This window comes from Neophocaena asiaeorientalis, unplaced genomic scaffold (assembly GCF_003031525.2).
Source record: "Neophocaena asiaeorientalis asiaeorientalis breed wild unplaced genomic scaffold, Neophocaena_asiaeorientalis_V1.1 scaffold183, whole genome shotgun sequence".
In the NCBI taxonomy this organism is placed as follows: domain Eukaryota; kingdom Metazoa; phylum Chordata; class Mammalia; order Artiodactyla; family Phocoenidae; genus Neophocaena; species Neophocaena asiaeorientalis.
In genome coordinates this window covers 646955-719043 of record NW_020175199.1, presented here as the reverse complement: position 1 = coordinate 719043, position 72089 = coordinate 646955, and positions in this window count along the sequence as shown.

Genomic DNA, 72089 nt, shown 5'->3' with positions numbered 1-72089 from the left:
AGGGCTCGAACCCGTGTCCCCTGCATTGGCAGGCGGATTCTTAACCACTGTGCCACCATGGAAGTCCCCCACTCAGGATTATTAACATCAAATTCAAAAAGTATTGAAATACAACTTGATATTTATCAATATCAACAAAGTGTTCAAATTTTCTTTGTCCTTTTGGCAGCCAATTTTCATGAAAATACTCTGCATATTGATTCATGTTACTAAAAATCATGTGTAAAATCATTATTACTAATTTGTATTATGAAAAGTTCTCATTTCAACATAAACTGTTCTGTCTAGCCAGAGTTTTCCCTTTTCTTGGTGCTTTAAATTTAGCTCATTCACATGCACTGTAATACCCGGGAGAAAATGTAAATCCCACTGCATTTTTATCTTTGGTTATTGAATACTTGGCAAGCATCCTTTTTTCAAGACAGTCAGAGTTAACAGTAAATCTGTAAAGCGCTTCCACAGCTCAGCCAATGAGCATTGGCAAAGAACACAAGATCATTAGCCCCATTGTCTTCTATTTCTTTCAACAGTTTCATAAATCTCTGATGATTCATAGCATTTGCACATATATATTAAAAGATTTTAACAACTATATCCATAACACTGTCATAGAGTCTGCCTCAGCAAACTGAGTACATGAATTTTCAATAGATACCATATATGTCATATAAGGAAAACATTAGTCACTTAAAATTCCAATAAATTTGAATTTTTTACCTAATGCAGTTGGAGCACCATCCACTATGATAAAACGTAATTTTTTTCCAAATCTAGCTGAAACTCCTCTTTGACAGATGTAAAAGACTCAAATATGCACATCATGAGTTGGATTTTAGGTCACAAATTGACAACATTTCTTTGAGAAATACGTAACTGAATAATTAATTGGGCGATATCTCTTGTGTAGCATGGTATTTAAAGCTAAAGAAAAATATTTGCATTTTTCAAATTTTGAATCAAGTGATCTTATTGTTAGAAAGGTCATGTTTGGACAGCTGTTTGGTGCCTTAATTAAAGATCTTTCACTTTTTGTAAAATATCTTTTGTAGTCTTTTCCTTATAATTTTCTATCTCAACTCCCATAACTGGAATAATTTCTTCCCTCTTTTTTTTTTTTTTTTTGCCTGTGCCCTGCCACTTGCAGGATCTTTGTTCCCCGACCAAGGATCGAACCTGTGCCCCTTGCAGTGGCAGAGTTCTAACCACTGGACTACCAGGGAATTCCCAAAGCTCAGGTCCTCCTAAAACTCATTTAAAAAATTTTATTGGGCATTAAATTCTTTATTTTTAATTAATTAATTAATTTTTGGCTGCACTGGGTCTTCATTGCTGCACACGGGCTTTCTCTAGTTGCAGCGAGCGGGGGCTACTCTTCGTTGCAGTGTGTGGGCTTCTCACTGCAGTGGCTTCTCTTGTTGCGGACCATGGGCTCTAGGTGCGCAGGCTTCAGTAGTTGTGGCACACGGACTCAGTAGTTATGGCTCACGGGCTCTAGAGCACAGGCTCAGTAGTTGTGGTGCACAGGCTTAGCAGCTCCACGGCATGTGCGAATCTTCCCGGACCAGGGCTTGAACCCGTGCCCCCTGCATTGGCAGGCGGATTCTTAACCACTGCACCACCAGTAAAGTCGTGGACGTTAAATTCTGATATCAGGCAACTCCTCTCATCAAGTTTTTTGACTCTTAAGGGGAAACATTTTATCAATTTCACTACATTTTGCTAAAAATCTCTTAATATTGTCCATTTTATTATCTTAAAAAATAATTTTTTACACAAACACAGCTTTTTCACTTTGCTCTGCCACAGCGGATTGCAAATACCTTTTCCTGTGAAGTATGCAATATACCTTCTTCCAGTCTCTTTTTTCCTTCACTGTTGTACTACTTCTGCATCTCCCCTCAATTCCCCACCAGTAGTATGTCTTCATTTTAAATTTAAAGTTCATTCACACTTATCTTTACCTAGAAAATTAATTCAGTTATTACAGTTAAAAGAGTAAGCATTTCAATTTGTATCACTGTAACTTGCGCTAATCTGAATACAGTATTCAAAGAAACATGTTATTGTGTTACATCAATGCATAGAAGAAAATAATTTGAACTGAATTAATCCTTCGATTTTGTGTTCATGTAAAATTAGAAAGGACACATGTGCCCCAAACACCCACTATAACATAGTGTCTGACACGATACAACAGTTAAAGTGCAATACACTTACCAAAACAATAAAGTTATACTTTAGGAAGAGTATTTTACACTGCTTCATTTTAAAAATTAAAACTAATTAAAATTAAACAGACTTAAGCATTCACTTCCTCAGTCATCCTAACCACATGTGGTTAGTGGCTACCATATTGGACAGCATAACTGTAGAGTTTTGTGGACTGTATCCAGTTTGAGAATTTACTGATGTTTGTTTTTGTTTTGTCGTTCTCAGTCACTTCAAATTTCAGGTTAAGTTTTAGAGGCTCTAAACTTTTTCCCACAGACCTTGCTTGTTTCTCTGGAAGCTGCCACTTGTTGAGGATTAGGAAGTAATAGACATAGCATTCAGGCTTTCACAACAGAAATGGAAAGGAATGAGAAAACATTTATACTCTCACCTGTGCTTTCAATTTTTAGAACATTCGGAATTGGTTATATTTTCTTTAAAACCTGTGGGGGTAAAAAGCAGAAAAAAAAGATTTTTTTAAGGTTAAGATACTTTTTTTGTTAAATTAGTAAAAATCTTTTTATTTTTCAATAACTGCCATTCCTAGCTATTTCTAATTCATTCATAGTCCTACCTTGTAAGTAAATAATTTAACCATTTTTATACCTGGGTCCATTTAAGGAGTCAAAGCTTCACCATTTCTGGCATTTTGAAATAACCAGACAAACAAAACACAGGTCAAAATATATTTAGGTGGATTTATCCACAGTGTCATAACAACTCTGTTCTGTGTATATAATGAGAAATTGAGAATTATTAACACGTCACTTCCCAATACTTTACCCTGCTTATGAGCCTAGCTTGGACAGTCAAAGCAAAGAAGAACCTTTTAAAATGACCAAGTCCCCAAAGTTCCATGTGGGTTCCTGACCTCCCAGAAACACAACAAGATCTCCGTACTGAAGATCTCTGCTAGAGATCAACTCTTGCCAAGCACCTCAGTTCTTGGCCTCTGTGATCTGTCTCCTTCCTCTATTCCAGGATAGATTCTCTTCTTTTCTCTCGGCTCTCTTCATACAGAAGAATAAACTGGTATCTTCCTTTCCTATATGAGCTTCATCTCACGACTGGCACAAGTTTCTTAGCCAAAGGACCCTGCTACCACTTTAGTCAAGGCCTCAGAAATTAGTTAATGAGGACATAAGTAGGTAATAAAGGATAATAAAGATTTCACGTCATTTGACAACAGGATGCCAACTCTGTTGGTCATGGACCAATTAAGAAAGACAAAGGACACACTTGTGACTGTCTTAGGAAAACTTACCTATCAGTAAGCACAAAGTAGTGTGTAGAATGGACTGAATTTTCCGAATGCTGAGGGAGATAAAGGTGGCACAGGATCAATACCATAAAACCTTAATTGGGGACATTGAAGCATGGCTTATGCACAAATGTTTCTTCCATAGAACAATTTCAGGGAAATAGGAGATGTTTACCCTACATCCCTCTCCTCTGGATTTTTTTAAATACAAATTTTAAAGGTTACACTCCATTTACGGTTATTACAAAATATTGGCTATATTCATCGTGTTGTACGATACATCCTTGAGCCTATCTTACAGCCAATAGTTTGTACCTCTCATTCCTTCACCCCTCTATTGTCCCTCCCCGCATTGTAACCACTAGTTCATTCTCTATGTCTGTGAGTCTGCTTCCTTTTTTTGTTATATTCACTAGTTTGTTGTATTTGTTTTAGATTCCACATATAAGTGATATCATACAGTATTTGTATTTCTCTGACTTATTTCACTTAACATGGTTGCTGACTGCCCAACCTTCCCAGATAAATAATTCCTCTGAGTTGGAGTGCTGAAGGCTACTATTTAATTAGAAATGTTAATAGACAAGATTAACATAGTAAGTTGTTTTCAGCCTTTTGTTACCACCAATTTTATGATTGGATTATTAGATTAGTTGGCCTGTCACTCAGATGGTTCTGAGGGAATGGAACCCGAAGGGAAGTATTTTGATGGGGAGGAAAGTGAGGTGAGAACATGGGACACTGGTCTTCAGGTGCTCAGGATAGAAGAGCAAAGAGGCAGAAAGACAGCTCAGGACCTAGAGGAGAGGGAGAAGCCAAAAGACCTACAATGCTACAAGGCAAGGCCATCAACAAGTGTGCAAAGAAGGGAGGAACAGAAAGCATGCCCCAGCCTGCTGGAGGCATCTGGGGTTCACAGGGCCGCTCATTCGCCACCCCAATTAAAGACTCTCTGCTCCCTGCCTGGCCTTGCTGTGGTTTTCCCAGACAGAAGTGGCTTTGTTATTGGGCAAGCACCGGGGCCTGGATGCAGCTGTGAGTGTGTAGACTTCCTGGTTGCAGCCTTTCTCCTCTGAATGCCTCTCTGGGACCTCTTGGTCCCAAGCCTTTTATCTCCCGTGTTTCATCTGATTCTCATTGAGTATATTCTGTAATTTGCTTTGTCAACTGCCGCTCCCAAGGAATCATTCCCTCTTGATCTTTTGCTCTTCAATCCCTTTTTTTGTTCTGTCCAAAATGTAGTTTTTAATTAATTTTTTAGCTTAAACATTTATCAAAGATCAAAAGTCAAAGAATCTAAAATGTTTGTCACTAAAAAGAGAGTTCCTTGCCTTTCCCACTTCACCCACATGTTACTACATCTCTTTTAGTGTTTTTTTCCCTCTAATTTGTCCCAGATTTTACATAACATAAATATACTGTTACCTCTTAATTAATCAATTATGGACACTGTCTAATGCCTCTTTATTATGGTAGAGGAAGACTTAGTTAGCTCTCTCTCATATCCTTCTCCTCCCTCATCCTCCCCATTAGTTACATCATAATGTTTGGGTTAATCCACTTTGAGTATTTTTAGCTATTATGATTAAGCAAATACTGCTTGCTGCTAAGCCACATAGTATACTATGATTAATTACATTCTTGATGTAATTCTTTATCTTTCCAGGAGTTAATAATTACTTCAATTCTTTCATTTGCTTACTTTAAAAATATGACCTGTTCCATGAATTTGTATGTCCCTTTGGGAAAGGACCATGTTGAGCTGCTTTTTCTCTTTTCAGTTGTGGTACACATGCTTCCAAAGGAAGTGCTTGCTTTCTGCTTTGAGTCTTGATGGCTGTTTCCCTTTTATTCAAAACCCCATAAAGCTATAGGTCCTTCTTGATGACAAAAATTACCCCAGATCACAGGACCAACACCAAGCCCTACACATAACTGGTGCTCCATAAATATTCCCAGTTTGGTTTGTTGTCTGTGATTTTGTGCTATATTCAGCTCCTGCCAACACCTTTGCATATTCTGTAGTAAACCAAGTTCTATTCACCAAGGTTGCACACAATGAGGTAAGATTCACACACATCATGTGAAGTGGAACCAGCCCTTTACACTGACTCTCAAGATGCACTTTTATAACTCTAGCAACTTGAGATAAGACCTGTGGAAACCCCATCCTTCTGGAAGATAATCTTAAATTTAGGAATAAACAGACGGTGTCTTAGAAGCTTCAGAGGAAAACAGCTTGTCACAAAGCCTGGGCCCTCACTCAGAGCTTATTGGATCTTATTTGACACACAATTCTAGGAAACATGATTATTTCACAGTCTTAAGCAAGTAGGAAGTAGCAAACTAAAAAGGGGTGTTAATAGAAGTAGACACAAGAACAGCAGGAGAAGGAAAGTTAGCTTGACCTTAAGGAAAGAATAACAAGTCAAAATCAGAACTACATTTATCTGGTATCAAAACAGATGTTTATAATTATGATTTTTCATCATTCAAAAGGCATTTTAGACATGCTTCTTTCTCAAACTTGAAGTCCTGGTACTTGATAGAATCAATTTGTATTACCTAGAAAATATGTGTAATATTTTATCCTTGATGCCAGATAAACGAGGTAGATTAAGTTCCATTTGGCCTTAACTCAGTGGCAATGGCAATGGCAAAGGCAAAATTCTCTGGCCTGGAAAAGCCCTTATTTCTTATAGAATGTAGTTCTTGGGAACTTTACCTAAAGGCTCATAAGAAATAAATTTGGGTAAAACCAAAGGGATTTGTTTTACTCTATGTCAACAAAACCTGCAATAAAAATTTCTTTCAATAGTTTTATTTTCTCCTGGGGTTTCATATAATAAATAAGGATGTCTAAAATGTTAGCAGTTTGTGAAGTAATCAGAACAGACCTACAGTTAGGGAAAGCTGATGATTATATTTTATATCCCTCTTCCCAACCAAAAAACCAGAATCTGGTAGCAGAGAAGGAAGTGGATCCATTGTAACCAGGTTGGAATTGGAAAGTCACAGCCTCGTGGTCATGCCTGGCCACCAAAATTGGGTTGGAAATGCTCCACATGAGAAATTTTATCTAGAGTGAAGTACATAGAAAAGCTTTGCTTTCCCTAAGGAACATACATTTTTTTTCTTGCTGTCCGAATTGAAAAACGTGCATGATTATTTAATTCATGTCTTTTTCTCCCTCTTGACTGTGAGCTCCATGGTACAGAGAATGTACCTGCTTTTCTTTTCCTCTTTTTTTTTTTTTTTTTTTTTGATCACACCGTGCTCCTTGCAGTGGAAGCTTAACCACTGGACTGCCAGGGAAGTCCCGTGTACCTGCTTTTCTGTCCATTATATTCTTCGAACCTAGTAGAGTGCCTGGCACCTAATAGACTTTTAATAAACATCTATTGAATTAATGCTATTGAATCATACTCCTTTTTCATGTAGTCACCAGGAACCTCTGGGCTAGGTTTATAACTTAGCCACTACTGTGTTACTAGGTTGAATGGTGTTCAGATCTGTACTCTATGTTTTTCACCCTCCTTAATTCCTATTTTAATATTAATTTGCAGGCGGACTCTCAACCACCGTGCCACCAAGGAAGCCCTATTTTTTATTTTTGTTTGATTATTTCATTGCATGTTTTTCTGCTGTGGGCCACCTTAAATCAAGTGTTGAACGGAGTATAAAATAATTCAGTTATAATTAAAAGTGGGTTATCTGCTACTACCAACAGTAACATTCTAATAAATCTAATATTCACTTCACCTAATTTCTCCTAGATTGAAATACTGAGAAGCAATTGAGATTTTCCTTGGAACTTGTACCCACTTACTCTAATGGTAGCCAACATTTACTGAATATCAGTCTCTATTCCAGACACCTCACTTGTACTAACTCATTTAATCCTCACAACTCCTCTCAGACACTGAGAATGTGTCTCAAAGGAGGAAAGATCACAGGGATAAAGTGTTACTAAAATTGGATCATTCCCTGATTTATCAATGAGGAATTTATCGGTCCATAACACAGTATAACAAAAGTCTATAACAATAGCAGATTGAATAAGTAAAGGTTTATCTTTCTCATGCAAAAAAAAATTCCACTGGAAGGCATATCAGAGTTGGCATAGAAACCCTACAGTGCTCTCTGACTCCTGTCTTTCCATTCAGCATCCTTTGTATGTCTTCATGCTTGTTGCTTCATGGTCCAGCATGGCAGCACTATCTCTGTCATCACATCTGCAGTCTGGGTAGGAAGAAAAGGAAAGGCAAAAAGCAAAAATGTTTGCTAGCTGAGTGTGTCTCCTTTAACAAGAAAACAATAGCTTTTCCTAGATGGCTCACCAGGTGACTTTCACTTACATTTCCTTGGCCACAATGAGGTCACATGGCTACTCCTTTCACTTATAAGGGAGGCTGGGAAGTGTGGTGTTTTTAGGCAAGGCACACTACTATCCCAAATAGAATCAGTCGTAATTCAATTCAAGTCCTATCAGTAGTGTCTCTAATGTTCTCAAATATGAGTAAGCAGTACTAATATATCATGGAAATTAGAAGAACGTCAGACTTTATAGAGATAATAGAATTGGGCCTATTTTTATTGCAGTGTTACTTTAGCATAAGAAAAACTTTAGGCTTTCATTGTACTACAAGTCTACATACAATTTCTTACATATAATCATATATGTTATAATGTCTTTTTGTGCACTGAGATATCGGCAGATATTCTGTGCTAGGAGAATTTATGACAGTGGTCTTGCAAATATCCTCATCCAAAAAGGTTTAAAACTCATCAGTGTATTTAAACTTTCACATACACACAAAGACAAAAAAAAAAAAGTGTTAAGCAGTCAGGAATCAAGTAAGTGAAGAATTAGTGATAATCAGGATTAATTTTGAGGAAGATGATTCTGTTGGGGTTTTAGAAAGAATAAACAACAGACATAATGAAATATTTGCAGTATTTTTTCCAATTTATGTGAAGGGAGTTGTTTCCCCAACAAGATGTGATATCTGTTACATGAGTATTAAATATAATTCTTATAATTACAATGGGGAAGAAATCTTCAAACAGCCTATGGTTTAAATTAAGTTTATCTCCTTTATCCAAACCCCTCTTTAGCTAGATAGGGGAGCTATAATTCCTACAACTTCTAAAAGATTGGAATCTACGAATGGGTTGAAGAAGTTGTTTGTGATGCGATATAATTGCCCAGTAGTATTCTCTACAGAAAACAACTTACTAAAAATATACAAGTACTAACAAATAGCTTTAAAATCATCAGAACTGGGCAGCTGAAATTAAGGCAGTGGGTCTCTTAGAGGATGTTAATTGCGTTCTGCTGTTCATTTTAACTTCTTTACATTTGTTTCGTTTTTACAGGAATTGTGGTTTGAGGGAGAATTCAAGGTATCTGTTTTCTGTGAGGGAAGCCGTTCTGTGCTTTTATCATCCCCTGGTCAGGGTGCCTTCCCTTTCTTCTCTGCCCTGTTGGAAACCTCTCTTCTTCAAGGCTGCACCTTCAAAATCTTCCCTGATACCCTCTGTCCACCTCTCTCTTCTTCCCTATAATCTGATTGAATTCATTGTAGTAGTATTTGTGTGTATCATGACCTTATAATTTATCATACAAACTAGAACGATTTTGAAAGAGAAAGAAGACACTGTTAAATATTATGGCGGCTTAATAGAAGTTAATCAGGAATATCCCAGGCAAACCAGGTGCATGGTCACCCCACGTATTTGGTCCAGAGGCCTCTGACATCCACGAGGGAAACATTACCGTAACTGTCAAGAGGTCAAAATCATGAAAGTATGTTCGGGTTCCTTGCTGTCTCCTAAATCCTATATGCATTTAGACACATAACCTGTCTGGACATCACCTATACACTGTAAGAAAACTACCTTTTTGAGTTTTGTCTCTCATTTGATGGTGATTTCTTCACAAAGAAACAACACCTTTAAAGATTTCACGTGTTGGGGGATGGGGGAGGATGCTGGGCTGTCTGCTGGGTTCACAAACCAGCTAAGTGATGGACCCCCTCTCAGCAGCTTCACCAGGCACACAGTTAAAATTCCTACCTCAGCAAAGTGCCAAATTGATAGGTTGTGATCCTCCTTGTCATTTCTTACAAGTTAAGGCACAAGTGTTGGATGTACAGTAGTTATATATCGCCTGGACCTTCTTTAAGATTCAGGACTCCATGGTTTCAATGAAGTCCTTGTTCAAGCATTTGAGCTGCTATGATGCTGTTCTTTGAGAAAAGCTGTAGACTAGTCCACAGGAGTCCCAGTGGCCCGTTTCCTCAGAGAGATAGAGTGGCTTTTTGCTATCTATGTGTTAAGATTTAAGATTTTTTATGCTCAAAACCCCAGCCTTCTCCTCACCACCAAATTTCTGGAAGACTTGTCTAACCCTGTTCTCTTCCTCTACATTTCTCACTCTACCACCTTCAGGCTCCAGCACCCTCCGTACCATGGAAACTGTTTTGACAAAGGCCAACAATAAACTCCGGCTTGGGAAAGTCACTGGAAACTTTTTCATGCTTTATTATATATGAACTCTTCCCACTGACCATTTCCTATTTGATGGATGTTTTCTTTCTTTGACTTCTAGCATGTCACTCTCTTCTGGTTCTTGGTCTTCTCTGCTGACCCCTCTACCTTCAGCTGCCTCTTGAATATCAGTGTTCTCCAGGTTTTGTTCTTGGCTATCTTTCCTCCCTACCCTCACATTGTTCCTTGGCAAACACATTGATTCCTATGGCCTCAACCACTACTACAAAACCAGCAATCATGAGTTCCAGATTTTCTAATCAGTACCATATTAATTCACTTTGTTTTTATTGTAAAAATTGCTTTCATTATTCAATTAAATGTGTTTGATTTTTAGAATTTCTCCCATAAATATTCAAATCTACCCATCTTTGTAACCTGTCACACTACCCTTTGTGTATGAATTTTTGGTTAAGTAATTTAGCTGAGTTAAAAACTCTACCACTTACTAGTGTGAGCTTGGGCAATGAATTATATAACCTCTTTGTGCCTCAACTTCCGTGTCCTATAAAATGCGCTTAATAATGGGAAATCCTACCTCATGTAGTTAAAAGGAAGATTATAGGAACTAAACTATATGCAAAGCAGTTGGAACATGCCTAGCACTCAAAGTCCTGTTAGCTGTTATTGTTTTATGTGGTCACCTCACCTATACAGTGAAGACTCCTATATCTTTCTGCAAGATCTGTCCTCTTTTGTGAGCATTAAACTGCCTCTTCACACGGAGATCCCATAGGTACCTCATATGCAACAATAAATTTGTCATTTTTTCCAATAGGCCACCTCTTCTATTCCCTGTTCGCATGAATGGTATCACTTATCATTCTCTACCCAGCCATGAAATATCATTGTTACTCTTCACTACTTGGTTTCATCCATCTAATTGGTCATGTTGCTGCTACCTTCCAAGTGTCATAGATGGAACCCATTTTTCCATTAGCACTGTCTCTCATTTTCTCTTAACTTGACCCTCACTTCCTTTTCAGTTCAGTCTAAGTCACCAGTCTGGTCACTTTACTCCACTGTTTAACAGTCTTTCAAGGCACTCCATTTTCTACAACAGTGCTATGCAATAGAATTTTCTGCAGCGATGGAAATTGCTATAACTGTGCCCTCCAGTACGGTTGCCACTTGCCACATGTGGCTACTGAGCACTTGAAATGAGGCTTGCACAACTGAGGAAGTGAATTTTTAATTATGTTTAATTCTAATTAGTTTGAACACAAATAGCCCCATATGACTTGTGGCGATCAGATTGGACAGCACAGATCTAGAGGCCAGAGTCCACCCCACCTGGCCTGGCAAGCCCTGTGTCCCCCACCCCCACACCCTATATACCCTGACCCCAGTAGTCTGCTTATTCTGAACTTTTATACATCTGTGTTTTCGTGTACGTTCTGCCCTTTGCGTACCAGGCCTTTATCACCTTCTTGATCTGATGAACTCTTATTCAGCTTTGCATCCTGGATCAAATGTCACTTTCTCTCAGAAGCCTTTTCTGACATCAAATACAGGGACACATAGATGTACTTTTTCCTTCTTTGCCCTCTTGCACTTTGCATTTATTGCTATTGTAAGAGTTATACCACATTACATTTTAGCTATTTGTCTCCTCCTAAAAAATTATGATCCCCTGTAGAGTAATCCCTAGCTCAGTATCTCAGACTTATTAAACATGTGTTTTAAATATGACTAGAGAAATCGTTAGGCACTGTGGGCTGTGTGCGGTAGGAACTGCCTTCTGACAGGTACTTCCGTCTGGAGTCAGCAAACTGTGACATGTTTCTTTCTAACATTCGTATCATGTAGCACCATGTCTTACACTCCCTTCAAAATATGAGTGAATGAAGGAACCAATGTTAAATCCAAGACTGTAAGAATGGTTTAAAATAGGTGGTGCCCTGTACAAATCAACAAGAAAATGCATGCTGGAATTATTTATTTTGATGCTTTATCCCATTCACTCTGTTTAAGAAAATGGTTAACCTCCTATATTTGTATTTCATCCATGTTTATAAATTTACAATTTGGGCATAATGAAAATAAACAAAATAAACATGTTGAATGAATAAATGAAACACAGAGAAATAGTTTTGATCAATCTGGATACCTAAACTTTGGGTTGTTGGGCATTAACAATCTCATGTTTTTCTCATCTTTAATCACCTTCAGTTACTGGTACACTGCCTGTCAAGGTACCAATTGAAACAACTGACTTTGAAGTAGATTGGCCGGCACCCCAGTGTTCATAGCAGCACTATTTGCAATAGCCAAGACATGGAAGCAACCTAAGCGTCCATTGACAGATAAATGGATAAGGAAGAGATGGTATATATATATACAACAGAATATCACTCAGCCATAAAAAAGAATGAAGTAATGCCATTTGCAGGAACATGGATGGACCTAGAGATTATCATTCTAAGTGAAATAAGTCAGAGAAAGACAAATATCATATGATATAACTTGTATGTGGAATCTAAAAAAATAATACAAATGAACTTATTTACAAAACAGAAATAGACTCACAGACATAGAAAAGAAACTTATGGTTACCAAAGGGGAAAGGGGAGAGGAGGGATAAATTAGGGGTTTGGGATTAAAATATACATACTACTATATATAAAATAGATAACCAACAAGGACCTACTGCATAGCACAGGAAACTATACTCAATATCTTGTAATAACCTATATGGGAGAAGAATCTGAAAAAGAATATATATATCAACGGAATACTTTATTGTACAATTAAAACACATTGTAAATCAACTATATTTTAATAAAAATTTTTTAAAAAATGGAGTGGCCAAAGATTTGGGGTAGTCATTCCAGGTCTAGAGTCTCGAGGCTGTGCTCCTGTACTAAATCAGATTATCAGAAAGGCATACATCGAACTTCCCTCAGAAATACTAAGGACTACAGTGTAATACTATGGCTACATTTTTGTTGCTGTTACTGTAAGAAATGGTCATACGGTTGCAAACGGCTATACATAAAGTAGATAAACAACAAGGTCTTACTGTATAGCACAGGGAACTGTATTCAATGTCCTGCAATAAACCATAATGGAAAAGGATATGAAAAAGAATATGTATAACTGAATCACTTTACTGTACACTGGAAACTAATGCAACTTTGTAAATCAACTATACTCCAATTTTAAAAAAGAAGAAGAAATGGTCATGCAGAGACTGGATTTTCAAGGAAATTCCATATTGAAGACTCTTCATTATGGGGTTCAGTGCTTCTTGTAGAAGGACCTAGGTGAGAATTCTTCTGTTAGTTTAGTACTGGAGAGATTTTACCCTCTATAACATACTTGTGAACGTCCTTTCATTAGTTAACGACAGCTGCATGACCCTTGACATTTCCCTCTGGCTGCCAAGAAGCTCAGAGTTAAGTTTTTATATCGTAATTAGTAATTTCCTTTTTTTTTTTTTTTAAGCTCAAGGTAAATTCCATTCTTTAATCTCTGTCTTAGTGGTTTCATTGGGTCTATGCTATTTATTGTTAGTGAGTCTCAGATCCTCCTATACCATCAAATATTCTTTTAGATATTATAAATATTAAAACATGCAGAACTTCCCATTTAAGATTATATGTTTGTACATTATGTATCCGTATTTCCTCTCCAGCAGGACAGTTTCTTAGAGACAGGAACTCACCTTTTCTCATCTGCTGCATCCTCTCTGTGGCTGTCACAGAGTCCTGCAGGCAGTCAGGGCTCAATAAATAGTTCTTGATTAATGGTATCAAAGCTAATTAATTCAGCCAAAACAGAAGTTTTGTGATCTAATTCCAATTTTAAAAAAGTGCTTGTAAAGCTGAGCTACTATATTAATAAATCTTAAGACTGAAAACAGACACATGAAATTATGTTCAACCTCATTAATATCAAAGAAATACAAGTCAAAACACTAAACTACTGTTCTTGGACAGTCTCATTAGCAAAGTTTTTTTTTTTTAATGATAAGTTGCTGGCAAGCATCCTGAGAAATAAGTGGAATTCTGATCACCAGAGGTGAGAATGAACAACCTTTCTAGAAGAAAATTTGGCAATATGGGTGAAATCTTCAAATGTGCTTATATCTTTGATACTGCAGTTTATCCTATAAAAACAATAGATGTGGAAAAAATAGTCTACAATGAACAAGTAGCACTTTTTTAAAATCAAAAAATCTAGCCAAGACAAGTATGCATTTATGATTTTAAAGTCTCAGTATGGAAACAGCTAACAATAAAATGGCAGACCCTTCTGAAAAAAGCTGTTTTCTAGGTGTGGGTCAGGCACTTTACAGTGTCTGGACTTAGGCATATAATAGAAGCTCTATTAGGTCTTTATGAAGTACACTGCTTAATCATCTGAACCACGCCCAGAAGCTGGGGTTACTGAGGCAGAAGGCTTCTGACACCCCAGGGCCCACACACAGACGGGAACCTGCTTTCCTAATCACCGTGGAGTCCAGCATACTATTTATGGTTTCTCCATTGGAGAAGCTCATAGCTAACAAAGCCTCTCTCCAAAAAAGAGCCCAACCTCTAGGACTAAGGCAGGAGGATGCAAGAGAAAGTGACCTCATTACACTTTCTCTTTGGTTGCTGCACCCCAGTAAGTGGGCCTCCACCTTACAAAAAAAGGTGTAAAACATAGTGTTTTGCTTCCTAGCCTGTTTTGCAAATTAGTATTTTGATACACAGAGTAGCACTAAGAGGTCTGAAAAGAGTTAATATTGCCAGCAAAGCAATCTAATCCCTTATTCATTTTAATTCAATTTGGAAAATGTTACTGAGCACCTTAACAGTGCAGGGATCTATTCTAAATGATGTAGAGTACACAAAAGGCAAACTAACATTCAGTAAGCATCTACTAGAAGGCAGGGGCCAAGCTTGAACTTCACATTTTTGATCTCTTGCATCCTCCCAGTCATGCTGGGGGTCATTAATTTGATCCGCATTTAACAGATGACATAGAGGCACAGAGCAGGAACAGACTTCGCCTAAACCCAGATACTAGCCAGTGAAGCTAACATCTGAACTCAGGTCAGCGTGATCCCAAATTCCACATTTTCCCCACTATTTATCAATGTATCAATATCTACTTTAGAGGTTTACAAGTCATGTATCCAAATATCTTTAAAAAGGGAGAAAAAAAGGAAATGTCCTGTAAGCTCAGTTCAAACATCTAACGGAAGGCAAAGGAAAGAGAGCACCTCTTCCAGGGACACAGGATGAACATCTTCACAGAAGGGAACAGAAGCACGTAAACCAGGCCGTGGAGTTTCCGTAAGATTCCAGCAGGATGGCAGCAAAGGTGTTTCAGCAGCTCACAACAGCAAGAGCAAAGGCACAGAGGTGGGACCCAGGGGATGTAGTATGTAGATTTCCTTAGCTAAAGATTTCCTTTCCTTGTTACATTCTTAACAACAATGTAAATCTGACCATTTAAGAACTCACTCTCTGAACCTCACATATTAGTCTTTCATTATACACCAATGTTATTTTCCCATTCATCAAATTACTTCAATATAGTGAATGTGGATTGGTTGCTAAGACTGAAATATAATCAGCTCAGCTTGGTTAATGAAGAATATGAATGTTGATGAATGAGTGAGTTCATCTTTAGGGGCTGTGTCATTGTAACCTTACCACTCATTGAACTCAGCTCAAGTATATCCATGTTTTAGGATGGGAAGCCAGGCTAACTGGCCAAAACCAATAGAGACTTAATTCGGAAGCAGAAAAAACAATTGTACGTGAACATAAAGAGCTAGAGATGAATGCGGTCTTCTTTCTTTTTTGTTGTAACTCTTCAGTGCTACCTGACAATCAATTCAATTTAATATAACCTCCTGGGAAGCCCACTTTCTTCCTAAGCAGGAAACCGTAAAATGTCAGAAATACATAAAAGGCAGCATACATCTGGAAAAGGAAAGACAAGTACGCTTCTAAAAGGAACAGCTATGAGTTGAACCCTGAGAATTAAGCAGTTGACACTGCTCATCTATTAACTTTTCTTTATTCCCAGCACAAGGAATATGTTGAAAACTCCTCACTCAGTATTCCAAAGGAGATTATGAGCACCAGTGCTAGAAATGAAAGTCAAGGAGCATAAAAGGTATAATGATCAGTTTTGATAAAAACATGGGAAGCAGGACAAGTGACTGTTTGCTTTCTGTTCCCTCTATCTCCCCCTTTCCCACTCCCAGGCTGAGATGCACCACCTGCCACCTGAATTCCTTCACAATGGCTGCTCACCCACCATTGCTGACTGTGACAGCTCCCTACTTTCCAGTGCCCTGGATTTTCAAGCAGCTTCCCAGGAAGCACCTATGTACTGTGGACAAGCCTCAGGGGTAGGGCAGAGGGCAGGGCCTTTGAGAGGTGGGTCCCAGACCCATTCCTCCACTTCACCCAGAACTCATTGTTTTCATCTATTTTGTTCACTGAACTTCCACCTAAGATTTCTTAATAAGAAAAATCTTTCATCACCAAAAGAAGTTTGAGAACGATTGTTGTACATCTCTGCAAGCCTGGGTTCACACTTTTCATCGTGTGGCCCACTGGCTTCACCAGCCTCATTTCAAAACCACTCTCCTGCCCATCGTTTCTCAGTACATTCATTCTCTTCCAAACTCCCTCCAAGTTGTAAATAACTCTTAGGACATTTCTTTGACTCCTGGCCATGTCTTGCCTTGCACCCATCTCTGATGCATTTTCATCTCTGTATGTCTTATCTGCCCAATGGACCAGAAGCTTGGGGCGAGGTGGGGGCCCCACCTGCAGAGACATTCAGCACTCACTCACACATGGGATCCTCACTCTTGGCTCCTTACCTCCCTGCACTTGCTGACACCCAGAGACTGAGCCCCCCTTTCTCGAAGCTCACCTCCTACCTCTCTCAGTCATTTCTGAGGCTCCAGTGTCTTCTGACCTCCCCTCCTCAGACCAAATGCACATCTAGTCAACACCCCATGATTTAGCTTATAGTCATTACTTGCCTTGAATCATTCTCTGGTTGTTTCAGGTGTTATATTTGTCTCCCCTGACTGAGCTGTAGCCTCACTGAGGCAATGGATTCGCACTTAACACATCTCTATGTAGGCAGATGTCATGGTTTCCTTTTGGCAAACTACATTCAAAGGCCATTGGATGAGTCAACTCCTCCTTAATTCCAATAGAAGGGAATTTTCTCTGTTTTGAAAGGCCAACCCCATCTTCATATTCAGTGCTGCAAATAACTGCTATAAAAGTCATGATTGCGTATAAGACAATATGGGGTTTTAAAATATTTATTTAGGCTGCGCTGGGTCTTAGTTGTGGCATGCAGGATCTTCGTTGCAGCATGTTTAGTTGCGGTATGCACGTGGGATCTAGTTCCCCGACCAGGTATTGAACCTGGGCCTCCTGCATTGGGAGTGTGGAGTCTTACCCACTGGACCACCAGGGAAGTCCCTAAAACAATATGTTTTAAAAGGAGAGGCACAGCGCTTTTAACCCAATTTCCATCCTGATCAGGCTTTTGTAGTTGCAGGTAACAGAAGCATAGTCACACCAGGCAAACACATAGCAGCGGTGTTTGTAAGGATTCAGGGGAGCACACGGAATCCACGAATGGCAGGTGAAGTGACACCTTTCCTCCCCAGAACCAGAATTGTGACGTAGAAATTGATTCCGCCCACTGCCTCCCCACATCCTCCCAGAGATTGCAAAGTTGACTTTTCAAGCCAGGGCAGTTCCAGTCCCTGGGGTCTCTCTTTGCCCACCTTTCTCTGTTTCCTCACAGCTTCTCAGCTCCTCTATGGCTTCACAACATTATGTAGAAACATACCTCTTCCCGCAGCCCCAAATGCTGAGAAACCTTTCAGTTCAGCACCGGCAACTCCCCTTCCCAGGTCCCTCTGTTCAGATCTTAAGACAGAAGATCTGATTGGCTCAGCCCAGTCCTGGGTTGGGATTCCCCTTCTGTCAGGTGTCCAGTAGGGGAGAAGGTGGCATGTTGTACAGATATGGACAACCTGCAGAATCTGGGGGAAAGAATTAATATTAAGAAGGAATGACTGAAAGACAAGGACTGATCTCTAGAGACATGAATTATTACTTGCAACACATTAAAATGTGCCATTGGCTCCCTCTGATTTTACCTTTTGTTTTCCAAATGTGCTAGTTCCTCAAAAAATGCTCTTAATTTCAAAGTGCATGGACAGAAGGAAATCAGCAACCTGGAACCCACCTGGGTTAGCCTGAGTGTGTCTGATCAGTCAAAACAAAACCCAGCAGGGTCTGTCTCAAAGAAGCCTCTTGTGTCAACCCTCTTAAAAATCCCCAAAGTTTAAATAGACTTAAACTTCGCATCCAAATTGGGACACTCTCTTGAGCTAAGAGCTTGTGTTCTATTATTTGTATCTGAGACAATTAAAAATGAAATTTCCTCTGGTTCTCTCCAAAATATTTCATGTGTATGTGTTCCACGAGCTTTCCCCAGTGAATATCATATCATGGGATTTTTGAGTGCTGGACAGCACAGTGTTTGTTGTTCAACAAAGAATACTTTAAGATACGAGCTTAGTGTGTGAAAATCAGAACTTCTTTTTTTCAGATGAAAACTTTCAGGACGGAGATTTCTGTCAAGAAACCTGTCAAGAAAATTTTCTGTCAAGAAAATTCTGTCAAGTTTTGAGGTTGCCAATCTTATTTGCATTTTAAAAAATGAGATAGAAAACTTGTTGTCATATTACAGTATTATCGGTCTATGTTTCTCCACTCTGCAATTTTTAACATAGAAAAATTTCCCATAAGACCAAAAATAAATGAGCATTCCCACCAGACCTCTAACAAAAATATAGTCAAGTTGTAAACTTCAGAAACAAAAAAACTTAATTCTCCAGGAGAGAATTATGGAGACACAACTAGCATTTTATGGACTAAAGTTATATAACACCAAAACCAAACTAAACATTTTTGAGACAACTTTTACCTTCAGTGATAAAAAATTATTGAATTTTCTGCCAAAGGAAAGACTTATAGCACCTGCAAGACTCAGATTTAACAGAAAACAAATCAGTATTATTGGACATTAATGATTTTTGAGTCTTTGAGATGGATTTTATAGTCAACAACAACGATTCTGTCTTACGTTGCATCATTTAGAAAGGAGGAATTTTGAAATTGGCATTTCCCAGACAATTTATTGCCTACAATTAAAGGCAAACACTGGTTTCCCCTGCTCTCAGCTTCACCCTCACTATTTCTGCATAAGAGCAGAACTCCCTTAACAAGGTTTGTGTGTGAAATCAGAACTCTGCTGTAGGGAAGAAGCTCTTCAGATCCTTCCCGCTACAACTTTCTTCCTTATCCTGTAGATATGCTTTGATATATACAGTATTGTCTTTGTTTATATTCTCCCTAATAATCTACTTGATGCAATATACACATGATAGTATTGTTATTTTTAGCAGACAGGCAGATCCTTTTTTCTAATTCTGAATATAGAGATAACACATTATCCAAGAATTAATTGCTCCCTTCTCTGTGCTCCCATGGCCAAGGGTATTTCTGTTCTAACGCAAGTAATGTAAGTTGCCTTATATACGAATAGCTCATCATACCACAGATGGCTCCCTAGGTTGTATTCCTTGAGGACAGAGAGTGTCTCCACCATCACTGTATCTCCCAAAGTCCTTGGTGGTGCCAAGGGACAGCTTGTGGATGTTCAGTATCCCATTCTCAGCCATCCCAAATAAACACATACTCCAAGGGAAACAGCACTGAGCAAACATAGTCTTAAGACAATTTCTCTAGCCCACTCCTCTTCACCCTCCAACCTGATTGCATAACCTAAACATCCTTCCTAAATAGAAACTGAGCTGTCTGTCCCTTAGGAGAAAGGATAGGGAGGAGGGGAGGAGGCTCAGGAGAGAAAGAGAGAGAGGAGAAGGGAGAAGAGAGATGGTTAACGTTTTTTGAGTTCCATCTGCCTGGAATCAAGTTAAATATTAATACTTTACATGCCTTATCTCATTTAATCCTATCAACAGCCCTGGAAGGGAAATATTATTATTATGCTGTTTTTCAACCTAGAAGATTGAAAAGGGTGAGCAGCTGCCCAGAGTCACCAGTAAGAAGCAAGGCCAAATACTCAGAAATTGTGAGAGGATTGAAGAAATGATCTTATCACTAAACATCAGCTTTCCCCTGGCACTTCAATGGGAGGAGACGAGAACTAGAGTAAGATAAAAGCAGTCCGTCATTTCACTCCATCGCATTTCAGGAACACACACGTTCACCTGCCTGTCAGATTGAATGATGTGTTCAGTGTCCTTAGGCAAGACTAAGGCCACAGAGACAAGGGCAGGTCCAGCATAGCTCCGGTATACCTTCTCATGGTTCTTGGAACTGCTAACAGGGACACAGCCAGTTGTTGGAGAGAGCGTCTACGGAAAGTAAGATCTAGTAGAACCTGTAAAAGCCCAGTTATTGCTGCACCACAGCCTTCCATACTCAGGATTCCAGACAAATTTCCACTAACAAGCTGTGTGTCCTGCATTCAGGGAATGTTTAAAAATACTGAGTTCCTCTGGTTCTTGAATCATATTCAGCATTAGGGAGGCCACATGTTCCTCCAGAAAGAGAAACCAGTTAAAGAAACCGGAGAGAAGCACCATGCTTCGGTGCCCCAAACAATCTCTTCGCCTCCAACTTCCCCAGCTGGGGCAGCCAGCTCCCTACACACTCAAAACAAAAAAAAATTTTTGTTTTACTCTAGTATTCCCAGAAGTGTGACCCCGTGTTAAAATTTCCTGATACATTTGTTGGAAACGCTCATGCCTCACCCATCTTGGACCTACTGAATCAGAATATCTAGGATTGGAAAAGAAATCATCATTGTTAACAAGCTCCAGTGCTGCCCCTGTTCACTAACATCTCATCTTGGCTGTGTAAGGTGAGATGCTACCTACTTTCAAGGAAAGTCTCATTTATGTGAGAATAACCTTCCATTTAAAACATTCAAAACCCATTAGTGTGGCAAACTTTTCATTCCAGTGCCTGGCTTGGTAGAAGAAGCTGGGGACCGAAATTTTCAAGCTTTCTTGAAATTATACTCGTTAAACATGTTAATCATAGATCAGGGATTGTACATTATACAACCCATTAAGCTTTTGCATGTTCCTGGAAGACTGTATTGTATAAAAATACAAATGATCCATTGGTTAAAATAATTGGTTATAAGAAAAAGCAAAAATAACTATGAATGACCACATTGCTTACCCAGTTGACCTAAGTCATTAGCAAATGTAATGGATCGCATAAAAAATAAGATGTATTTTGGCTTCTACAAAGTGCTCCATGAGCATCCACTGTAGTCCAGGATCTTGTTGCCAGCTCAGAGGATATTTACAGGACACAGTGTATATGAAGCCAATGATGGTCCTCTAGAGAAAATTCACTATGAATTCATGATAAGAACATAATCTATTATGATAACCTGGATTTATCATGGAGAAGGAAGAAAACTGTTCACTTTTTCCACTTAAATTAACTCTTCTGTACCAAGACCACCAAGATGTCTTCTGATTTAGCTAAGCAATGACCTACTAAATGAGCATTTCCACCAGTGTGTTCCATGGAACACCAACCCTAAGAGATGTTGGCGGGAAGATGGAAAGGGGGACAGAGACAGAGCTTCTGGAGCCAACACTTTTGGAAAATGCCACATGCTTCGGCACCTTTTGGAGAATCACAATGCAAATTAGAATTTTAAGGTTCTGAGAGTCCAGCAGTAAAGAACTTCAGTTCTGCATTAGTCAGTGACCTTGGCTGCAGGCAGCAGGATGAGCTATACCTATCCTAAGTAGAAAAGGGAGTCATAGAGAAGGTATGAAGTAGCCTTCAGAATAGATAGAAGGCTGGAAAACCAAGGATGTTAGGCACAGGAAAACATTGAAACAATCTGGCTCGGGCACTGCCATGGCCACTGTGAGTCATCTCATTTATTCCTTCGACTTTGTGTCATTCCCCAAATGAACCATCTCAGGAGGAAGCATTTGGACAGACAAGCCCAGGTATGAAGGCAGAGAAAATTATTTACCCTGTCAAATTCCTTGCAGGGGGTAATGAAGACCCTCACTTCAGGACATACACATAGAGAGTTCCTTCCCTAGACTCACATACCCAGTACTAATTGTGTAGCTCAACTTTGCTTAACCCAGCATTGCCCAAAATTATTCTACCACCATTTCTTCACATAACACCTTTTAATAGTAGAACACTCTTTTGGAAATGGGGTAAATAATAGTAAATGGCGTAAGTGATTAGCATGTATGTGGGATACATGATTAATATGTATCATACGTAATTAGTGTATCTCGCTATTAGCATGGTTAAGTTTGAAGGTATACTGATCTGTCATTTATGTTTGCAATAGTATTCTGAACAGGTTACCCCTGGAAAGGAGCAGGTTCTGAGACAAGTCATTCTAAATGTTTCTATTCCCCCCATTTTTTTAATCTACATGAACTTGGGTTAAAATAAATCCCAAGGGCAGCCTTGATGGGGAGGTATTAACAAGAGGGCAACCTGCATCTCTGGGCATGTTGAAGGGGGTCAGTACCTCATGATCTCAGTGACACTGGGGAAGAGGGTGGTTGTTTTTCTCTCCATTAATACAATTACTATAATCTGTAGGGCACTTTATATTTCACTGCATGCTTCCACCCACCTGCCTCTTCGATAATAAAAGCTCTGGGCTGATAGTTCTCATATGAGCCCAGGATCCTCTGAAATCCAACACATAGACCTCCTTGCTCAGCAGCAGGCTGCCTCTCTGAGTCAGTGCCCATAAGTGTCTCTGTCTATGAAATGTCACTGCAACAAGACCGCATTCCAGGTCTTACATGATGCTAACTGAGGGAAAGACCCTCCTCTCTGCCCCTGTACCACTGAGGCTTCAATTGTTTGTGTCTCCAGTTTTCCCACACTTTGGAGTCCAGAGTAGTCAGAGTCACATTAATCCCCAGGGAGTAAATGAGCTCAAAGCAGGGGAAATGAGGACCAGTATGGATGCAGCTGGCCCACAGATGAGAGAGAGGAGCAAAGCCGGGTCTCATAGCCTGCATGTTGGAGTCATCCAGCTGCTTTCAACCCTGAGAGGAGAGAGAGGTCCAGCATATTCATTCTGCCTTAATCATGTCTAAAAGAGGCATGGGTTAGGTCAGCCCCTGCTGCTTCTGCCTGTGCCCAGCCTGTGTCAGGCACTAAAGGCCTGACCCTTGCAGGCCCAGCTGTGCCGCCCAGCTGTGCTGGCACAGTGAGTACCTGCTCTGGCAGCATGCTAGCTGCCCCTACCCACCAATGATCAGGCCCCAGACAGTCCACACTCATACATTGACCTTGAGCTCCAACATTGAACCTGACAAGTTAGCCAGGTGGTTGCCAGGAAGCTGCCACTTCCACTCCAGATTCCCAGCCAGATGAGACACGAGCCCCATGTCCCAGGTCTCTGGGATTGACCTATGTTTCCTGTACCTTCTCATTAATGAACTGCCCTATCAGATAGGATTAGATTTGGCTGTACCTAATAGAAAACCCAGAATAAAGTGACTTAAAGCCGGAAGATTTGTTTCTTTGGGTAAAAGAAATCCAAGTGTAAGTGGTCCAGTACTGGTAAGTTGGCTTCACAAAGTCATTGAGGAACCTTGGAAAAAACAGGGGAGCTCTCATCTTTCTGCTCCTCAAAGACTCATGATCTAGAAGAGCTCCTAGAGCTCCATCCGCTGCATCCACATTTCAGACAGTGGGAAGGGAGAAGGAAGACACAAGGGCCTTCCCCCAGCTGTCTATACTTCTTTCAATGAAACTTTCCAGAATTCTTTCATAATCTTGACTTTATTTCAGTGGATGGAACTTAGACATATTGCCATATACAGCTTCAAGGGAGGCTGGAAACACAGTTTTATTATTAAATACATTGCCACCCCCAATAATATAGGGCTTTTATTAGTGTATTAGTGTATAAAGTTTGCATTAATATAGGCAGTCCAAGCCTGGTTTGGTGGCTCCACAATTACCAGGATCTTAGGTTCCTTTAACCTTTTGGTTCTACCATCCTCATCATGGGACTTCTATGTTGTCTTAATCAGTTTGGACTGCTATAACAGAACACCATGGACTGGGTGGCTTAAACAACAGACGTTTATTTCTCAAAGTTCTGGAGGCTGGGAAGTCCAAGATCAATGTGCTAGCAGATTTGGTTCTTGGTGACTGCCCTCTTCCTGACTTGCAGGTGGTCACCGTCTTGCTGTATACTCATGTAAACTGTATGTATACTCACATGATCTTCTGTGTACAGAAAGAGAGAATGAGCTCTCGTCTCTCTTCCTATTCTTATAAAGACACTAATCCCATGATGGGAGCTCCACCCTCCTGACCTTATCTAAAACTTCCCAAGGTCATCTCCTCCTAATCCCATCACAGAGGGAGTTAGGGCTTCAACATAGGAATTTTAGGGGACACAAACATCCAGTCCATAATGCACTTGAGAGTCTATTATGACTGCTCCCGTTCCAGTGTTCACATCTATAGTCCAACTAGCTAGGAGAAAGAGAGGCTGGAGACTTTAAAGACACTTCCTAAAAGTTCCATATGTCACTCTTCTTGCATCCCATTAGCTAGAGCCTAGTCACATGGCCATGCCTTGCTGAAAAGGAGGCTGAGAAATACATCGTGGGTGGCCGGGTACCAGCTAATTTTGGGAATTCTTATTCTTGAAGATAGGAAAATACATATTAGAGACAATTATCCATTTCTATCACCATTTGCAAGTAAGAAAGACATAATGGATGTTGGATAAGCAAATAATAATACCTATATAACTTCCCTAATTCCACTGGGACATCTACTAGAAGCTGAGACTTGCCTTGGTTGAGAAGCTCTGTCACAGCCCTGACCCCTGGATTGGATCCCTTAGGTCTAACTCTTGTTGGATTGGACTAGATTTTGCCTGTTTCTCTTGGGTTTGAAATGATGGTGTTACCTTAGAGCTGGCCAATCGTTCAGTCCTAACTACGCCCTACCCTCCTCCTTAACCCTGCCTAAGAGTCCCCAGCATGTTTATATTACAGGTTTAGCCAGCTTTTAGCAAAAAACAAAGAATTGTTGGTTACTTAAAAAAAAATGTTTTCCACCCATTTCTGATCATAAAGTAGGTTTAGTATCATGGGAGTGCCTCTTTTTAAATTGACCTTTTGACAGAACCAGATGGATTTGTATTTGTAAATAGAAGCAAGTGGATGAATGAAAGAATGACTGAGGTGAGGTTTTGGCTTCAACTCAACCATGGAGCACTTCATACTTGTCCTCTGCATGATAATATACGAAGAAACTCACCAATTTTGACCAATAAAATTTTGAGTTCAGCCCCACCATCTTGAAATAAAAAATTAGCCATTTTCAAATAGGCATACCAAGAGTAATAGGTATTTTTGTCAAGTTCAGGGAATTGTAGAAGTTTAGAGCTTATAGGCATGTCTGCTGGTCCTGCATGAGTCAACAGATCTTAGCACATTAGACTCAGGAAAGTTTATGATACTACCATAATGGTACCCAAGTTCACAGCATCCTGAATACATGTACTTATGAGAATATTGACTTCACAATAAGGATATCTGGGTTTGTAACCCACTTTTAGCACTTTTTAAACTTTGTAACTGCAGATAAGTTTCTTCACCTTGAAGAGCTTCAGATTCTTCTCTCTAATGAAGATGCCAGCAATCAGTTGTTTGAAGATTAAGTGACCACATATGATGAAGAATCTAGCACTATGTTTGGCCCACAAAGGATGGTCAGTAAATGTCTTCTGAATCTGAATTTATATAGAGAAAAAGTTCAGTGCTATTAATTAAATACAGTACACATCCCCTTTTTAATGGACTTAGTCTCATTCTGAATTTCCCATTTTAGAAAAACAAGCTAAATATTTTCAAAGCTCTGTAACTAGTGTAGTATTTAGTACAATGAGCTAGTCAGTTATTTTTCATTAAAAAATATAAAAGCTTATATTGGAAATTATACCCATAAAGTCCATTTAGTTTTACAGCTTAATTACAGGTAGTAAAACTTTACTGCCACATTTAACAGGTATTAACCTAATTCTTTTTAAGCAAAAGCAATATTTGACTGGAAGTGAACCTTAAGGTGAGGGGGGGTGGGGAAAGGAACTCCCTTAAATATTTCCTTAATATTTATTTTTCAGGAAAGGTCAACTCAGCTAATGCATGAGTTTGCTTAATGTCTTATTTGTGTTATCTCAATATTTTTAGTAAAACAAATTTGTTACTATGGTGTTCGATTTTAATATCACCACAAAATAGGCCAATATCAGGAAGGCGAAACCAACCATGAGTTTTGCAATAGCAAATTTAGTCAATTGAGTTTATAATGCGGTTCAAGCAATTTTTAAAACTCAAGGAATATCTGGGAAAGATGAGCCTTTTCAGATTAATCTCTTACTGTATTTTGGAGGATTTGTCTTTTTCTTTTATAACAAAAACAAAAAAGAAAATGAATCTAGCCAAGTGCTGAAAACACATTACTTTTAATCTTAATATACTTCAAAGTGAAATCTTACCAGAATTTCCACCTTATTTTTTTCACCTTATTTAATGTGTCCTGTATAAAATGAAATAATCTTTAACGTACTCTATAAAAATCCATAGGACACCATTAGGTTCTTAAAATAGGTTTTATATAGAATATTTATATCTCATAGCTTCAGAAGGTGCCAGCATATGTATTCATGAGCAGTAATACTTCTTGGGTGATTATCTGAAAGTCAATTTGACTCTACAACTATTTATTGACTAGTGTATAATCAGAGATAACAAGTTCATGTAATGAGTGAGATCCACACTTCATATCAGCATCATTTGTGGAGCTCCTTACTAGATATTCAGCCATGCGGTTGGTTCTAGAGATACAAAGATATGTAAAACTCAGCCCCAAGAAGTTTGTATTATTATTCTTCATGTTGATAATGCCAGCATATTACATTTGTATAGTACTGTTAAAATTACAAAATATAGTTATAACCATTATTTCACTTAACACCCTCAATATCCTTGTAAGGTAGCTGTAGAGCAGGTAAAACCATTTCCATTTTATAGATTAAGTGAGACTCAGCAATTAGGCAACCTGCCCAGGGTCACAAAACTAGACTGATGACAGAAGTAAGATTAGAACCACATTTATACCTAAGGATTTTTCCACTTAATTAACTTCTTCCAAACATTTATTTAGGAAGTCCAGACATATTTATAAGATTTCTGAAACACCAAGGCAGTATGGTAGACGCCAAGGCCAAATGGCCAATATAAGAGGCATTAAGGAAGCTGTGGGGAGAGAACTTTACATTGGGACCCTCTCTGCACAGGCTTCAAGAGGAAGGTGAATCTGAACTGGTTATGAAGGATTGATTAGTTAAGATGCAGAAAAGCAGGAAAGAACCAGGAAGGCATTGCAGGCAGAGTAATCTTGATCCAAAATGTGCTGCTTGAAATACTATTCTTCCTGGAGCACAATAAGCTAAGGGTAATTCATATTTTTGCCAACCGTAACCTTATGATGCCGAGCACTGACCCCCTGAACATTGCAGTTTGTTTAGCAGCGCTCCTGACTTCTTTCCATGACAGGCTCTCGATAAATGTTTGGTGAATGGAGAGATGATTGAATGGAGGAATCAGAATAAATGAATGGACAGACAAATACTGATTCAAGGATTGAAAAATTCCAAGGATTTGGAAATCCCATCACATCTCTGAATGACTCTGTTAATTAATTCTTGCATCCTTTATACACTAATTACATATATCAGTTGTTCTCGACTAGGGATGGTTTTGCCTCCCAGGGATATCTGGAGACATTTTTTGGCTGTCATGACCAGGAAGGTACTACTGGCATCTAGTGAGATGAGGCCCGGGATGCTGCTGAACATCCTGCACAGGATTGCACAGAAGAGCCCCCAATAATAAGGAATTATCCCTTCCAGAATTTCAGTAGTGCTCAGGTTGAGAAATCTTGCTTTATAATAAGTGCTGGTAAACATTTTGGCTTAGTGATGGAGACAGATGTTTCAAATTATAAACATTAATTATTATAGATGATAATAAATAATTATAAACTGGTAGGTACTATGGGAAAAATTGGGAAATACCATAACAAAATTATTAGGAAATTCTAGATACCTTATTGCTTCTGAGCAGGAAAAGATAACTGGTTATTTCCAGAGGACAGCATTCTGGAAAATCTCAGGCAAACTAATTAGAAACCCAAACACACCTGAAACCCAAAGATAAATTGGGTACCTTTCTGGGAAAAAAAAATGTCAGCGCCTAAAGCAATTGTTCTGCTTTCTGTTTTCCCTCTGAAATGTGGCATCACCCCCAACAACACAGTCAGCATAAAGAAATTAAAAATAAATAGGATAGTGTTTGAGACTCATCGAGAATCCCATTTTCTTTAAAATGCAAAGACAAATTTTAAAAAATGGAGAACTATTTGGGTTTAAAAAGAGGTCTGGGGACTTCCCTGGTGGTCCAGTGATTAAGACTCTGTGCTCCCAGTGCAGGGGGACTGGGTTTGATCTCTGGCCAGGGAGCTAGATCCCGCATGCCGCCACTAAGAGCCCACATGCCACATCTAAAAGGTGCAGCAACGAGGATCCTGCATGCCGCAAGGAAGACCTGGCACAGCCAAATAATAAATCAGTAGATCAATATTTTTAAGAAAAGAGGTCTGTATCTGTTCAGGCTCCCTTTCTTGGGGGAATCAGCCCTTCTCCACTCCTTCTGATTCTGGGAGACTGATAATTGTGGGCCCTCTCATCTCCTCCCCTGGAGCAGCCACATGACACAAGCTGGGCCGATCAGATTCTCTTGGGCACTCAGAAGGAGGTCAATGAAGCAAATTCATTTGACGTCTCACCCTGGAGAAGTTGTCTATGCGTTTCTGCCACCATGATTCCCAGGGTTACTGTGATACTTGCCTTCCGTAGACCTTGTTATTCATCTGGCCTTGGTTCCTTGGAGGAACTGCAGCATTCTCCAGATAACTCGCTTTCTCTTTCTTCAGACGTTCTGGGTTAAAACCCTGGCTTTGACACTCACATGGTGAGTAATCTTACAAAATCACTTAATATCTCTGTGCCTTAGTTTTCTCATTTGAAAAACAGGGATAATAGAAGAACCTAGCTCTCAAAGTTGGGGGGGGGATAAATGAAACAGTATAGGTAGAACTCTTAAAACAGTCACTGGAACAGAGTAAATTGTCATCTTTGCTTGAACCAGCGAACCCCAGCTGATATAGTTGGATATTTTGTTTTAGTAGTGATAGTGGCTCAGAGAGAAGGAGAAAGAACAAGAGCCTTCTTTTTTCTAATTGCTCATCCATCCTGCCACCATGATTCCCAGGGCTACTGTGATACTTGCCTTCCATAGACCTTGTTATTCATCTGTCCTTGGCTCCTTGGAGGAACTCCAGCATGGTCACTCTTGATAGATGGTGTTGCCTGAAACGACCACCATTTATTTAATATGCATTGTCTTTGACTACTAGTGTCTTTTCCTAGACTGTATGGCCCTATAAAGGCAGAACCACACTTGGTATTTCTTCCTGTCTTTCACACTGACAAATAAATACTCAGTTAGGAATTGTTAAATAAATAACTATGGAAACCAATCTCCAAGATGCCCCCGATGCTCGCCCCTTGGTGTTCATGCCCTTGTATATAGTCCTCTCCCACAGTGAATAGGGCTGACTTCTATATCTAATAGGATATTGTGTAAATGAAAGTTTATGACTTTTTTTATTGAAGTGTAGTTGACTTACAATGTTGCGCCAGTCTCTGCTGTACAGCAGAGTGACTCAGTTGTACAGATATTGGGCCTCTCACTATCGCGGCCTCTCTTGTTGCGGAGCACAGGCTGCAGATGTGCAGGCTCAGTAATCGTGGCTCACGGGCCCAGTTGCTCCGCGGCATGTGGGATCTTCCCACACCAGGGCTCGAACCCACGTCCCCTGCATTGGCAGGCAGATTCTCAACCACTGCGCCACCAGGGAAGCCCGACATTCTTTTTTTAATATTCTTTTCCATTATGGTTTATCCCAGGAGATTAGATATAGTTTCCTGTGCTATACAGTAGGACCTTGTTTATCCATTCTAAATGTAATGGTTTGCATCTACCAACCCCAGATTCCCAGTCTATCCCTCTCCCTGCCCACCCTCCCCCTTGGCAACCACAAGTCTGATCTCTATGTCTGTGAGTCTGTTTCTGTTTTGTAGATATGTCATTTGGGCCATATTTTCCACATATAAGTGATATCGTATGGTATTTTTCTTAAATCTCTTTCTGACTTATTTAGTATCATAATCTCTAGTTGCATCCATGTTGCTGCAAATGGCATTATTTTGTTCTTTTTATGGCTGAGTAGTATTCCATTGTATATATGTACCACATCTTCTTTATCCATTCATCTCTCGATGGACGTTAGGTTGTTTCCATTGTCTTGACTATTGTAAATAGTGCTGCAGTGAACATTGGGGTGCATGTATCTTTTTGAATTATAGTTTTGTCTGGGTATATGCCCAGGAGTGGGATTGCTGGATCATATGGTAGCTCTATTTTTAGTTTTCTGAGGAACTGAAGGTTTATGACTTCTAAGGCTAGATCCATAAAAGATGTTTGTGTTCCTGCCTTACTCTCTCTTAGATCACTCTCTCTGGGAGAAGCCAGCAACAGTGTCATGAGAACACTCTAGCAGCCTTACAGAGAGGTCCACGTGGTAAGGAGTTAAGTCTTTTGCCTACAGCCAGCACTTACTTGCCACTTTGAACCATCTCAGAATTGAATCCTCTATCCAAGTCAAGGCTTCAGTTGACTGGTACTCTAGGCAACATTCTGACTCTAACCTCATGAGAAACCTTGAGCCAGAGCCATCTAGATAAGCCACTTCTAAATTTCTGACCCACAGAAACGGCGAGATACTAAATATCTGCTGTTATTTTAAGCCACTAAGTTTTGGGGTAATTTAATACAGAGCAAAAGATAACTAAAACAATAATTGATTCCATCCTAGGAGAAACACGATCTCCATGTTTATTTGAACTATAAAAATAAAAGAAGGGGTGACAATTTATTTGTTTCCTTGATGAAACAGTTCCTATAAACAAAGTTACTTTAATGTACGATGACTCAGTTCCATTTAGAGCCTGAAGGCAAAAACAAAAACAACTTGCATTTTGTACCAACTGTGATTCTTAGCATGTCAAATACTTAATAGTACTACGTTTTTAGGTACTTAGCTACTAAGAGATGAACAGGGTGGATTTCTTATAGAGAAAAGTCCTCTTTGAAAGAAGTTGGAGAAAAAGATTAAAAGTATGGTCACCAGGTTTTCTGAAACCCAAATTAGAAAATATGGTTGACTTATATGAAAAGAAGGAACTAGTGAAACCAAGATAGTCCTAGAAAATTCAAGAGATATGGTCTCATTACTAAGCCTGAACTGATTGCTTAAATTGTGCTAAAGACTGAATTTAAAACTATAGAATTAGATAGCTACTATTTGAAGATTTATTCACAATGTTTTGATTTGTCTATGAGAAGAACAGCAGCTTTAAAAAGACCTTGTACCATCCTGTGAAGGCTAATTGTGATTTTAAAAAGTAGTACTGACTAGGAAAAAGCCTGCTAGGTAATGAAAAAAATATGTGAGTCGTAGGCACTTAGAAAATCAAGGTACAGCATTTCCTCTAGAGTGATGATTTTAATAAACAAAGAAGACCTGAATGTTAAGTTTAAATGTGTTTTCTTGTTTCTTTTTGTCTGATACTAGAATATACTACCACCTAGCAAATCCCCCAGAAATTAATCTTTATGTAGAGATATTACAGGTTTTTAGCACATACATGCATATATGTATATACACACACATATATATGTGTGGTGTGTGTGTTTCCATAACTGGAATGTTTCCATATACATTGCATGTAGAATAAGATTCCAAGCTCTGGGCATGCCACGGTGCCTACCACTCACGATTGTCTTGTACAAGCCTGCCTCTCTCATTTACTTTATCTACCTCAACCCTGTAGGCATTTGAGTTTGAGACTCCTAGTCTAACCAATCACTAAGATCCCTTTTTTCTTTAAATTAGGTGAATCTGTATTCCTTCAGTGCTAAAATCCCATGAGTTAAGTTACCAAAGAGAATATCAAGGAGTCAGAATAACAACAGTTTCTCTTAAGGTCCACTAAAACCATTGGAACAGTGAACATATATGATGTACACAGCACTTGAGAAGAGGTGGATTGGGGCTTCCAAAGCAATGTGACAGCCTTTACTCCAGATCTTTGTTCCTTATCACTGTGAGGTCCAGGGCTAGCACACGTGTCCATGGGATTTAAAACAAAATGATGGGGTGGCACATCATTAGACCACGATGTTCAAGGCTAATTCTGTGAGCCTCTGCGTTAATGGGGTGATATTGTGTTTGGCTTTATTCCATTAATATTTATAGAGTACTCATTACCACAGCAACTAAGCACTTTCCACAGAGAACTGATCAAATTATTAAGGAGAGGTGAACGGGAGAGGGGAGGACCTCTGCAGGAGTTGAAAGGCAGCTTCTGATCTCCCTCTAAATAACCCTTTCCTTGACCTTCCTGACAAAGCTGGTTCTCATAGAACATTTGTTTCATGCATTCCCTGCCAGATATCCAGTCTTGGTTCCCTGGAACACTGTTACACGATGTGTTGGGCTCATCTTTGGCAAAAACAGCAAAATAGAAGTAGGTCGTCTTCAACCCTATCTTGCCTCTCTGTGTCCCTTTTCCTCTTACAGGGAGGCAGTAGAGCATACTCTTTCAGAGCCAGGCTTTGAAATCAAATCATCTAAGTTTGAATTCTAGCCCTTTCACATATGAGCTAGGTCTCCTTTGACAAGTTATTTAACCTTTCTGCCCTTCGGTTTTCTTGTCTACAAAATGGTGATAGTAAGAGTAAGATAGTAAGATATAACTTCATAGGGTTATAATGAGAATCAAATAAGCTGATAAATATTAAGTGTACTAAAGAATTTCTGGTACATAGTAGATGCTCAATAAATGTTAGCTTCATTTCAGTGTATCCTCATCTTTTATTCCCAGTCACCAGAACACCCACACTGCCCTGCTCTTCCTGGTTTTCACTGAATGGACAAAGCTTTTTTCTAAGATGAGGCCTCTCCTAGACACTACACAGAAGAGTGAGGGAGGAAAGTGGCCCCCATCTGGCCAGATCAATTGGCCAGATCATAAAGACTGAAACTTCTACCATTGGAAACTAATGTCTGTGGGTCAAGCAGTTCCTTTCTAGATTTAACTTTCATGAAGGGAAGGAGCCTGCTTCAATCATTTGTCTCCAAATGTATAGCCAAATCTTCCCTCACATCCTATTCATACTCAGGTACAAATGAATAATTTGTTATCCTTCTCTGAAAATATGCACAGAGAGTCATAGCAAATCTATTAGTTCAGGCTCTACAACAGGTGGTAGGGGCCAACAAAACATGATTGAGGCATGCTCCTTGCCTTCATGAAAGTTAAATCCAGCAGGAGAAAATACTTGTAAAGGAAGTGTTTTACCCAAAGAAATGAGTTTCCATGGTGGAACTTTAGGCACTGATTCAGGAGGAATGTAGTGAGTTCCTGAACCACACTGTGGGGAAGTCCACCAGCTCTAGTAGAGGTAAGCCCAGTCCCAACATGGAGTCAGATGGCATTCCTCTCCTTGGAGGGTTTCCTGGTGTGGCACGGCAGTGCTGGTCAGTGCTACTGACTCATCTTTACACAATCAGAAAGAGACATTATCTCAAAGTCAGAAGCATCAACACCCAAACCCAAGAGTTAAGATTTCAGATAAGCACCCTTGAAACTTGGAAGAGGTTGTTTTAGGATAAATAAAGGGACACATCCCTTTACGCTGTGGGTAGTAAATTTGTTACCTCATCTGGAACTTGTTACTGCAAGAGCCTATATAAACCATAAAACTAGTTTCAAGAAGGTTGAGAGAAATGTATAAATGAAGAGTTACAAACAGGCTCTTGAGATGAAGTTAAGGAGGTTTCAGTTCCATAAGCATCTACCAAGTATATACTGCTATGTACTAACCAGTACTTTGGACACACTTCTAAGTTTCTGAAGGTCCCACTCTCTTTCATCAAATGCTCCTTGGTGCCACTCCTGAGGCAGGGGGCTGGAGTGGAAACAGTGCTTGCTAACTATGGGAAATTTCCTGTATCCTAATGCTATTTATAGCACAATTTGCTTGCCAGATCTTAGTCAATACAAATCCCCTCTCTCCCTAACCCAGACCTTGGAGAATTGTTCACAAAGGGCAAGTGGTTCAGCTCCAGAAAATAATTGGAAAGCCTAACCTGAGGACTAGAAAAAACAAAGGGAAGCCACATCTGCTCAAGTTTTTCAACAGTTTACTTGTCCAAAGTTGAAATACTCTGGCTACTTAAATGCTGAAGTCTCTTTTCACTCTCTTGCATTTAGCAGTTTGCAACCCATGGATGGGATGACTTTAGTTACAGGTAAAGTAGGTCGTCTCCTGGGAGGAATGGTAAGAGGGGCTCCTGAGGCTCTGTTCTCCTTAGTACCCTTTTGCCTCAACTCATTGACAAATGCCCCCAAATACCACTGGGTCATAGCTTGGTCACTTTAGGTTAGTGATTCTCGCACTTTATCGTACATCAGAAACACCTGGAGGGCTTGCTAAACTAGATTGCTGCGTCCCACCCCTCAGAGTTTCTGCTTCAGTAGGTTTGTGTTAAGGCCGTAAAATTTGCATTTCTAATGATCTCCAAGTGATGCTAACTCTGCTGGTCCAGGTACCACTCTGGGAATCATCGATCCGGGACATGATGTCCACTCAAAAGCAATCTCCACCTGGGACAGGTTATACTCAAGCTGTCATTAGCCTCATACACCCAAGGGTGGAGAAAGGCTCCAAGAGCAGAGGTAGATTGGGGAAGAGGGACTAGAGGGTCAGGAGGGGACACTGAGGCTTGTGTTCAGTGCTTTGCTCTTTGCCAGGAGAGAACTTTGGGCTGCTCCTTGAACCCACCCCCGCCCCACACACATTCACTTGGCTACTCTTGACCCATTCTCTGCAGAAGCCGTCCTCCACCACAGGACTCCCAGCCACCACCTCCCGGGCTGGCAGCTCAGCGTGACTGTCACTCTTGCCCATCTCGCTGTCAGGCCACAGCCGCTCCCGCTCCTCAGAACCAGCCTGCCAAGAAGTGAGTGACGGAGGCTCTGAGTTACAAACCACCCCAGTATAAGCCCAAGGTCCCTGCCCAAGAGGCAGCTGTCCTGGGAGAGGGATCCCTTTCCCACTTCACACACACACACACACACACACACACACACACACAACACACACACACACACACCCCAGCCATGCACGCCAGCAGGCCACAATTTCCTCCGGGATCCTTCAGAGACTGCTCCTGGGCTCTAAATGCCAAGCTCAGCCTCAGACCAAGAGAGCATAGATCCAAGGGAAAATTTCCATCACTAGCAAAGAGTGACAAAGGGGAGAGAGGGTGGGAAGGAGGAGATCGTTTGCTACTCAAAGTATGTACCAGTCACCAGTATTTGGTTCTGGAATCTTGACGTGTTTAGTCTCTTTTATCCACACATGTCAGTTGAGAGAAACTCCACATGAGGAGAGGATGAAAAAAATAAATCCACAGAGCAGAATCTGGGATCTCTGAATAATTTACCCACGGGAATAAGACTGAAATGAGTAATTCTCTCTGAGCCCACTCATCCTTCTTCTCACAGTGATCAGCTGAGAAGTGAAAAAAAGCTTCATGTACACTCACACTCATACTCCTTCTCACTCTCCACAGAAGGACTTTTCCTTGTTCTGGAAACCCTGCCTGCTTACTGAGAAATCCCATGCATAATAATTGGTGGAGAGACTGGTCGGGCCGGAAGCAGGCTGAATGACATTCCATGCGCCTCCCCACCCTCCCTGGCTCTCTTCCCTCCACCACCCAAACACGTCTTTACTTCCTTGCTGGTTGCACTTCAGCACCACAAACAAGGCACCTTTCTACAGAGCCGGAGCCTCTTTAGAAAAATCTTCCAGCATGCCCATCCTTCTCAACACTTCTTTAAAAAATGGAAGCAGTCATCTTTAAACCATATAACTGAAACCTTTGTTGTCAGAGATATTTTTCCCAAATAAGTAATACAAAAGTGTAATACTGCACCAAGTTAAATACCAACATTATCCATCTTTGTGGCTGTCAAAGGGAAAAGTATTAAATATATTACTTCAGTGAGAAGTGATTGCTGATAAACCATTAAATAGCTCATCTTCCATAGAGTTATTTTTAGGCACTTAAGTTGGCATGAACGTGCATCTTAATGCCTTAAATTAAAAATAATGGTTAGAGTGTAAGCAAGTTGTGATTCTAAAGGTGCTTTAACTGAAAACAGTGTCTCAGGGGGGACATTTTTAAAAGACCAATTCTAATGTTCTTTGTGCAATTAAGTTCATTTCCCAGGTTTATAAAATTCCATTGTATTTCCACAAAAGAAAAAGAATTCACTGTCTTCCCTCCTTATGACAAAGCCCCAGCAGCAAGTCATTATCACTTTTGACTAATCAGAGAGAAACCACCTGCAGGAATACTCCCCTTTCTGTTGGCTCCCAGCAGAACCTTCCAAACGATGATTAATCACTGAATAAATGGTGGAATTGACAACAGCAGAATGACAAAGAGAAAGCAGAGAAGGGGCCTGAACAGTGGGTGCATGTGGTCCAGCCCCAGTGGGTGGAAGGGCCGAAGAAGATGGATGACCCTGTAAGCGCTTGACACTTGAGTATCTTGTCTTTTACAAGGGGATCACTTCTGCCAAATTCAACAAATAAGGCAGCACGCATCAAGTGGACATGCTTCCTATGGCTGTCAGAAGCAAGGAGGAACTTCTTAAAAATTAAACTAATGAGCTTAAATTGACATCCTAAGCTCAGATGATAACAGAAATAAGAGATACTACAAATGACAGCCTAATCCATTATTGTGGAAGGCATTCGGAAGGTTTTACTTATTACAGACTCAGATTACCCTAACCTTGTCCCTACTAATTTGAAAAATGATGAATCACTAGGTTCAGACAGGGCTCAGAAGAGACAATTATACTAAGCAGTGATATCAAAAGCTCATATTTTCTACACTAAGGAATAAAACATGTTATGTCTAATAACAAACAGAAGTGAAGTCCATTACCCACTCTCAGATGACCAAGTCATTAGCAGTAAGAATGTTTCTCTAATTTTTCAATATTCTTTTCAGGATATATACTCCCTGCCTCCAAGGAATCCTACTAGCCAAAGTTTATTAACGTGAAAAAGATTTGTAGTAAATGAAATACTGGTTTGCAGCCACCTTAATGTCCTTCAGATACCATCAGCTTTCAGGCCTTCCGTACTCAAAAGAAAAGAACAGTTACTGGCCAGACTCCTTATTTCCCAGCCATCATCAATATCATCAGCCAGTTCATCAGGATTATCTTCACCTTAATCAGTTTTTTTTTCTGTAAAACATAGAGAATTTAAGTTCACGAAAGAGTATCATGCACATCTTTCCATCGGTTCTATCTTAAACAGATAGCCCTAGTCAGTGCCCTCTTCCACCTACATGACACTCTGACACTTATCAATTCTGTCCTATCTCATGGACCACTTTCCATATTAATTCATAGCAACAGAAAGTATCTCATTGTATGGCTATGATATCATGTATCAAGATCTCCCTGTATTGCTACGTATACTTTTTTCTGCATTATGTTTTGTTCCTAACCATGTCTAGAACAAAGCTTTGTACATTGTATTATAGATGCTCAGCAAATATCTGTCAAATGACTGTTTTCTGGTTCCTTTTTCCAGACTCAGCCAACATGAGATCCTATATGTGAGATCTTTGAAATCCTTTACAAGGGAGTTCTCAAGCATTTGTAAGTCACATTTCAGACCTGAGTAAACCAGTCACGTTGAAATAGAGGAATCTAGGAATAGATGATTATGGATGGACTTTTTTTAATATACAGCAGGTTCTTATTCGTTATATATTTTATACATATTAGTGTATACTTGTCAATCCCAATCTCCCAGTTCATCCCACCACCTCCCCCGCCGCGCCACTTTCCCTCCTTGGTGTCCATACGTTTGTTCTCTACATCTGTGTCTCTATTTCTGCCTTGCAAACCAGTTCATCTGTACATTTTTCTAGATTCCACATATATACATTAATACACAATATTTGTTTTTCTCTTTCTGGCTTACTTCACTCTGTATGACAGTCTTTACGTCCATCCACGTCTCTACAGATGACCCAGTTTTGTTCCTTTTTATGGCTGAGTAATATTCCATTGTATATATGTACCACATCTTCTTTATCCATTCGTCTGCCAGTGGGCATTTAGGTTGCTTCCATGACCTGGCTATTGTAAGTAGTGCTGCAATGAACATTGGGGTGCATGTGTCTTTTTGAATTATGGTTTTCTCTGGGTATATGCCCAGTAGTGGGATTGCTGGGTCATATGGTAATTCTATTTTTAGTTTTTTAAGGAACCTCCATACTGTTCTCCATAGTGGCTGTATCAATTTACATTCCCACCAACAGCGCAAGAGGGTTCCCTTTTCTCCATACCCTCTCCAGCACTTGTTTGTAGATTTTCTGACGATGCCCATTCTAACCAATGTGAGGTTTCTCTAATAATTAGTGATGTTGAGAAGCTTTTCATGTGCTTCTTGGCCATCTGTATGTCTTCTTTGGAGAGATGTCTATTTAGGTCTTCTACCCATTTTTTGATTGGATTGTCTGTTTTTTTAATATTGAGCTGCAGGAGCTGTTTATATATTTTGGAGATTAATCCTTTGTCCATTGATTTGTTTGCAAATATTTTCTCCCATTCTGAGGGTTGTCTTTTCATCTTGTTTATAGTTTCCTTTGCTGTGCAAAAGCTTTTAAGTTTCATTAGGTCCCATTTGTTTATTTTTGTTTTTATTTCCATTACTCTAGGAGGTGGGTCAAAAAAGATCTTGCTGTGATTTATGTCAAAGAGTGTTCTTCCTATGTTTTCCTCTAAGAATTTTATAGTATCCAGTCTTACATTTAGGTCTTTAATCCATTTTGAGTGTATTTTTGTGTATGGTGTTACGGAGTGTTCTAATTTCATTCTTTTACATGTAGCTGTCCAGTTTTCCCAGCACCACTTATTGAAGAGGCTGTCTTTTCTCCATTGTATATCCTTGCCTCATTTGTCATAGATGAGTTGACCATAGGTGCATTGGTTTATCTCTGGGCTCTCTGTCCTGTTCCATTGATCTAAATTTCTGTTTTTGTGCCAGTACCATATTGTCTTGATTATTGTAGCTTTGTAGTATAGTCTGAAGTCAGGGAGTCTGATTCCTCCAGCTCCGTTTTTTCCCCTCAGATTGCTTTGGCTAATCACGGTCTTTTGTGTCTCCATACAAATTTTAAGATTTTTTTGTTCTAGCTCTGTAAAAAATGCCATTGGTAATTTGATAGGGATTGCACTGAATCTGTAGATTGCTTTGGTTAATATAGTCATTTTCACAAAATTGATTCTTCCAGTCCAAGAACATGGTATACCTCTCCAACTGTTTGTGTCGTCTTTGATTTCTTTAATCAGTGCCTTATAGTTTTCTGAGTACAGGTCTTTTACCTCCTTAGGTAGGTTTATTCCTAGGTATTTTATTCTTTTGTTGCGATGGTAAATGGGATTGTTTCCTTAATTTCTCTTTCTGATCTTTCATTGTTAGTGTATAGGAATGCAAGTGATTTCTGTGCATTAATTTTGTGTCCTGCAACTTTACTAAATACATTGATTAGCTCTAGTAGTTTTCTGGTGGCGTCTTTAGGATTCTATAGATGGACTTCGAAATAGTCAGTGAACAACCCCATTTCTCACGACTTATAATACGGTTGCATTGAGAATTGATTTTTTCCCTACAAAAATTCAATCCTGCCATCCTCAAACAGCTGGAGAGTTTAATCTCATATTCAGAATTTGGCTTTAGATTCAAATTCTTTGGTTTGGCTTTCAAGTCTTTACCCGAGCTCACCACACTGCCTGCTTCGCCAACTTCCCTCACCACCTCCAGCCCGACCTGCCACACCACACACACACACACACACACACACACACACACACACACACACACACACACGCGACTCATGACTCACCATGTTCAGTTCTGCCTTTGCCTTCCCCCTTCAGCAGGCCTGCTCTCCCTTTCTTCTCTTCAGACTTTCCCATCCTTCTTGCACCACACCACCCTTCTCTGGACTGCTTCTAAAAGCTTACAATCTTGGGACTTCCCTGGTGGTCCAGTGGTTAGTTCTCTGCGCTTTCACTGCAGGGGGCCCGTGTTTGATCCCTGATAGGGGAACTAAGATTCCGCATGCTGCACGATGTGGCCAAAAAATAAAATAAAATAAAATCTTACAGCCTTGCCTTAGATGCTTCGGGAGGCTATAACCAGCACAGCCAGCATAAGAGAGCATAGACTTTGGAGTCATCAAGCCATTCCAAGTTCTCCAATTACTCACTACATGACCTTGGGCAAGTTGCTTAAACTTTCAAAGACCATTCTTACATCTCTGAAATAGGGATGAAGACACGTACCTTAGAGCGTTATTGAAAAATATTAAACAGTATGTGAAAAATGCCTGGCCCAGATACTGCAAAGATTGTGTTATTCATTTCTGAATCCTCAGTATAAAGCCTTGAGCCAGACATATTATAGTAAATTTTACACAATATCAAATGAAAAGCGAGCAGACACAGAGGGATAAAATACATGCACACATGATTCAAAGTCTTTAATAAATGTTACAGCTTTGCTTTTCTCATTTTATTTTTGATATTTAAATGATTTTATCTTGCATTTTTTTAAAAAAAGTCCCTTTTTCCCATATCTACCCAACAGACAAGTCAAATAGTAGACATCATTCATTAATGAGCAGCAGAAACCAAACGTTTAAATTCTTATCCTAGTGTGGAGTTCCAGTTTCTCTTCTCCTCTCCTCCCACATGGATCCCCAGCCCCCAAAGGGAAATGGTTGGGGGGGGCGGGGACATGGGAACCAGACAGGTGTGAATTTGCTGAAGATCTGGAAGCATAAGGCTCTCCCCACTGAGTTCCTTTCTGTTGGGGAGATGGGAGGCTTAAAATCAACCAAGGATGCAGAGGTCCCCCCTGAAGGCAACTAAAGGCAATAGGTACTTAAGATCAAATGGAAACTAACTTATTAGGGAAAAATAGCATAGAAATTACTAAGTCATTAGATAAGAAATACTTAAGTAGAAGAAAACTGAATATGAAATGAAGGAAAATAAAAGAATAACATAAGGTAGCTTTAATTCGATAGATTTAAGGAATTCTTAGGGGTTTTTTTGTTTGTTTTATGGGTGTATGTGTGTTTGTTGGGATTTTTTTTCCTAACAATTACATTTTTTTACCCACAGCAATCTTTGTTACAGTTAATGAGTAACTACAAAAAGGAATTAAATATATTTATAAATTAAGTACTTAGAGTAAAATAGCAAAATAAAAGATACTTATTTCTAAAGACTTTCCTGGGAGAGGCTCTTTGTCCCATATCTTTCTAGATTTTCCACATTTGGATTTCATATCCAGGAACATACAAAATATGACCATTTTATAAACAAACCAAGTTACACAAAAGCGCCTTTTGTTCCTACACCAAGTGAGTTCGAATTTATAATTGGTGCTTTTAGCAAGTGTAACATCAATAACTGTTTTCCACAACTCTTTCTCTTCTCTCGTCTTCGAAAAAAATAATTTTTTTCCCCTTTATGATGTACTGTTTTGTATAAAGTTCATATCTTGGGAGAAGGAGAAGGTTCGGCATGTAAAGTTTTACACCATTTGTTAGATATTTGAATTCGGTCCTGCACATAGTATGTGCTCAATAAAATTTACTTCATTATATTCGAGTGTCCATTGAAAGAGAAGAATGTTCCTCTTGACTCCTCACTGTGGCATTTGACTGTCCAGTGCTCTCCAGGCAAAGCAAAGCCAAGCCCTAACTCCAGACTGCCTGCACACAATCTAGGAGCTGTCTAGGAGTGGACTAGGCCTTCTCCCAGAGGGCCCACACCTCCGGAATGTTCTTCCCTTCCGGACCAGACACAGGCTGAAATCTGTGAAGCTGTCTGCTCAGTCAGGCATTTTCCCGAAGGCTGTGGGTGGACTAGATCAGGGGTTAAAGTGGTACGAGTCTTTATTTATTATGAGTGCAGAGTAGTCTATCCACGCCATCCATTTATAGGGACGCGGGATGCTCTTGTAACGCAAAGAACATCATTAGTGTTTTATTTCCTCTCCCAACTACCTGTCCATGGTGGTTGTGCTCACTTTGACCCAATCAGGGTCCAGAAAGAGTTTCCTGGCCTAGGGGATGAAATATGAGGTGGCTCACCTCCCAGGCAAGGATGGATACACTGAGACAGCATGGTCCAGTGACCTAAGCAATGGGCTGGAAATTCCAGACTAATTATGCCCTTTCTAGCATCAAACTTGCTGTGTGGTGCCAGGTGAAGCACCTGCCTTCTCTGGACCTCTACCTCGGCTTGTTTGCTACATGATGGGAGTGGCTGCTATGAGATAACATGCAACTAACTGCCTTTCTGAGCCTCGGCTTCCTCATCAGTAAAACAGAAATGACTAGCTGGGTGCCTTCGTTACCTCATAGGGTCAGTGTAAGGCAAAAATATGTATTAAAAATTCCAGTAATTTGTACAGTGCTGAACAAACTGGTTCTTCCTCGTGCCATTATTTAGTAACACGGCAAATCTCAGACTCAAATCCAGGGTTGCTCACTCCCATTCCAGGACCCAGCAAAATCTACACAGACTAAATCCCCTTTTCTTTCCATGAACATCCAACAAATATTAGACTCAATGGATAGTGATTTCATGATACAGACGTTCCTGGGTTTGAACAGATTCTAGTATTGGCTAAGTTCAGAGACATTCTGAAGCCAGCACCTCTTAGCAGCGTTACAGCAGTTCTTAGGTTGAAACGAAGAAAATGCAGTGCAACATTTATATTTAAAGCAAATGTGGAAGTGAGCCACACATCTAAATTCTCAAATGTAAAGAAAGTTTCCACTTGAGGATTAGATACAGAATGGCAAGGCTGCTTCCCTCCACGCTGAATCACACTTTGCCCTCCTTCATTATATCCCTAGTTAATTCTTCAGTAATTGGGGAGCTATGGTCTTTGCAGAACGTCACAATTTTACCACAGTGTATTTACTTCTGGGCGTATTAGCATGAATGTGTCGATTGTCTTGGATTGCCCATTTTGTGGGAGTGATTTGAAAGCCTGCAGAATAAACTGTTATTTAACTTGGGGAAATGGGAAGGAAAAAATGGCAGCATTTTATGTTTTGCTTTCTTTGGTTCACATTTGCAAGAAATCCTCATAACTAAAGGCAGCTGGAATCCCAAGTATAAAGATAACATTGGTGGTGAGAGGTTTGGACCTGGCCGGAAGTGGGGCTTGTTTAGGAGGCAGTTTTTCTACGCAGATGTCAAGCATAAGAAGTCTTTATTTGTGAAGATTACATACGGGGATCAGAAAAAATGGGCTTGTTTTTGAGGAACCTTGTTCACAGTATAAGCCAAAAGTATTCAGCTAGCTTGGTCTCTTTGTAAAGACAGTCCCCATCGGATTCACCTGCAAACATTCTTCATTCTGTAGGACATTTGCTTGTAACTCATTATCCAGAAGAAACTCTTGATCGGAGTAACAGTGCAATTAGATTATTTATAAAAATCAGTTTACTCCAAGCTGACAGAAATAAGTCTCTCTTTTTTCCTGAAATTACCAGAATTAAGGGTGGGACAATTAATAAAGCCGGTATAAGGAGAGTGTTGTTTTCACACATAGGACCTGCTAACTACAAACGGGCATCCTGTGTGCTTATGTCCCTGGATAACAAGCTGAGGGCGTTCCTCTTCTCCTCCTTGGCTCCCACGTATCATTTCAGCCTTGCTCCTCTGCCCTGTTTAGTCTCTTAACATATCACTAAAGATCTGTATTATGATCACAAGGGTATTTTATGTTAAAGATAATGACCTAGTGTGCACTGCCAAGCAGAGACATACAAACACCAAAACAGTGGCCGCCGCTGCCATACCGCACAGCAGATGAATTTTGGCCACAGTCTATTGGTGAAGCCTGGGTTCCAACAGATAACCCCCAAAGAGCAGGACATCACTGCTGGCTAAGCCACAGGGTTATTTAGATTCTGCTTAATCAAAATAGCAAGAAGACCAGTTATTATTGTTGTTTGTCTCCTTTTTTGTTTTTCAAGAAGAAAATAGAAAACATGATGAAAATGTGCTGTAGTAAAAGAAGTACTTTTGGGCCAAGAAACTGGAACTTGGTCAGTAGTTCCAAGACTGCTTCTAAGAAGTTCAGAGTTTGAGAAAAGTCACTTAGCTCTCTGGTCCTCGGTTTTCCAATCTGATAATGAGTGGGTTGAACTAGACCTATAAACTTTTTCAGCTTTTAACCTCAGTGATTCTGTTTCCCAGTGTTCACTTTTTATTAACAATTTTTCTTATTACATAAGTAATGTATGTCCATTGTATAGTTATAAGAAACAATAAAGAGCAAAATTAAAATCATCTGCTATCTTACTACTCTGAGATAACTGGATTTGCAAATATATTAAGTATATATTTATTTGCAAATATATCAAAATGAACCTCTACCAAATATGGTGAAATATATTAAACATTGAAAAAAAAGCTGATACCAAACTTTTTTTTTTTTTGCGGTACGCGGGCCTCTCACTATTGTGGCCTCTCCCATTGCGGAGCACAGGCTCCGGACGCGCAGGCTCAGCGGCCATGGCTCACGGGCCCAGCCGCTCCGCGGCATGTGGGATCCTCCAGGACCAGGGCACGAACCTGTGTCCCCTGCATCGGCAGGCGGACTCTCAGCTACTGCGCCACCAGGGAAGCCCTGATACCAAACTTTTTTCCCAAAAGGTAGCACTAGTTTCTTTCTTATTCCTGGAGGGCACTGGACCTATTCTCTTTCACTTTTTCTATCCTGGATATGAGCTCATGTTGGGATGATGATGTCCCTGGTCATCAGAGAGAAAGCGTAGAACTTCAAAAGAGCACTCATAGGAACCATAAAAATTATTTGGAACTACCTTTCCTTTTACAGATAAGATAGTTGAGGCCAAAAGAGCCTAAGTTATGTCAAACTTCATAACATCACTGGATGGCAGAAGCAGGGCTAGAACAAAGGTCTCCTATCCCCTGTTCTAAAATTGTTTACAGTCCTTTTTCTTATTTCAGGTTTTTTTTTTTTTTTTTATTTAAACAGTAGGGTTGAAAACTTTGCGGGTGTTTTTTCTTTTTTGTCTGATTGAAATTTAGTTAATAACAAAGCTGATTTAACCAACTTTCCTGGTTAATGGAAGTCTCACCGTACCATACTCCATCCTCACAGCTGGTCACTGGCAGACTGCAGGAAGAGCTGCCTTGAAGGGCCGGAATGTGTTATGATGATAATTATTCTTAGAAGAAAAAGTACGTGAGTCCATGTCCCTGCTACCCCTCCCAGTGACACAAGACAAGAAATAGACCTTAATGTTCCTTGGACCAAATGAAGGGAATCCCTACACATACCTTTAAAAAAGAAAAACAAAAGAATGCCAGGAAACCATGTCAGATACTTAATAAATATTTGTTGACTGATGGAGCTTGCTCCAATCAAAGGCACTGGCTTCCCTGGTGTTCTTGTTTAACGATGAGATGGGGAAATAGCACCCACCCACGCCTATCTCAGGAGAAGCCAAGTGAGTGAAAGAGACAATGGAGATCAGATCTTTGGAAGAAAAGTACTGTGTTTATTCAGATCTTGTTCATATTAACCATCCAGCCAAAGCACTTGGTCCCTGAGAAGCTACCTCTCCCTCAGTGAGTCTACAGGGCTTACTTTCAGTCTATAAATGGCCTCATTTCCCAGATCATCCCACCTAACCTTTAAAACTCTTCATCCGCCATTCTCCACCCAATTTGCTTTCCTAGATCATACCTGATCCTGGTCAAAGTCACTTCAAAGGCTTCTAGTCCAGTTGTCTTTTGTTTTCTTTTTCTTTCTCGCTCTCTTTTTCTTTCTTTCTTATTATTTTTTGTTGTTGTTTTCCCTACCCCTGCTCATGGGAAGGATACAAGACTTTCCCAAAGACAAATGGGGAGAGACGAGACGTTTCCTTGTTTTGAATAAAACCTTCTGGATGATTTTGATATGCCCACCACCTCCTAATTCCTGGGTGAGAATCTCTGGTTCTGGTTCAGCCTAAGAAACTGTGAGCCAGAGATTGTAGACAGTGTGTTCAGGGTTTCATCACTGGCTGGAGGAAGCGGAGGGGGAATCCCTTTCCAATTTTAACTTTTGACGATCCCTCTTTTCATTAGGCTCCTGTGTTGTCAATCATGACATTGTTTCATTTTATTTCAGAGTGTATCTTGGTATCTCCCTACAGAATCAAGCAAAGTGATTTTTATATAGTAGATTCTTAATAAATACATGAGTGAATTAATTAATCCCAAACATTTTTCTCTTGCTACTCTTCACTCAGTTTTTACTGCTTGTCTGGACCAGAGTCTGTGCCGTGGGTATCAAACGTAAGCATGCCTCAGGATCACGTGGCATGTTTGTTGAACAAATGGCTGGGCCCCACGCTCAAGAGTTTTTTATTTAATAGGATTGGCGTGTGGCCTGACAGTTTACATTTCTGACAGGCTCCAGGTGACGCTGATGCTGCTGGCCCAAGAACTGCACTTTGAGGACCGCTGTTCTGTCTTACTCAAGGACATCCTGGGCTCTTGCCTTTTCTAAGAAGACTGGTTTTCAGCCACTTAAGTATTCTATGCATACTTTCCACTATGCTTGAGCATATTCTTAATCATTGGTCTGATTTGCTTATCAGGGACTTCCGTGGCAGTCAAGTGGTTAAGGCCCCATGCTTCCACTGCAGGGGGTGCGGGTTCAATCCCTGGTCGGGGAACTAAGATCCCATATGCTGCACAGCATGGCCCAAAAAAAAATTTTTAAGTTGATTTGCATATCAGTTTTCTTAACACTATCCATGGTAATCTGGAACAATATTATAAGTGTGTGTATACACACAAACACACACACATACACATATATATTCATCTTTCTGTCAAGAATTAAGTCTAGGGACTTCCCTGGTGGTGCAGTGGTTAAGAATCCACCTGCCAATGCCAGGGGACACGGGTGCGATCCCTGGTCCAGGAAGATCCCACATGCTGTGGAGCAACTAAGCCCATGCGCCACAACAACTGAGCCTGCGCTCTAGAGCTTGCGAGCCACAACTACTGAGCCTGCGCTCTAGAGCCCGCGAGCCACAACTACTGAAGCCCATGCACCTAGAGCCCGTGCTCCACAACAAGAGAAGGCACCGCAATGAGAAGCCCGTACACTGCAACGAAGGGTAGCCCCTGCTTGCCACAACTAGAGAAAGCCCGCACGCACAGTGACGAAGACCCAGTGCAGCCAAAAATAAATAAAATAAATGAATTTATTTTCAAAAAAAGAAGTCTAGTCTAGAATACCTTTTTTCTCATTTCAACCATTATTCTCTCCTATACATAACATGTTTATTAGCATAGGCCCATGTCTTAGTCCTTACCTAAGAGAAATTAGTACTAGCACAGTATTTTGACTACTTTTAATAACATTTATCAAAAAGGATCATCAGATTTAGAAATGGAATAGACTACAAATACAAGTACCAATCCATTTAATAGATGAAGAAACTGAAGCCCATAAATTTGTGAGTTTTACCAGATTTCACAGTTAAGTTGTAGCACAGCCAAGACTACACTGCAGCTCTCCTTTCTTCTATTTCTTTTTGTTTTTTTAAAACCTACCATGAGGCTTCTCTGGTGGTGCAGTGGTTGGGAGTCTGCCTGCCGATGCAGGGGATGTGGGTTCGTGCCCCGGTCTGGGAGGATCCTGCGTGCCGCGGAGCAGCTGGGCCCGTGAGCCGTGGCCGCTGAGCCTGTGCATCCGGAGCCTGTGCTCCACAATGGGAGAGACCATAGCGGTGAGAGGCCCGCGTACCGCAAAAAAAAAAGTAAATAAGAATAAATAAAACCTACCATGATGCCTCTTTGGCATTGTGTGTGAAGCTATAATTGGGTGCAAGGCTATTGAAATGCCTGATTTTTTTTTCCAAACCTACCTCTATGGAAGTCTTCCAACAGTTAATAATAATTCCTCCAGTGATTAATTATACAAAGACCTAGATTTTTTATAAATACATTTGCAAAAAATATATTCTCTATTACCAGAAATATCTCACTGTTCTCAGGTACTGTGCTAAGTACTTTATATGAAATACTCCAGTTCAATCCTAGAATGAACTCTAAGGGTATGTATAATCCCAATTTTCAGATGTAAAAATTCACATTCAGATGTAAAAAGACACAAGAGCTTACTTGCCCACACCACTGGGATTAGAATTTACTACTGCCATTTTCTTTTCTGTATCCTCACTAGACAATGAGCTTCATAAGGGCAAGGACTATACGTGTTTAATTATGATTTCCAACCCAGGGCATAGATCATAGAAAGACCTCAATAAATTTATGTTGAGTGAATGAATAAATGAAAACCTCTTTTACTGTTTTTGGTCTGTCTTACTGCTTTCTGCAATCCTTGTTCTACCATGGGGTACCTTTAAAATAAAAGCTTACAGTTATCCTGGAATTATGGAAGAATCTGTTTCCTTGTGCAGCACAATCTATAGTTTATTATTACTGCCTTGAAATTTGTACACTACCCATTTTTCCAGCTATTTTAGCAAAATTTGACCCCTGTGGAAGCCCTTGCTTGCAAAGGGCTTTTTTTAAAAAAAAATTTATTTATTTTATTTTATTTTTGGCTGCATTAGGTCTTTGTTGCTGCATGCAGGCTTTCTCTAGTTGCGGCGAGCTGGGGCTACTCTTCGTTGCAGTGCATGGGCTTCTCATTGTGGTGGTTTCTCCTGTTGCAGAGCACAGGCTCTAGGTGCACGGGCTTCAGTAGTTATGGCTCATGGGCTCTAGAGCACAGGCTCAGTAGTTGTGGCACACGGGCTTAGTTGCTCCGAAGCACGCGGGATCTTCCCGGACCAGGGCTTGAACCCTTGTCCCCTGCATTGGCAGGCAGATTCTTAACAACTGCGCCACCAGGGAAGCCCCGCAAAGGGCTTTTTAGTTATTCACAGTTAATGGTCACAATGGTAAATGTGACTCTTCATCTCATCCTTCCCATTGAACAGAGGGAAACACATAAACAAGTCACATCCACTGTCAAAGTCAAATGAGTGGAGGAATCAGGGTGAAACCAGTGACCCTGGCCCTGAATCTAGTTAGTTATGCCTCTGGCTTCTAGTTTCTTCCAGTATTTCTACATAGTTCCAAAATCTCCTCACTTTGCCAGATGTTTACCCCATCTTTCAAGTGGAAGCAAGTCCTTTCAATTAGGCTCACCAGGGGAAACTTCTCTGAAAGAAGAATGGCAGGACCAGTTAGTCTAAAATAAGAACTGATGTGATTCTTTGTATGAATTCTGAAGCTGTTTGGACAGCATTTTCTTGTTGGCTAAGGTCCCACCAGCAATGAACTGGAATATAAAAACAAAGGCTGTCCTCATGTCGTTTCCAACCAAAGAGGGCTAAGCACTGGGTGAACACTGTAATGCCGACATGTTTAGCTGAGTCTTGAGCTTGACTTTTTCCTACCTAAATATTCCATCAAATTCCCACCAGGACACACGCTGAAACTGTGTTTCCATGTCGCTAAAAGTCCCAGAAAACAAGCCAATTTCTACAGCTATTTAACAGTTTCACCCCTGATATCTCCAGATTTTGTTTTCTCTTGAGCTAATAAGGGTGAAGCTGAAAATAAAATTGATAAAAATTGCACTTAGACTTTAAGTGCTATGAGTTGTCTTTATTCCCAATTTCATAATCCAATTTCACACCTATACTAGCATTTTAAGGGTGCCACATGTGTGTAGTTCCTTTGAAATTTTCGTAATCTCATTAATTAAAGAATTGAGGAACGTAAAAGGTGACAGAGAGAAGGTCACACAAGAACAAGAGCATAGCTCAAGGCTTGGATATTTAGTTAGATTTACCATTAAGGTATTCCTTCCGGAGTGAAAATCACTCCAGATAGCTACTGTGGATCTAAACGAAGAAGTAACTAATAAAGTTCATTGCAACAGTCTTTCCACGTTTTCCCAATGCCTTCAGAATTTGAGATGGCAAACCTCAAACCCCAAAGTATTTCTCTGGAGAAATTTCCAGGTTAAACTTGGAACCACAATAATTCGAGCAAGCTGACTTGTAGATAGTAGGTGCTCTGGCACATTCACCGCCAGGGCCTTCCTTGGCATCCTTGGTGAGCTGGTTTCCAGGCAAGAGCCAGAGGAAGACTCTCCACGCCCACATCAGTGTCTCCCTGTACTTTATCCCCGAACCCTCACCTACAAAATTCTAGCCTTGACTGCTTCAAACTGGTTAAGGAATCAGAATCAAATCGAACATGTAATTGAGTGGGGAGAGGATTTAGGCTAATATTTTACACTTTGTGCTTCTCTAGTTTAGCTGAATTTTTATTTATTTATGTATTTATTTATTACTGCTTAAGTCAGGGACAGAGCTTAAGGTAGAACAAGGCTTGAAAACTCAGTTATTTGCAGGAGAGAAGCATATAATATAACATGTAAAGCAGACAGGCTATAAGAAGCACGTATCCTGCTCAGTCTAGATTTATATTCCCACTTTAATTGAAAACATGGTTATAAGAAATAGGTTGTTTTTGCCTTAACTCTACTACATGAAGACAACATCCCAAGGAAAATGGTAAATGGCAACTGACACTAGGCCTCAGTGTTGTCAGTAGAGAATGGTGGAGACAGCTGAAAACAGGAACACAATAAGCCCATATGAAAGTGGTAGAGGGAGAATTCCCTGGCAGTCCAGTGATTACGACTCCGAGCTTCCACTGCAGGGGGCAAGGGTTTGATCCCTGGTGGGGGAACTAGGATACTACGTGCTGCAGGGCAAGGCCAAAAAAAAAAAAATGAAAGTGGTAGACATTGCACACCTCCAGCACCTTGCTGATGTGCTGCAATTCAGGACCCAGGGTTACCAAACTGATGTTTCAAGAGAAACCGGGTATCTGGACTTTTCCCAAGTTGGCAACTTCATCTGGGTTTTTTGTTGTTGTTGTTTGTGTTTCTTTTCTTAAGAAGCACTGTTCCAGGTAACACTGTGTGGTCCAAAACACCAAAACCAAACCAAAACAAAAAACCTGTGTGCACCCTGTGCTTTCAGGTCCTGAGATCACAGTGAGGTTGGTTCCATAGTTTTCACTTTCCAAGTCTCTCCACGTCACCCACTCAGCCCTCGTCCTTCACACCCAGCCCTCCATACCCAGCCCTCACTTTTGGGTAAATCTAAATTCAGAATACAACCTTAGGATCAGCAAAGATAGCATTTGTTTACCTCTGCTTCCTAAATGAGGTTAACAGTTAGTAGGACATGCATTTTGAGACACTTTTTTTCTCAATTGTAGCAATTGGTGTGCCCTTACCTATGTGTAATCTATTGCTATGAATAGCACTTTGTATTAAAAAAAATCTGTTTTTGTGAGGAGTCATATCCATGGACATGAAATGAAGGAGGCCAACTGGCCCACATTGAGTTGAACCCCACATACCCAGGAACAAGTCAAACAATGAGAGAAAAAACTATTTCATAGCAGTAATACTGAAACTGTTAAAATCAGAGGATCATTCAGACTTGGAAATACCCTTAACCACAAGCTCACTTCAATCCACTCATTTTCCATTTGTAGGAACTGAGGCCCAAAGAGATTCAATATTTAAGGATAGGCAGAAACCTAGATACTCGGTCAGGAGACTGGATCTAGGACCCAAGTCTCCAGTTTCCACATTCAATGTGTTTTTTGTTACTAGTATTAGCAATTCTAACAATAATATCATGTGATTGGAAATTTTATTCATCAAGTTGAAAATGAGCAAAAGGAAGCCTACCCTTTGTCAGTCACACTCATAGATTTTGGGATCTACTTTTGGATGGCATGTCACATAGCTCTGTAGCTCCAGAGAAAACAAACAATCATATTATTTTATTTTTAATTTCTATTCAGTTAGCGGTAAATCAGGGCTTCCTATTCAACCACTTTGCTCCTCTCTCTGTGATTAGCAGGGCGCACTGCCCTACCCAGAAGAGAAGTGTGTACCAATTAACTCAGCACATTATGACTCAACTCCAAACATATTTTTTCCCTGAAATTAATCAGAAGACAACAGTACCTCACTCTCATAAATACACAATTAACTTTTTTCTCTAGGCAGATTATAAGCGGAAGGCTGGAGTGGGTCCCTTGAAGTCATTGTTTCTAGGCCTCAAGATTCTGGGGTGGATTTGGCCCCAAGTACCTCAGCTTATAAAAAGAGGTTCTACCCCCAAATTCCTATAGCATGACAGCATGGTGTTGTAGAAAAAGCAGTGGGGCCGTAGCAGTAGAGGGTGGTGGCAATGGATATGTCCACTCTGAGCTTTCTCATCTGTGAAGTGACAGGATTGAGCAAGATGATTCCATGAGTCTCCTTCAAGTTTCAACATCTTTTGCTTCTTCCGCCATATCTAGTAGAGACTGATTTGGTTTTCTGATGAAAACAGACACACACACACACACACAAATTGGCATCTTTAGAGCTGGCATATTGCATAGGCTTAATTGCTGAAGTGATCAAGCATATATCCCAAACTGATAAAAAATATTTGACTTACTGTTGCTGCTATGCTGCTACTGCTGCATGTTTAAGTATTTTTGATATTGTCTTTGTATTCTAGATATTTATTTATAAACTTTCTAGAGTATCTGCCTTTATAATTTGGCAGTTTGTTAAACACACACACACACACAGACACACACACACACACACACACACACACACACACACTCCCCTAAGATTTTTGTTTAAACCTTAATATTTTAAGAGACGCAGAAGCAAAAAGAAAGGAAACAACTTGTTGGCTTTCGTCTCAAGAGGGAAGCCTTTTTCATTTTTTTAAAGTCTTGATATTTTTCAAAGCAAACATCACAGGAAAAGAGAGGAAATCGTAGCAGAGACACTAAAAAGTCCATACACTGCATTTTCACCCATCCTTTCAACATTTCTACATCTTGTGGTGCTTCTTTAACAATTAGTTGAAGATTGATGCTTTTCAAGATAATGAAGCATGGAACTACCTTAAAGACATACAGTTCCTCTTCAGCTTCTTCTCTGCATGGGCCAGGATATTGGAGAAAATCAGCAGATTTCTGAGTGTTAATGTTCAACCAGGAACAGTAATGGGTATAAAGCACAGAGGGCAAGACAGATTCGTTTGACAGGTCCACCACTCCAGTCTATTGAAGTTGGCGTGTACTAGCCTTGTATGTTGCCTTGTCGAATTAGCTGCTGAGCTGTGCCCTGGCTCCTCGCTCCTGATGGAAACTTAGCGGGAAAACTCCTGTCCCCAGGCATGATGAAGTGGTGCTTGATTGTGCTACAAGATGTCCTGTGGCTGCAGTCCAGACTATTTTGACTAATCATCAACTTTGCAGATTCCAACACCAGGGCTTGTCTACCAGGGCAGGAGCTTTGCAAAGTCAGCCTGAATGTTCTGTAGCTGTGGAAAGAACATAAGGAATTGCTTTGTTTATGTATTTTTAAAGGACTGACTACAATAGGCAGCACCATGAGTGTGCCTGAGAAACAGGGGACCACTTTCAAGTCAAGACTCCTCAGAGCGTCATGAAAAGGCAGCAGCACCAAGCACTTGCCATCTGCATATGGCCAGATCTATCACCACCTTCAGGTTAAATTTCTAGTCATTTTATAACTACGTAACTATTCAGTTAACCCCTCACTTTCTTCCCTTGAATAGGAGTTTGCATGCCATTTGCACCATATAGTTGCAACTCTGTGCCTTTGGACAAATTACTTATTCTTTCTGAGTCTCACTTTCCCCATCTGTAAACTATTTTATAGAGTTTTGAGTGACTTTTAAAGTGCTTAGAACAGTGCCTGACACAGAGTGAGAGGTCATTAATGTTAGCTGCTAATAGAAATGTATTATTATTTTTATGATGTCTGAACCCATCATTCTAAAAGTAAATGTGATAAAAGAACATCTGTTGATAAGCATCATCTGTACAGTATTGATTCTAAAATTAACTACAGGTTTCAAATGCTAGTTAAGGGTATAACTAGAATCATCTTTAGAGGGTTGCAATAACAAGTTGTAATAACAAGTAAGTCTTCCAATGTAGCTTTCCTAGCTGGCTACAAAAGGAGCAGGGTGTCTGTTTCGCTCCCTGTTGGTTAGCATTATCATACCTTGGTGATGAAAAAGGTCATCCCAAGAGGTGTTTTCAAGGACAGAAGCATATGCCCACTATGGGTAAAAATAGACCTGAACGTTCATACTTAACATTTTGAATGTCTGTCACTAGCACACAATTATAACTAATCCCAGAAGAATTACCCCCTGTCAAAATGCAGCTTTTAGCTCAGGAGACAGAAATAGAGGATGTAAGATTTGGACAGGGACAGGACCAAATCTGACCCAATCCACCCTAGCTCCCATTTTCAAATGGGAAACCTGAAGCCCAGAGAGGTGACTTGCTTTTTTATGTCAGAGCTAGATTTCCACCTGCATCTACACCGAATCAGGCGCTCATGTTCCCTCTAACCATGGGATGAGTTCTCTCTTTGGATGTGGTCAGAAGTGTCAACCCACGTCAGCCATTTAACTAGCTGAGGCTCAAATTGGGGTTTTCCTCCAATTTATCTGTGTCTGAAGGAGACTTCCTAAAATAGAAGCTAGTATGAAAGAGCAAACATTATTTCACAGAGTGATATAATAATAAAAATAGGCGTGACCAATTTTTTGAAGTCATATACACATATGTAAAAAAGTACTCAAAACATATTTTTAGGTGAAAATAAAAGTTGCAAAACATTCTATAGAATATCCATAACACAGTCCATTGAGGGGTGTGTGTGTATGTGTGTGTACACAAACTTGTACATAAATGCATGGAAAAAAGCCTGGAAAGATATGCACCAAATTGTTAGCAACCCTCTGAGGAAGGGATGGGATTGAGGAAACCAAAATAAGTAGAAGGTAGAAGGACTCTTTACTTTTTATTCTACCTACTTCAGCATTGTTCAAATGTTATTACAGCAGTAATTTTTTACAACAAGTGTAGCTTGTGTAAATATAAACTTGTTTAATGTATTCAATATATTAGCCATGGTCTGTCATCATCTAAAGCATCCACAAAGCTTTTGCAGAACCTATTATAAGAAAGGGAAACATTTGGCCTGTGAAGTTATTTAATTTGCTTCTGTTCTCAAACCAAGACACACAGTAGTGAAAGTGCATCTCTGCTATGGTCAGTAATAACATACAAATCTTGATTTGGTTATTAGTGGTGCCAATAATATAAATGCTATCTTAGAGTATTGATTAAGTTTCTCTAGCATTTTAGAAACGACATAAAAATAGAAATCCATCAGTATACTTTTTATTTAAGGTTTGCACATAAACACACATAAAACAAAACCTCCTCTCCTACTTGTGCAGATACATTTTGTTATTTTAAGAATTAAAGAATTCCCTGGTAGTCTAGTAGTTAGGACTCCATGCTTTCACTGCAGGCGGCATGGGTTCTATCCCTGGTCAGATCTTGCAAGCTGCATGGCATGGCCAAAATAAACAAACTACAAGGATATATTCTTTTTTTTAAAAAAGGATTAACCATAGAACCATACTTTTCACTTAGGCAATTCCATCAGAAATGAATTTTAACTCATGGCAACTTTATTCCCCAAACTCCATAGTTAGTACAATCACCAGCAGCAAAATAAAAATCAAGCTACATTAACCCTTAGAAGCAAAATTATCTTCTAATTGTACTTTTACTTTTCTCTAGGGAATAGTAGTTTATTTCACATTAAGAAAATTTTATTGGATAGCCCTTATATTTGACTGTCAATTGAAATTTTAAAGTTCCTAAATTTTAGTTCAATTTTTCCCATAAAGGAGTAATAAAAGATCCAAACTGTTTTGTTGCTTATGTAGGGCACTCATCAGAGAACACGACTGAACTTCTGCTTGCACTAATAATGACTAGGTAGCCGTCATTTTTAAAAACAGTGTCACAAAAGCTATTTCGATGCTGTCATGCTTCAGAATAATTAGTTTCCATCAAAGCAACAGATTATCTGTTCATGTTGTCCACTGGGTCATTACAATGAACAACCAATACAGATAAATGATATCTAATCTTTTCTGCTCTTCTACTGAGCTGATGGATGGTTATGACATCTCCAATATTATAAGGCAGAAAAATTATGCTGACATTTAGAAGCAAAAGCATGGAAAGATAAAACTAAGTACAAAGCATGCCCAACACTACTGGGGAAAAAAAGAAATATCTAAAGACAGAACTGAAGACAGAATGGCAGTTAGGCCAAAGGAGAATTATGGGAGGGAATGACTATACCTTGTGGGTGGCAGGCAGCTCAATTAATTATATAACAAGAAGGGGGAACCTGGGCATTTCTGAAAGACACATTATTAAAAGGAATATTGACTTAAGCATCTTTTAAACTTTATGACCTAACAGAAGACAAAAGGGTTTCCCTAGTATTGATCTGCTCCTGAATCAGGTTGACTTTAGGGGATCATATAGTGAGAAATGGTTGAACAGCAAATGAGACTAAGAAGCAACTGCAATTACTTACAACTCACATTTACCAGGTTCAATAGATGACAGCTTTTCCATGTCACTTTGTGTTCATGTTGTATTTGTCAAGTAGAATTGGAAAAGAACCATTCAGCTTGTCCTAAATATGAAACAGCAATTTGGGACTGTACCTTTGGTTCACTCCATTAGCATTCATCATTTATAGAAAAACTGTGAAATGAGGCCGGTTTAGACTAAGAGTCAAGACAGAAGTCATCTTTAGGCTTTTTTCTTTTTTTTCAGAGATTTAGAAACTAGGTACCATTAGAGCTGTTTTTTCCTTGGAGAGTGTCAATTCCACTTTCTATTTTAAGCAGAAATTAGGGAACTTTTCAGCTCAGTGAGTGCTAAACTCCCCATGGAGTTTGGGGATAACTCCCCCCACTTAGAAAATTATGCTCACTATCTGTCATCTGAGAATCAGCAGTCTTCCAGGAATACATTGTATTCTTTCCATTAAAAACAAACCAAAAAAACAAGCTACACTCTCTCTAAATGCAGTGAGTGATCCTGGATTGGACCCTGGAGCAGAAAAAAAGAGGTTTATGGGAAAACTGAGAAAATATAAATAAAGTCTGCAATTTAGTTAATAGTATTGTATCAATCAATGTTAAGATATTAGTTTTCATAAATGTACCACGATTATGTAAGATGTCAACATTAGAGGAAGTTGGGAGGACTCTATGCAGGAACATTCTGTACCATCTTTGCGACTCCTCTATAAATCTAAAGGTATTTCAAAAGAAAAAGAAAATGCTTCTCAGGGACCAATCCCCCACCCCCATCACACTTCAGAATTAATAGTAAACGGGCAAGTGAGCAGATGCTTGTTAGACTTACACACAATGGCATCATTGTGGTCCACTGGCAAGACTTCGTAGCAAGATAGAAGAGTTGTTTAAAAAAAATATCCTGGGCTTCCCTGGTGGCGCAGTGGTTGAGAGTCCGCCTGCCGATGCAGGGGACACGGGTTCGTGCCTCGGTCCGGGAAGATCCCACATGCTGCAGAGTGGCTAGACCCGTGAGCCATGGCCGCTGAGCCTGCGCGTCCGGAGCCTGCGCGTCCGGAGCCTGTGCTCCGCAACGGGAGAGACCACAACAGTGAGAGGCCCGTGTACCTCAAAACAAAACAAAACAAAAATCCTAAAGTTTGTGAATCAACTTCCTTAACATACACACACACACACACACACACGCACACACAAATAATAAAATGGCAGGTATGATCTTTTCAAGCCAGTGGTTCTCAACTGTGGGTGATTTTGCTCCCCCAGGGGACGTTTGGCAATTTTTGGTTGTCACAACTGGGAGGTGCTGCTAGCATCTGGCGGGTAGAGGCCAGGGATGATGCTGAATATCCCACAATGCCCAGCAAAGCCTCCACAACAAAGAAGTATCCTGCCCAAAATGTCAGTAGTGCTCAGGCTGAGAAACTCTGCTTTAAGCAATTAAATTCCAAAGCAAAATGGATGAGGAGAAATCAGATTAAAGAAAAGCTGTACCAGATCCTCCCTTTAAAGGAATACAGTAAAGGTGTGGGAGGTCCCAGTAAGGAATGAGTAGCCAGAGCAGCCACACAGGTAACTGTACCATACCACAATTTCTCCAAGCAGGACATCGCACTGGCAGCATCTCTCTTCCTGGAATCTCTACGCCTTTTCTTGGGGCTTATCCAAATTGACTGTCCTTATTTAGCAAGTTAGCTTAAGTCTGACCTTAAGAGTCCTTTATAACCTCACTGCCTTAAGATTCATTGATTTATCCAGTGGTTTTTCCATTTTACAAATTCATAGAATTTCTAAGGATTATGTTTGATAATGCTTATAAGCCATTTCACCCTTTACCTGGTTCATGGTAAATATTGTTGTAAAGGTTGCATATCACTGCTTACTACCATATTTCGTTGAATCTGAGACACAGTCAGTTAAGAGATGCACCATTATTTTATATACCACTAAAAATGAAAAGATGTTGCCAATTATTAAATAAGTCACTACCAATTATTAGATATATCCCAATAGACATAAAATGTGAAAACTTCTGTCTTAGGAGCAATGATACATAGTTTTATCATCCCTTTAGTATTTACTTTCTATGTATTTTCACTATTATTGCATGGAAACATATCTGCTTAAGCAGTTGGAAATCCCTTTAAAGCCCCGTTTTTCTTATATTTCTTTGTTCATCCTCAGCACCAAGATCAATAGCTATAGCACCAGAATCAGTACTGGAAAAATAGTAAAGATAATAGCACGTTATGTCCTATGCACTCTATGCTACACATTCCAAAAGCATTTCATCATCCAAAGAACACCATTAAGTAGTACTGTCGTTATCCGCACTTAGTAGGTGACGAGAGCAAGGTGATGAATGTGCCCAAGGTTACCCAGCTGGTATGTATCAGAACCTCAGAATATCCAGTTTTTTCCATTGCAAAGCCCAGGTTCCCAACTCTTGTGCTGCTCTGCCCTCATGAACCTTACAAATAGCTCTGAGCTACAAAGGCTAGGTTTAGGTTGGGCGGGACTGACCATAATATGCTTTTTGGTCACACTCCACATGAACAGTAATTTAAAAATAAATATTATCATCTTCAAAAACAGGGACATTAGCAGCAGTAACCAAAACTTAAACCAAAATTTTCTGTTTCCAACTTTAAGCCACTAGAGGGCAAGTATTAGTAATCCTCAGTCACAAACCAAGAACATCTAACAAACATGCTTTGAATGTGATGAGGGTTTGTTGGTCCCATGAGAAATATCAATAGTTTCTTTTCAGATTTGCCTTAGTGTGAAATTTTATGGCACTCTTTGGATTAAAGACCTATAAGTCTCTAATTTTAATGTCATTGAGAAGATATCACATCAGTATTAAGAAATATTTCAGTAAAAGAATAGCACAATAAATTCCATCTCCCTAACCTGCTCCAAATTCTAATGTCATAGTTTCATTCTCATAGGCTTGTTTATTTTATGTTTTTCTACATGGATCAATTCATATTCTGCTTTTTTACATCATATACTATAACCAACTTTCTATACCAGCCTTCCCAACTAGCATATCAATTTGGCATAATATTTCTGCATATATTTGGTTATTAAAACATTTCCTCAATGTTAGATATTTAGAAAGTTTCCACTTTCTTTGCTTGTTTTAATTGAGTTTCCTCCAACTAACCTATTGAAAACAATACCATAATAACTGAGGGGAGGAAGGGCAGGGAGATTTGCTTCTGCAGAATTGTTTACTTAGGATTTATCTCTGAGTTCGGGACTATTGAGTCAAAGGATTGAATATCTTTACGACATGATTTATTGATAGTTCAATAGTGTAAAACAGAGATCCCCACATTGAGCTGTTTCATTGTTCTGAAAAAAGGGGAGGGTAAAAAAATAGAATAATGATAGCTAGGATTAACATAACACCATATACTTTTCAAAGTGCTTTCACAAGTGAAATGCTCTCAAGCTGTGAGGACCTGACTCTGTCAAGGACGCCATTACTGATGAAGCTCACCAATACTTGAAGTGTGTTTGAGAGAGAATATTACAAAATCAACCAATGTTTGTTGCATTAAGAGATGAAATAAAGTCTTCCAGGGATAAAAAGAGGTGCCTTTAGATTCTTAAGTGAAATATTGATCTGATTGATCACAGACATGCTAAAGGCATAATTACATCTGTCATGTAAACCTCAGTTCATAAGTATCGAACAGGAGCAATAATTGTTTTCCTGTTAACGAGGCTGTAGACTGTGCTTTCAGAGTGACTCGTTTATTTAGTTCATTTCTAAATAAAGGGTGGCTCATCAGAATTCAGCTAAATTTGACAGATTACCACCGCCATCACCAACCTCTGAAGTCGGGCTCCTGTCCAAAATATGCAATGGACACTCACCAAAACCCAAAACCACACAGTTCCTTGAGTCATAAGAAGGCCAAACTGTATGCAAACCCACAAGTTACTATTTCCCTTGACTTGATTTTCATAACATAACCCATAACTTAAAGTCATCCTAATAGACTTTTAAGTAAGATTATAAAATTAACTGAATAAACTCGTGACTCATACATATATAGGATATTACTATATTTATTTCCAGGCAAGATCTATGAGGTGACACATTATAATAATGGAAGTGCCACCAGACTAATAGGATCCACACTGTGGTTTTGGAATGAGCCTCCAGATGAAGGATGAGTCTTCTCTGTCAGCATCCATGCAGCACTCTATACGCCACTTAGAGGTTTCCAGAAGGGGCCTGCTCTCATCGCCTTGTGCCTTTACAAGTTCTACTCTATCTAATTAAAATACCTATCACTGCCAAAACTCGGAAACAACCAAGGTGTTCCGTAGGTGAATGAATAAATAAACTGTGGCATATTCAGATAATGAAATATTATTGAGTGCTAAAAAGAAGTGAGTTATCAGGCTGTGAAAAGACACGGAGGAACCTTAAATGCATGTTACTAGGTGAAGGAAGCCAGTCCGAAAAGGCTACTGTATGATTCCAACTCTATATGACATCCTGGAAAAGGCAAAACTATGGCGACAGTAAAAGGATCACTGGTTGCCAGGTGCTGAGGTGCGGGGGCAGAGGGAAGGGATGAATAGGTAGAGCACAGGGGATTTTAGGACAGTGAAAATACTTTGTATGATACTATAATGATGGATACATGTCATTATACATTTGTCTAACCCCATAGGATGTATAACAGCAAGCATGAACCCTAATGTAAACAATGGACTTTGGGTGATAATGATGTGTCAGTGTAGGTTCATGGATTGTAACAAATGCACCACTCTGGTGGGGATGTTGATAATGGGGAAGGTTTACGTACCTGGGGGCAAGGGGCATATGGGAAATCTCTGTACCTTATGCTCATTTTGCTGTGAACCTAAAACTACTCTTAAAAGAAAGTCTATTAATACAAACAAACAAAAAAAACAGAACCTCTACCCACTCTTCTTTACCTAATACTACCTGTCCTTCAAGATGCAGCAGGCCACCTGGGAGCCCTATTGCATTTGTCCACTTTCTCACGCCTCCCCTTGACTTCCAGCTGCTGGAGAACAAAGACCTTATTTGTCTTTGCACAGCACACAGTAGAAGCGCAATAAACGTGTAAGAGGAGAAGCCTTTTCCAACCAGCTCCAGTTTTATGAAGAAAATATCTCGGTTGCCTTTTATAAGTAGCCAACATATAGAGGTGCATTAGAAAAGAACAGAAAATCTGCCTAAGCTAAAAGACCACCCAGAATTCTACCATTTTCCAGAAGTGCTGTGGGATTGTTTCAGCCATAATTTTGAGTGTTAAAATCCAAGCATCCTGTAACAGTTTTGTTGTTTTTTCTTAAACAGCTCTATGAATCCTGCCTTCACTTCAAGCTCTATAATAATTAAGAGCAAGGGGAAATCAAAGCTCTTGTTTAAATCAGGTGAAAAGCGTATTCAAGAGCTCCCTCCGCCTTGTTTTCTGCCCACACAGCGCTGAAGTGTATCACGTGCTGGATTGCGGAGAATGTCTCACCGTGGTTCCAGTCACAGAGAAAAAAGAAACTCCCTTGGCTCCGACTGACATAGTCACAAACAAAGACCGACTTTACAGGCATAAAGGGCATATACATGGAGGAGAATAAGAGCCTGAGAGCCCAGTTGGCAAAGCTTCATCCGCCTGTCGCGGGGTTTGAAGTGGTAATCTGTAGCGAGGAGGTGGCTCTCTCGTGGAAGGCACCAGCGATAGCTTTCCTCCTGGTCTTCCAGATAATAAGTTTTAAAATGCCTCCAATTTGAGGCAGTCTAGCATACACACAAGCAAACAGTTCCTGAAAAAGAGCTTTCTAGGTGAGTCTGGATGCCACACGGGTGAGAAGGATTGCTTAGTTGTATGTAGACAAGCAGCAGGGGATTCATTTCTCGTCACTCCTTTCCTCTGTTATTTATTATCCTTTTCTGTCCAAAATGTCCATCACCCCACCCCTCAAAGGACGTTACAGCTGAGAGGAGTTTGGGGTAGAATTAGCAGTCACCCTTTCACTCTCTAACAACGGCACCTCTTTTGCAGGTTGTTGTAAGCGTTCAAAGTAACGTTGTAAAGTATAAGGCAGAGTGCCTGGCACATAGAAGGTACAAGTTGCAGATGTATAAGAAAGATGAAAGGAAAGACAACCAACCACTGGGAGTGGAGTGTGGTGGTGGCCGGTAGACCATTGCGTGCAGACCTCATATTTGCAAAGGACCTCCTGTTTAGACTTCTGATGTCATCTCCAAATAAGATCATACATACAATTTACAAAAGCAAATTAAGAGATGGAAAGAAGTTCTTTTACTAACTTTCAAATTGTCCTCTATAACTGGACCACATCACCTTTATTGCTCTCTTTTTTATAAATCTTAAATTTTCTTATGGCTGGTACAGTACGTTACATTGTGATGCAGTTTTTTATATTAAAAGTGTTGCTGTGTTAAATATAAAATTTTGCAATATGAAAATATAAAACCATTTGTGGAACTCTACTTTTGGCTCGCGCAGGCTCAGCGGCCATGGCTGACGGGGCCAGCCGCTCCGCGGCATGTAGGATCTTCCCGGACTGGGGCACGAACCCATGTCCCCGGCATCAGCAGGCGGACTCTCAACCACTGCACCACCAGGGAAGCCTACGTTTCCCATTTTTTAACTTACTAAGAGCTTCCAAAACATGGAATTGGCCTGGGTCTCTTGTGATAGCTGAGATCCAGACTGGAGAAGTGTGTATCTGGGGTCCTTCTTGGGAAAATGCACAGTCAGCAATCTGTCTAATCAGTGCTGTCCCATAGAAATATAATACAAACCATAAATAAGACCTACACGTGATTTTAAATTGCCTCATAGTCACACCTTACAAGGCAGAAATTAGTTTTAATAACATACTTTGTTAACACAGTAACATTAAGATATCATTTCAATTAATATAAAAATTGTTGAGTTATTTTTACATCCTTTTTTTTACTAAGTCTACTAAATCTGGTGTGTACTTTGTACTTAAAGCACATCTTAATTTGGACTTGCTACATTTCAAGTCTTCAGTGGTAGCCTGGTATGGCTGATGACCAACCACCATATCAGACAGCACGGGTCTAGCAGCCACATATTCAGGAGTCTTCCTTTCAGGTTTGTTTGGATAGAGCGATATCTGAACACTTGCCATTGTAGTGGTTAACAGTGGTTTATAAGAAGCAGGTTTAAAAAGATGAGAGAGATGGCAACTGACACCTAGTGGACCTGAACTGAACATTTTTAGCAAGAAAATCAACTAAATAAGTAAGAATCCATAATTTAATTTAAGGGCTAGAAATCTTTTAGCATTTCTGATAGTTTTCCCAGGCCATGTCTTCCTCCATGGGAAATGCCCTGGGAACATTTCTGCAATGAGAAACCTACTTTGAAAAAGCACAGAGGTTCTGAACTGATTGTAACTGTGAGATACACAGGATAAATAAAATTCCATGAGTAAATTACAATGTCCTTCAGCAGAAAGAGCCTTGGACTTGGGCTCCTTACCCTGATTTCATGAAAGCAATATCCACTTCTGTCTGTCTCAAATATTAAGTTTCTGCATAAAAGTTTGTTTGGGGAAAAAATGTTGCTAGTGGAGGGGGAAAGAGATTCAAATCCACTGAACAAAATGATCTCTTTGGTAAATGAAAGAAGTCAGATTTAAAAGCTATATACTATATATTTGTATTTATAGAACATTCTGGAAAAGGGAAAACTGTAGGGACAGAAATCAAATCAGTGGTTGCCAGGGGTTGGGGTTGGGGCTAGGGATGAGGGAAGGGACACACAGGAAATTTGGGGGATGAAGGAAATATTTCATATCCTTTTTTCCCCCCTTTTTTTGTATTTTTTGGGGGGTCTGGAAATATTCCATATCTTGATTATAGTGCTCTACACCTAAAAAAAGGTGAGTTTACTGTGTGTAAATTATACTACAATATACCTGATCCCATAAAATACCTCACGTCTCCTCTGTCTAACTGTTATAATTCATGGGGGTGTTGGCTCTCAAGCAGAATGTATAAAAAGTAATTTGGATATTCAAAATATCGTTCCTTATTTTTTATTAATTTATTTATTTTTGCTGTGTTGGGTGTTCGTTTCTGTGCGAGGGCTTTCTCTAGTTGTGGCAAGTGGGGGCCACTCTTCATCGTGGTGCGCGGGCCTCTCACTATTGTGGCCTTTCTTGTTGCGGAGCACAGGCTCCAGACACGCAGGCTTACTAGTTGTGGCTCATGGGCCTAGTTGCTCTGCGGCATGTGGGATCCTCCCAGACCAGGGCTCGAACCCGTGTCCCCTGCATTAGCAGGCAGATTCTCAACCACTGCGCCACCAGGGAAGCCCTCATTCCTTATTTTTTAAATTCTGGGCACTTCTGGATTTTTACTTCAAAGTGCATATCTCTTCATCTTGGCAATAGCATCCCATTTCCTTTTGGGGAACTACTTCATTGCATGCTACTTTGGTGAGACAGTCAATCCAATCCTCTCCTATCCAAGAAATGGACAGATGACTGGATCTTTGCCAACTAGACACTCTTCCAAGACTTTAAATCTTTATCCTAAAAAGGAAGAGCAATATCCTTACAAGAAATATGAGTTGGCTTCTGTCACCTAGACCTCCAAAGCAGCCCTGGCTTGTGTTTGTTTGTTTGTTTGTTTGTTTTTGGTTTTTTGGTTTTTGTTTTTTGCTGTACGTGGGCCTCTCACTGTTGTGGCTCCCATCGCGGAGCACAGGCTCCGGACGCGCAGGCTCAGCGGCCATGGCTCACGAGCCCAGCCGCTCCGCCGCGTGTGGGATCATCCCGGCCCGGGGCACGAACCCGTGTCCCCTGCATTGGCAGGCGGACTCTCAACCACTGTGCCACCAGGGAAGCCCAGGCTTGTGTTTTTTACTCTGTTTCCTAGCCCACTCTTTAATTTCTGTATCAGAATCTGCCTAATGGCTCATCCAATATCATCTCTAAGCCCTCTGGCGTAACTTCTTGTACTATGGATGCTGGAAATTGAGACATTTCCCAGATTCCTTTGCAGCTAGAGTTCTATGTGCTGTGACCCAACATGTCCTCTTTCTATATATATGTCCCTAAGAGAAATGAGAGCATACATCTACCCAAAGACATGGCTAAAAATGTCTTTTTCATAATAGCATAAACAGCTTTTTTCATAATAGCAAAAAATTATAAAGAGCCAAAATATCCATTTTCAGTAGAATAGATAAATGTCATATATTTGAGATATTCATATAATGGAATACTATACAACAATAACAAGAATAAATTATTGTTATTCACAACAATAACAGTTCACATGGATGAACTCAAAGGTATAATGTTGAGAGAAAAAAGTCAGACACAAAAGAGTATATTTTTTTTAAGGAAGAAAAATTAATTTTATTGTCACATTAATTATTTCCCAGGCTTTTATAGTATGCATTGCCCTTCTATGAATAACTTAAACCATCTTACATTCAAGTTACCACTGAAAAAAAAGAAAATTTTAATTAAAAAAACTAAAAAACAACTACACAGGAAACCTTTGGGATCTCTCAGGTATATGACACTTAAACTAGTTTTGCTATTGGTTTTCCAAATTTAAGGTTTCCTTAAAGCAAACTGAAAGGCTGAGAACCAAAAGAAAATAAGGACTTTATTTACCATTACTGGAAATCTCTCAGCCTTCCTACTCAACTCTTAAGTGGGTATTATGTAATCCCCAAACTCAGCTGAATGACAGGTGGATCTGGACATTGACCTTTTAAAAGGTTACAGTAGGGAATTCCCTGGCGGTCCAGTGGTTAGGACTCGGCGTGCTCACTGCCTGGGCCTGGGTTCGATCCCTGGTTAGGGAACTAAGCTCCCACAAGCCACATGGTGCAGGCAATAAATAAATAAAACTATCAACTGTTTTAAATCTGTTTAAACAAGATGGGATATAAGTAAATAAGTAGATTTTCATGGTGCTGTCTATCCATTCACAGAAAGACCTACAGCATTTTGATGGCATGTGTTTATCCAAGTTGCCTCACATCCTGGGAGTAATGGAAGGGATGCTTACCAACCTGATTCTGCAGAAATGAAAGACTGTTGCAAAACTCAGTAAGGTAGTTAACAATATTGTATTGTGTACTTGAAATTTGCTAACAGAGTACATCTTAAATGTTCTCAGCACACACACACACACACACACAAAGGTAACTATGTGAGATGATGGATGTGTTAACTAACCTTATTTTGGTAATCATTTCATAATATATGTGTATATCAGACCACCACATTGTACACCTTAAGTTTACACAATGTTATTTGTCAATTATATCTCAATAAAGCTGGGGGGAAAACCAGTACAGAAGGCTTCTCTGCAACATAAACAAACGTGTAGGGTGTTTATAGAAGGGGTGGGGCTGGGAGGAAAAAGAAAATATAATTTTGCAACAAAGTCTTTAAAAAATTATCAAAATTGCAAACAGCCTACATTTATACCACAACTATACGTTTCTCAATTGCATCTTATTTTGGCATTTCTTTCTACTGTAGAATTGTGACGTACAGATCAAATTCCATTTCAACAAATATAATTTATAATAAATAGCAAACTTCAGTTATGCTTCACAGAGACAAGAATAAGACATCCTGCAAAAGGAAATAATTAAACAGCCCTTTGGAGTTTATTCAGTCATTCAGCTCTTCGTTCAGTGAATATCCATTATGTAATCATTATGCCAAACATTGCACTAGGAACTGAGGAAACAACAAATAGAATACAGTGCTTCCTCTTGAGGATTATACAGACCAGTAAGGGAGAGGGACAATTGAATGATTATGGCCATGAGTAAGTAGTACCTTAGAGGCACGCACAGTGTATAGAAGTGCAGTGGGGACTGAGGTTACTTGTGCTAGGGCATCATCAGAGGAAGTGATACTCAAGTTTACTCTTTAAAGTTGGAGAGGAGTTTGAGGCAGGAGGGGAGGTATGGGTAAAGAGTGACAAGAGATGAAGTTGGAAAACTAAGCTGGAACCAGATCCTGAAGGGCTGCCTATGCCTTGCTGAGGACTGTGGAGTTAGTTCTGTAGGCAGTAGGGAGCCAATGCAGACTATTCAGTTAGGGAGTTGTCAGACTGGTATTTCCCTAAGGATAACCTGTGCACTGGCATGTATGATGAGTGGTGTGGGGTAAGAGTAGAGGCAGGGAAACCGAGTAGGAAGTTGTAATGATTGTACAGACAAGAATCATGAGGACAATAGCAGAAAGAATGGAGAAATGGGGACAGTTTTGTTTGTTTGTTTGTTTGTTTTTGTGGTACGCGGGCCTCTCACCGTTGTGGCCTCTCCCGTTGTGGAGCACAGGCTCCAGACGCCCAGGCTCAGCGGCCATGGCTCACGGGCCCAGCCGCTCCGCGGCATGTGGGATCTTCCCGGACCGGGGCACGAACCCGTGTGTTCCCTGCATCGGCAGGCGGACCCTCAACCACTGCGCCACCAGGGAAGCCCATGGGGACAGTTTTGAGAACTATTTGGAATTTATGGGAGTTGAGACATTGTGATAGGTTGACTGTTTTGGAAAGAGGGAGGTCTCCAAATGTCTTGTAAACTTTCCACTTGCGACTGAATGGATGGTGGTATAATTAATGGAAATTAAAAAGTAGGAAGAGCAGTTATTTTGAAGAAAAGAAGGTAAGTTTGGTTTTATCATCAAATGTTGAGCATAAATTGACTGTGGGATACTCACAGTTCAAGTAGGCAGTTGAAAATATAGAACTGGACTCAGATTGGCCTAATTATTTTGGTTCCCATTCTCGCAAAGAAAACAAGAGCCCCTGGAAATACAATCCTTGGTGTCTTTTAGAATAACTTCTTGATAAACTAATGTTCCCTTCTTCTTGGGACTTTGTTATCAAAGTATGTAATTTGTTTAAAAGGGTGGAGATATTCAGTGCTTCTCAGAGCTGTCAGCTCAAGGCCAAGTCTTCATAATTCCATACGAAATTATTCATATTTTTTCTAAAGGAAAGGCGATGAGAAATGAGATAATATATTAAAGGAAATCAAATAAATTTACAATAAAAGATCATTAGGAAATGAAATCTTGTCAGCCTAGATAAATGGGCTCGATTATTACATTTAAGTCAAACTAAATTACTGTCCATGTATCTATTAAAGCATTTATAAGTGTCGAAAATCGAGATGTTAGGATCTGACCGTAGGTGTAAAATCAAAGTGATTTTGATACGTTTAAACAATCTTTTATTGTGAAGGAAAAGAGATTTAAAAATCAGAAAATAATATAAGTATCACAGAAAGGTTTATAGAATTCCTTTTCTTAAACACTGCCAGTGATTTGGGAGGTTAAAAAAAAAGAGAGACACTATCTGCACAATGAAGCATGACCATCAAACAACTTTAGCTCCAAAAAAAATAAGTGATTAGGAGATTTTTTTAAGTTGGCAAAATTTGTATATTTCCTTCTTGAAGAACTAAAAGGAAGCTGCCGAGATAAATTCAACTTGTATTGATAAAAGCAATTTGCTTGCTCGCTGGCACTCTCTCTTTGTAGCAGAAAACGTAAGTCATTGTTGCTCTGACTTAAATGAAATATCCCTTAACTAGATTCTGTCTAACCAGATCCTTTAATTAAGCAATTAATCTGATATTGTTTACTCTCTCCTTTGTAGAAGAAAGAGGAAAAAGATAAGAAGAACCGTGTGTGTGTGTGTGTGTGCGTGCACGTGTGTGTGTGTGTGTGTGTGTTTGTTGTTCTTCAGTTGAATCCATTGTGGAGCTTTCCAAGGATGAATCTCTGACACCAGAGAAAGCTTACACCTGAAAAGATGGGGAAAGCACTCCTGTCGCTTGAACCTCTCACGTTCTCAGTTTCTCTCATGTGCGAAAAAGGTGACTGGACTAGATAAAATCCAAAGGAGTAGTTGCCAAACCTTGAGAAGTGTTTTTAAGACAGATTCCTAGAATCTTAAATTTATAGATCTTAAATCAGATCTATAAATCAGGACCTTTGGGAGGAAGGGAGTTTGCTCAGTTTTGTATTTTGTTGGGTTCACGTGAGTGAGCAGCCATGTTTGGGAACCACAGCACTTAGCTACCAGTTTTAAAGACCTATGAAATTATGAATCAGACGTTAAGATTCTTAAAAGCAAGAATTCAACAGAACAATATGTATGACTATCCATTCAGTTAAATACAAATGTGGTGGCCATTGTAGTCAACTCTGCAGCACCACTGCACTCATAATCATCCTGTTCCTGGCCAGTGAGACATGGGGGCCTTTAAGAAAGGTTTCCTTGTTAGAGCTATTCAAACATTCTGTGCCTCTTCTTATTGCCCACCAAGCCCATGGTTTGATTACCAGCTGTGCTTAATTCAGGCTGGGAACCTAGTAAGGCAGGCTCTTGCCATGTAGTCTCTGCTGTGCCACACAGCTCACCAGCACTGGTGTGAGGTCCTGTATCACTTAGGATGACTGTTGTTGCAAATATCAGGAAATCCCAACTCAGTTTGGTTTAAACAGTAAGGAAAACTGTTACCTTGTATAGCAAGACGTCTAGGCTAAAGGGATCCAGGGCTCCACAATGTCATAAAGGACCCAGGTTTCTTCACTTTATCTACAGCTCCATCTTTGGTGTATTGTCTTTGTTCTCAACACTGGGTCGTGAAGATTGAATGCTAGGACACCATGCTGTAGGATGACTGAAGGCTAATGGAGAAGGGACACCTCAATAAAAGTAGTATTTAAAGATCAGCATGTCAGTAGCATTTAGGACAAATAAGGACTGTAGGAAAGTGGGGGGCGGGGAGGGAAGGCAACGAGGAAACGACAGTCATAGTTATTTAAGCCAAGCTTGCAAAAAAACAGGTGCTTGAGTTAGATTAGTGGCACCAGAAATAGAAACGGGAGAAAGATAAAGAATATTCCAGAATGGTTCCCTAAGACATGGAATTTGACTGGATACAGACATAAAATAGAAAGAGGAGTCAAAGATGCATGAAAACATACTGAAGTTATGAGAAGATATTATTTAAACATAAAAGAAGCAAAATTTACTCATTGAATACTTGCTTTCTTTTTTTAAAAATACAGTAATATTCATTATGATGATAATTTTCTTTTTAGAAACTCTTTTAAAAGATAAAGTGTGTATTATACCCTATTAACAAAATTTCAATCATAAATATAGGAAAAGCCAGTATTTGTATTAAGAAATTTTTATTTGACAAATAATTTGACCATCAAAATTGAATGCATTCCAGTGATGAGCTGTGTTGTGTTCCTGAATGGGTTAGGGGAGACTCATTATTGTAAGGATGTTCATTTTCTCCAAATTATGTTACATATTGAACGTAGTTGTGACAAATATTCCCAAAGGGCTCTTTAAACCCTAATTAAATAGTTCTAAATTTTAAAAATTCACATGGAAAAAATGCAAGAAGACAAGAGGATCTTTTTTTTTTTTTTTTTTTTGCGGTACGCGGGCCTCTCACTGTTGTGGCCTCTCCCGTTGCGGAGCACAGGCTCCAGACGCGCAGGCTCAGCGGCCATGGCTCACGGGCCCAGCCGCTCCGCGGCATGTGGGATCTTCCCGGACTGGGGCACGAACCTGTGTCCCCTACATCGACTGGCGGACTTTCAACCACTGTGCCGCCAGGGAAGCCCCAAGAGGATCTTTTTTTAATATTTAAAGAAAAGTAATCGGGTGGTGTCCAGATGACAGAATTTTTATTAATCCTGATGAGGTGGAGCAGGTTACATGGCAGGAGGTGGACATGGAAGTTGGGATAGGAATTAGAACTTTTGTTTGGGACAGATTAATTTGAGATGGCTGTTAAACATCCAAGTGGACATCCTGGGCAGCAGTTGGATATATAAATCCAGAACCTAGGGGAGGGGTCCAGCCCAAGATAGGAAGTAAACCAGAATACAACTGTATCCTGAAAGCCAAGTGAAGAAAATGTTTCAAGGAGGAGAGA